The sequence below is a fragment of the Triticum aestivum genome, chromosome 2B, assembly GCF_018294505.1.
Source record: "Triticum aestivum cultivar Chinese Spring chromosome 2B, IWGSC CS RefSeq v2.1, whole genome shotgun sequence".
Classification (NCBI taxonomy): domain Eukaryota; kingdom Viridiplantae; phylum Streptophyta; class Magnoliopsida; order Poales; family Poaceae; genus Triticum; species Triticum aestivum.
Genome location: NC_057798.1, coordinates 679996429 through 680068517, shown reverse-complemented (window position 1 = coordinate 680068517; position 72089 = coordinate 679996429). Strand labels below are relative to the sequence as shown.

General features: G+C 44.8%; 2 protein-coding genes across 6 annotated transcripts; both read right to left on the bottom strand.

Moving 5' to 3' along the window:
* Positions 1-34334: 34334 nt before the first annotated feature.
* Positions 34335-35126, bottom strand: LOC123042048 (FCS-Like Zinc finger 1). Its single transcript, XM_044464576.1, has one exon. It carries the CDS (start codon positions 34961-34963, stop codon positions 34682-34684), a length of 282 nt encoding a protein of 93 aa, XP_044320511.1. The 5' UTR covers positions 34964-35126; the 3' UTR covers positions 34335-34681.
* Positions 35127-36917: 1791 nt separating this feature from the next.
* On the bottom strand, positions 36918-40530 carry LOC123046675 (uncharacterized). 5 transcript variants are annotated; one of them, XR_006422509.1, is made up of 4 exons: positions 39921-40498; positions 37982-38814; positions 37799-37879; positions 36918-37219 (listed from the first exon to the last, which is right to left on the bottom strand). XR_006422509.1 is itself a non-coding variant. In XM_044470081.1 (3 exons), exons 1-3 carry the CDS (start codon positions 40128-40130, stop codon positions 37169-37171), a joined length of 342 nt encoding a protein of 113 aa, XP_044326016.1. In that variant the 5' UTR covers positions 40131-40473; the 3' UTR covers positions 36918-37168. The 5 variants fall into 5 exon arrangements, 1 of the variants encoding a protein (XP_044326016.1); XR_006422507.1 differs by having other exon boundaries at positions 37799-38814; positions 39921-40497; XR_006422508.1 differs by having other exon boundaries at positions 36918-37879; positions 39921-40497.
* Positions 40531-72089: the final 31559 nt, after the last annotated feature.

Below are 72089 nucleotides of genomic sequence, written 5' to 3'. Positions count from 1 at the left end.
GAACGCATTCCCCGCCCTGTTTTCCTTCCTCTTTTTGCTCCGCCGCTCTGGTCCGCCATTGATTTAGGTTGGAGCCGTCGAATCTGGTAGATTGTTGTTCCTATTAGGTTAGATTAAGGCCGGCTTCTAATTTCTGAGTCGACGTTGAGCAGCGCATCCCCCATTCCCCCACCCATCCACCCGCCCCGCTCTGTATTTCCTGTTGCTCCGCCTCCATGCTTCGCCGTTGATTTTTGGTGCTCGGACTCTTTGATTCTGGCGGTTGTTGTTGCTATTAGGCTAGGTTATGTCGCCTTCTAAGTTCAGTTTGAATATGGTTCGGACATCTGGTTTAATTTTGTGGTAATCGTGGGTGTGGATAGGTCTTAGTGGTGGTAAGTGTGGTTGGTTCTAATAGGGATTTTGTTATGGTGTTACTGTTGTGGATGTGGTTGTTTAGGACATCCAATAATGTTTGGTGTTTATGGATTTCAAGTTGTGCATCAGTGGATGAGGATTTAAAAAGCAACCCTAAGTTTTTTCACATAATGTTGTTTTATGTTGGTTTTGTTAGATGCAGTTTGTCCATTGATTAGGCTTTTGTGCTGCTCCAATTAGCTTGTTTACAATGCTTGATTTGCTTGTTATGTCTTGTTCTGTTCAATTATCATGATGTCTATATTGAACTTACCAACTATATTGCACTCAAATTACCAGATGCTTTAAACTCTGTTATTTATCAGTGTTGTCTTGTTATGGTTGAATTATCATGGTGATGGTTTTACACTTACCTCTGTCATCTTACCGTAGTTACCATAAGTTTTTGCTAGACTAACTATATGCAGCACAACGCTTATTTCTCATTCATTTTGTTTTGGTTGGGTTATTAATGAGCATGTGTGAATGCTATTTCTTATCATTGGTAATTTGGTTGTAACTTACCAATTGCATTGTGCCTCAATTATCAGTCTCACATGCTTTTTATATACCTGTGCTATCTGTTTTACTTTTTTTAGCATGTGCGACCAATTTGCAGTTTGCTTGTTTCCTTTTATCAGCTGTATTATTGCTTTGTCAAACACCGGTTTTATAAACAATGTATTCCTTTTTTTCCTATGTGTCAGGGAGACAATGCCGAGGAAGCGTAAAGGAGATGGCGATGGAATCGATGAGGTTCCTTCGAAAAAGGCGAAACTCCCTCCTCCGCGGAACAGAGCCTCACCCAGTTCGCTTCTTCTAGCATGCAAGGACATGAATGATGACAGGAAGGGTGCCATTGATGATATGGATTTAACTAGCCTTCGAAATATCCAATGTGACCATCTATTCAACAATCTCAGTGTGTGGCTTGCTGATCTCTACGACCCCAATTCGCGTGAGGTGGTCGTACTAGGCCGAGGCAGGCTTCCGGTCAATGAAGAATACGTGCATCGTGTTATGGGTGTGCCGCGTGGAGGGAATGATGTCCCTTACAACCTCCCATCTGAAACTGATATTGAGTTAGGGCTTGAGTTGTTTGGCGAGCTCGGATATGCCCCTAAAATGACTGATCTTGTTGATCTCATAAAGGGTTCTGAAAATTCTGATGACACTTTCAAGCGTATGTGGCTTCTGCTTGCGGGGAATACAGTCATTGCCCCGACCACCTCCAACAAAGTTAGCCCCCGTTGGTATGCTGTGCTGGTAAGTTTTTTTGTGAATATGTCATTTTCTTTCTTGTGTGCCTGATAACTTTACTATATGTCAGTGTGATAACTTTCATATTTTTTGTGGTGCATTCGGTGAACTTCAGTGCTGTTTTTTATATTGCAGCGTGACATCAATGGTGTTAAAAATCTCAATTGGTCCAAATTTATTGCTGATGAACTGCACAAGGCGCTGTTGAAACGCAAGCCTACCAGGGGTTGCCTTCTTTTCTACAATGTAAGTGACGATGCTTTCCTCTTACCTTCTCTTTTGTCATTTGTCATTTTCTTTGTCATTTTGTGGCTGATTTTTGTAAGTGTTTACCATGGCGCTTGTGTTTTTCTTATCAGCTATTGTACATTCATGCGATTGATCTTTCTGGACTTGGCATCGAACTGCCTGACGGTCCTTTTCCCATCAATGTATGGACAAAGAAGCTGATAACTCTTGTCCTCAACAAGGATGTTCAGGCTGACAAAGTTTCTTTCGGGAAACTATCGGTAATATATATCTATGTTTTTCAGTTCACAGTCTGCTTTGCAACTGCACTTTATTTTCATTGTTTTTTTGTTGTTACTTATCTGTGATGGCTACATTTTTTTCCAGTTGAAGCCTGAGTTTGGCATGAATTTTTGTCTGTTTGGTGGTCTGGAAGGTCTTGACAAGTTTATGCGTGTTCATACTGCCCCAAGCTGCAGTGAAGAGGTGAGCATGTAACCTAGTTTCTTGATTTTTTTTGCTATTTTATGTTCTTTCATTGGCTGATAAATTATTTTTTGCACCCATCGTGGTTACCCTGATTTGTTGCCAACTTGTCACTCTTTACTAATCTGGATGATTTCCATTGTGGCATATCCTCTATATAAAATAATAATTATGATGCAACCATGTGATAATTATTAGTGCAATGCCTTGATAACTTTGCAGCATTTCTGTGATAACTTGATATCATGATAACTTTTGGTTGCATTTATTATGATGATTGTAGCATTCCTGTGATAACTTGATATTAATGATAACTTTTGTTACATTTTTTGTGATAACTTACTAGTTATATCCATTCTTTTTTCATTTTTTTATGTTGAACAGAAATTTGCCAAATCAACTCAGATAGTTGCTCGATTCACGTCCGCCATAGCTGGCATCCTAGGCAATCTTGTGGAATCATTCACCGCTTTAGATGATGAGGGCCATTCACATGCATCCTGTCAGCTAGACGCTGGATTGAACGTTATCTCCTCTGCCGCCCGTACGACGTCAAGGACTACGCGGTCATCGCAAGGCAGGCGGACAGAAAGTGCTGGAAAGAATGTGGCTGAAGATTCTGACAGCGATGACGATTATCACGGAGGCGATGATTCTGATTCTGACGCTGACTCCGATGATGATGATGATGACTATCGAGTTGTTCGTCGTCGCCCTAAAGATCCTTTTGTTGCTTCAGGCAGTGGTACCGTGGATGTAGACATGGGCAGCGGTCCAGCTGATGATGAGACCACACATCTTGATGGTGCAACTGTCAAAGCCCATGATGGCACAGGACCAAATGTTGAAGACACCCCTGTCCGCCCTGTCGGCGATAACCTCGTTGAGTCTTAGATCTTACTCACTGGAACATCTCATGCAGCATCCGTCGAATCAGGTGATCGAGGGCTTAGCCAGCAAGGTCTGACAGACACGCAAGCTGAGGCGGCCACTGACTCTTCTATCAAGCGGTGCGGTGCTGAGCTTTTGAAAAATTTGGCTTACCAGAGGCGCAAGAAGCTGAGGCTACCATCACCCCCCCCGTTCAGCTTCACCAACTGTGCCATCACCCCCCCCCCCGTCCAACTTCACCAGTTGTGCCTGCCAGCCCATCGCAAAGGCCGTCTTCACCAATTGCACTGTCAGCATCTGAGATTCATGAAGCTGTGAAGAAAGTTGTGGTCCAGGAGCTTGGTATACGTGTGGCTGAAAAGGGAACCGGTGCCTCCGTCCCTCTGTCCACCTTGCGGAAGGAGGCCCCATGCAGGTGAATTATTATTTTCCAATGTCCTTCTTATCAATTATGTGCCTGAAACAACATGGTAAATATAGTTGTTTGAGTAAGGTAGTTTGGGTAATTTCATGCCGGTGATCAACTTGCTTATTTTTCATCTGCAGGGCCCCTGGCAAACAATCTGTTGCTGCTAAGGATTCAGGGATTGCACCAGTGAAAAGGTATTCAAATTGTTACTTTCGTTTATGTTCAGCAGATATTTTGTTCTTGTTGTCTGATAACTCATGTTGATGAACATTGATAACTCAACTTTGCCCCCCTGGTAATTTAGAGTTTCCAATCTTGATAGTTGTATGTGCTTGTAACATTTGGTTATTTTTTTTCATTCAGTGCACCTATGAAACAAGTTGCTGCTGCTGAGGGTTCTCCAAGTGTACCAGGAAAAAGGTGTTCACATACCTATCTAGTTTGCAGTTATTCAAAAATAATTGTTGGTTTTTTTTGTTCATATGATTTGATAACTTTATATTTCTAGTCCTTGATAACTTTGTAATTTTTTCCCTGGATGCTACTTATACCTGAAGTATGTGACATCCTTTTTTGATTGAAGCATGTGGTAACTCAGGTTTAACAACATGTGTAATCTCACTACTACCCTTGTGTATCGATTTTTTCAGTCGTTCAAAAGATAAAAGTGCAGCGAAAAAGGTGAAATTCGCCAAGACCAGATCCTCTCCACGACTAAGGGCAACATTGTCACAGACAACGTCATCGGAGACAACAGAAGTTATCCATCTTGATGAATCTCCCACGGCGACATCTCCGTCTGAAAAAGCAGCAGCATCTAGTGAGGGTGCATCTGATGCTGTTGCGGCGACATTGGCTGGTGTTTCTGATGACGCTGTTTTTCAGCTAGCTGCAGCGGCAACTGTTACTGCTGCTGTTGAAGATATCGCCAGCGTGGTTGTAGCTATTGAATGCGAAAATGAAGTCGTCCCTAATATAGCGCATGATGGAAGTGAAGGTAGTTCTGTTCGCCATCACATTTGTTTTTTGTTTCTTGTATTTTTTTGATGTTTTTTGTTGACGATGTGTTTAATCTTTTTCCGCTGTAGCTGAGAAAGTTGTGGGAAGTACCAGAGACAATATGCCTACTGATACGGCTACAGCTGGAGGTGAAAAGAATGATGCCGATAATCCTGTTGTCACAGGTTGGTAACTTAATTTTCTTATGTTGATAACTTGTCTGTCTAATACATGATAACTCGAGATATTGTTTCTGGCACTAACAAATACAATGTCATCTACATGTTTTCCTGATGCCTTTTTTCCTTATTTGTGTGTTACTTGTGATGTTTTGAAGTAGTAGCTGACCCTGCATTGGAGTTGAGCACTCCTGGAGCTGGAAACTACGATGGTAATTTTACGCCACCCAGGTGCTCTCTTGGGCTGGATGCCATCTTTGGTGCGAGTTCTCAAGTGCCACCATCTACTGAAGCAACTGCAACGGCTCAAGCTGCACCAACGTTGGCTCAAGTACCACCTGCAGCACCAGAAGCACCTGCGGCGGTGCCATCTGCTCAAGTACCACCTGCAGCACCCGAAGCACCTGCGGCGGCGCCATCTGCTCATGTACCACCTGCAGCACCAGAAGCACCTATGGCGGCACCCTCTGCTCAAGTACCACCTGCAGAACCAGCTACTGGCCCTGACGCTGTTCTAGGGCTCACAGCTCCTATTGATGCTGACTCGAAGGGCAAGGCAATGACGAAAGTTACCAAGGCTCAACCGGTTGCTTGGGCTCCGCCACCCAACAACTCTAGTAAGTGAAGACCTTGTGTCTTTGCTTTTATGCTGCGAGAGTGATGGATTGAGATATGTCAGTGTTCATCGTATTGGTTTGTGCCTTGGTGTGCTCTTTTTATTTATGTGTTTGGAACTTTCTATCATTCCGTGTGTATGGATGAATGTAATACTACTTCTATGCTTTGTGTGATGTAAATGAACATATGTGCTTTCAGTACCCGTAATATATGTTTCTGTTGTGTCCGCTACAATATTTTGTACGATGCTAACATAGACGATAAGTCCATCCTCCTCCCCCCTCCCCCCTGGTAACTTTGTCAGTTTTGAAAGCCGATGTTATCTGTTACTGACTTTTAGTAAGCGCGTGATACGTACATCTCCTATCATTGCCTATTTATTTTCATTAATTCATTGTCATGCTTACAAAACAATACTGTACTCGTAGTTATTCATCTGAACTTTTTCATTACTCCTTCAATTTTTTCTAATCACTCTGATAACTCCATATGACATATCTTGGTAACTCAAATTTTCAAATCCTGTCAATTTATGATCCATTGACACCATAACTCCAGCCATATGCATTCTTTACCAATTCTGGGCTATACAATTCTTTTTGGTCTTGTTTTTAACATGTTATGATGATTAGTTTATATCACAGTTGTTCCTCGTTATGCACCAGTGTTATCTAATTTGTTCCTTAAAAGGCCCATACATGTGTGCTGGAAATCCACATTCACATTGCCTGGTATCTTCTATATTGTGTTCCTGATAACTTCTTGTATCTTGTCTCAATTTTTAATACCTGATTTTTTTGCAACAATTTATGTTGTTTATCACTACTGTTCATGTCCTCATCGCTCTTTTTTTTATTTAAGTAACACCGAAAGCTGGTCGTGTGCAAGTGTATGATGTTGAGATTGACGATGATGAGGTTCTCATGTGGTGGGAAGAATTTGAACATGGCAATCCAGCATTAAAGGGGAAATCTAATGTTCAAATAGGTGATTTTTTTCTGCTCCATGAACATTGCAACCCTTGCACAAACCACTTTCTTTGTTCTTTCAATTATGGACCACCACTTGATAATCAAAACATGTGGCAGTTGATATGTTTTGACCCATCACTTGATAATTCTTTCTCCCATCTGATGATAATTCATGGTTTTCCCTTTTTTCTGTTTCTACCAGACAACCCCCAAAGTCCAACATTTGTTACACCAGAGTTACCACCTCGCACAGAACATTTAGTATGCAGTTCAACACCTAAATCCTTCATTCGGAAAGTTAGGGTCACCCACCTGTCCAAATACCTGCTCCCGCCTTTTGCCACCCTCACACCGAGCAAGGAGGAAGAGTACGTTTACAATGAAGTTATCAAGCATACTACTGATTCTAACTCTAAGATTAAAGAGTATGTTTCCATCCTTTTTCTCATCTTTCTTAACACAAATCATTATTTTGTGCGCCTTTTTTTAAATGTATTTTTAAATCTTTTTTTGTTTTTTGTTTTTTGTAGTCTTAGGGTCATCAACATTGATGGTAGGTGGGTTACCCTTGGTGAGCTTGCCAATTGTGTGAAGGGAGTTGGGCAACTATCAACCAGCATTGCCGAGTTACATGTTCGCGTTCTCCAGTATAAGGAAATGCCAAACAGGCTCAACTTCCCTTGGGTGCTCTCTGTGTATCTGTTGTTAGGAGACTTCAAATCCAAGTGTTTACTGAAGCATTTTCGACGGGACAAGTTTTACATTCTTAGTCACCAGGATCAGGTATGTTATGTTTGATGGATCTGGTAACTGTACAGTTAGTGTCTTGGTAACTTCCTGATAATATCATGTAACTTCCTGTTATTTGCGGATATTGTTTGTTCTTCATGTCATGATAACCTGTTTCATGCACACTGGTAACTTTTGACCTTTCTGCCCTGATAACTTCTTTTTCTAGTTGCCTCCCATGTTAATTTCATGACCATTTGTTATCTTGGTAATTTTGATTCTTTTCCAACTACTTTTATGCTTACTGCCTTTTAAATTTTTTCAGCTGCTATTCCCTGCTTTGCAAAAGTTGGGCCGTGGTCCAGATGACGGACATTGGTATGTGTTGTCACTAAATCTTAGGGCGAAGCGGTTTGAAGTTCTAGATTCATTGTGTGACCAAGATAGTCCTTCTCTTCTCGAGCATGCGACAAGATACATGAACGCAATAAAGAAGGCATGGTTGAAAAATTACAAGGACTCGCATAAGCAGATCGAGGACTATGAACTTGTGTACATTGATGTGTTGAAACAGGAAAATGGGTTAGTTGTGGATTACTCACTCTCTTTTTAACATCCCAACTACATGTTTGTCATCCCTGTTTATTTTGACCCGGTCCGAAACTCCAATTAAACTGATTTTGTGTTGTTTTTTCATCACAAATGTTTCAACATTGATTGTGGATTTTTCGCCTGCACGTTCCTTGAGGTGTGGGATGGCAAAAATGTTCCAGCCTTAACTCATGAACAAATTCCAGCTCTCCGGAAAATTATGACATTGAGGTGGTTAGATCATTATCAAAACAAATGCAAACAGTGGCGCTATCATCTGTTCTGCAGCGGGTGATGAGGTGATATTTTTTTACTACATTGTGATAAGTTCTACCAAACTGTGATGATAACTTTTTTATTTGAATCTGTCATGACAATGCCATGGAGCAAAGTGTTGACATGCTATTTTACTATAGTATACACAGTCCAAAATCACTGACTATATGATATAATTCACTACTGTGATTATAATTTGTTCATAAGCAATTTTTAGAAGTGCAAGGAGGACTAATTTTTTGTCCATAAGTAATACAATGCAGTGCTGGTAGCCTTCAAAAAATGTAGATATAAAAACATTGGCTTTTACAAATCCATGTCAATTCCATCATACATTGCTGGTAACTGGCATAATAATGTACTGATATCTTGGTTAAGAAATAAAAATTTTGGATTTACAAAATCCATGTCAATCCCATCAAACATTTGCTGGTAACTGGCATAACAGGGTACTGATAGCTTGCTTAAATTATAGAGATACACTTGTTTTTGCATTACAAAGCCATGATAAAATCTATGATACAATGTTGATAACTGGAATGTTATGGGGCTCGTAACTTGCACATTATGGTCCATGAAAAAAAATGCAGCCACCATCTTCCATTTTAATAGCACCTTCTTCATTTATTTTGCTAGGGGAGATTTGCATGTGCATTTGTCATGTTCCAGACTCCCGCACACACCACATTTCCTTTTTGTCTTTGGTTTTGCAATCTCAAAACCTGATTGCTTTCTTTTTTACTTTGGCCGCCCTTTCATTACAGTCTTGGAGGGTCTAGTATCAACTTTGCGTTTGAGGATGGAGCTGCATCAGGATGTGGGGGCTGGATGACAAAAGCGTGATTGTTTTTGCTAGCATGTATCGTCACCCGCACACTTTCTTGCTGTGTGGCAGGGTTACCCTGTCGCTGCACATTAGTAGCACTTTCTTGTTGTGTGGCGGTGTTCTCCTGTTGATTCACATTAGTGGCACTTGTTTGCTGTGTGGCTGGGTTCTCCAGATGTCTTGCATCGGGGGCGTTTTGGTGATGTGTGACAGGGTTGTCTTCATTCATCCGCCCCACATGTATCGAGCAGGGATCCGGCTGTCCTTGAAACGATCCTTTTGCTTCTTCCTTTTCCTTTCTTGCTTTTTTAAGTTGATTCTTCTTCAGGATTTCAAGCTCCTCCTTGAAGTTATACAGGTGTTTTCTTGCCAATCTGGTCCCGTCATCTATTAGGCAAGCATCTTTGACCGATGCCTTAAATTCTTTAAGAATTGACGTGTATCGCATGACGCTTTTCCCCTCCTCTGGCATCGACTTCTTAACTGTCGGCTATTCGAAATCAGGTTGAATAAGATCCTCCTCTGGATCCCAGGTCCACCTCTTTAGGATGTACTTTTCAGGTATCTCGTATACCCCAATTTGGTCCATAACTCGTAGTACATGCGTGCACAGTAGCCCGTCACGATCAAACTTGCAGCAACTACACGAGTATGTCTCTTCAACCATGTTTGCTTGCACATGGTAGTCCCTGTCTCCATATTTCGGTATTATCCCGCGTACTGAGCTGGCCTTGAAAGTACCATCATCCAATGCGTCACATCTGTATGCTTATTTCACCTTCATCTCCACCTGGAACTTGGAAAACAAGTTATGTGTGTATAGCCCCCGCACCTGCATCTCCAGCGGGTTCATGGAGTACATTTCGGTTTCTTTGTACACTGTTTCCAACTGCTCTTTTGACACGCTAGCCATCACCTTATCCTGTATCGCAGTGTACTGTTGTGCGAATTCGACCAGTGAGTTGTTTGGGTTGACATACTTCTTGAGCACGGAGTTAAATCCCTCACTTCTTGCCGTGGTCTGCAAGAACGGGAAAAAGTCATGCATGTAGTATACCGGGACCCAACACTTCCTGTTCTCCCACAACCAATGGAAATGCTCGTTGTCAGTCTGGCCATACGCTTCCATCATCACCCACCACTTGTGCTCAAACTCCTCAACTGCATTCATAATATAAACATGGTAACATCAAGTATTGGAGGATGGTAACATATGTTCAAACAAAGCTGGTAACTAGGACCACCAATGCTGTTGATAATTATGTCACACACACATGGTTACTTTAGTTGAAGGATCATGATAAGTAATTTGCAGACAGTATAAGATTTTCTTTTCCAAAGCGAATACCACTCTGTGTGTGTAGTACAAGCAACATTTTTAACTAGCAACAAAAAAATACTCATATCAATCAGACTAGCTGGTGATTGAAATTTTTTGTTGTAACTAGTGGGGTGAACAACTGAAATGTGTACATCAAACATGGACATTATAGGGGTAGTACAGAAAGCAACTAATGTAGGTAATTTTGTTATAATCCTCTGGTAACTTGTCACTTTGTTAGATGGTAACTGTTGTTATCATGCATCTAAACCCATTTTCTATGTGCCCATTTTTCTGTGTTTTAAGATAGTGAGGGGTGGGAAGTAAAATACCAGTCAGGCTGTTGTCAACACAATCCTTGAATGCATTGTTTAGTGGGTCATTGTCAGCCATCAGCTTCCCAAGCTTCTCTTGTGCTTTTTTCATTCTATGCCAGCGGCTATTCCCGTGTACTATCCCGATGAACACCTCATCAATAGCACTCCTCATTGCAAAATCTTGATCTGTTATTATGTTCTTTGACGCAATTCCACCCATTGCATGCAAGAATGCATTAAACAACCACACAAAGTTACCAGATAGTTCGTTTCGAACAAACCCACAACCAAATTGGATCGACTGCCCATGGTTATTAATGCCAATGAAAGGTGCACATGGCATTTTGTACATGTTTTTCATGTATGTTGTGTCAAATGAGATGACATCATTGTATCTAGCATATGCCCCGCGCGACGCACCATCTATCCAGAATAAATTATCCACTCTATCCTCATCATCAAGCTTTATTCTCCAATAGAAATCTGGATCTTGTGCCTTCATATCTTGGAAGTACGAGATTGTGCTCCCCACATCAGCATGGCGGTACTCCATCTGGAATTTAGCTCGCTGGTTTGCGATGTCCTTTGTTGTGTATGGTACATCTTTAGGATTCCCGTAGAACCATTCCATTAGTTGCATCTGTCTGGCTGTCTCTATGTTGCATCCGTGCAATATCTTCAAGAAGTCCTGCTCATCTTTTGGAATGTTCCTATGTGATGATAGGAACTTTGTCAAGGACGGCTTTCTTATTAGAGGGTGGTTGTGGTCGTCGTTGAAGCGTTTGACTCTCCACCACGCATCCGTGTGGGTGATGTAAAGGTGGGCCGGACATCCCGACCTCACAACCTTCCCTCTTTTCCTCTTCTTCACGATGCCTTTTGGGTCCTGCACATCCTCTAACTCTTCCTTGTTTGTTTTTGGCTTGCCATATTTCCCACAAACCAGGAGGACTCTACTTACAGTATTGTCTTTGATTGTTTTTCTGTATTCCAGTCTCATTCCAAACCCATGTCTCTGTGCATATTGCCTGTAGTGTTCATAAGCTTCCTCAAAATTATCAAACTTCATCGTTTCATCAGGAGGTTTCGGTGTGGAGTATGCCTCGGTATTTTTGTCTCCATGTTCAGCATTCTCTCCCCCTGTTTCTGGACTCGCTGGCTCGCTGACTGAATGATCAAAGAAGCTTTCTCTCCCCCCTATGCTGCTAGTAGTCGGTTCTTTGCTTGTTTCTTGAACCATCGGGTTGCTTCTAGAAGTATCACCTGTAATGTTTTTGAAAGTTGTTATTTTGTGTTATATTTTTCTGCATGCCAAAACTAGTGGTAACTTGTACTCCAGTTGCTTGGTAAAGTTTGCATGCATTAAGATGTTTTTTTGTAGCTGTAAAGTGAAAGCATGTAATTCCAATTGCAATACATATTGCATGATAATTCGTATGCAGTAAGTGAGGTAACTATGCCTAAATTCATGGTAACCAGTGAAAGCATGTAATTCCAATTGCAATACAGATTGCATGATAATTTGTATGCCGTAAGTGTGGTAATTGTACCTAAATTAATGGTACCTGTGTGCATCAAGCTACGTCATTTGTCAACTGTTTCATGGTGAATGTGATAGTTGTAAATAACCTAAGGTGGTAGTTGCAATTCAAGTACGATGGTAACAAATTTGTGTACAAAATTGTGGTATCATGGTAAATGTTTTACCTTCATCTGTTTTGGCAGAACCAAAGCTTGCCGTGTGTGCATATTCACACTGTTGGTCTGTCCCCACACCACTCATCATGACATCCACATTACCCACGTTGTCATGCGCCATTTTCTTGTGTCGTAGCACCTGCTAGTACATATGATTGCACCAATTAATTTTCCACAATTACTAGCAATCTTGATTATTTTTTCACAACAACTACATTTTTTTCCTTTTAATGCAATGATAACTTCTGTTTTATAACAGGTATCGTTTTGGCAGTAACCAGCATATGGGAGTATGACAGCGACAGTTTCTATGAACCTCATTTCATGAACATCATTTTTTATCAAAAAAGAATGGTTGCAACAATGTAAATCAACACATGGTATTCTTGTAGTGTTTTTAGCACCTTTGGTTCTGAGTTTTTCCTGGTAATTTGTAATGAATTAGCATGATAACTTGTTCTTTCATGGGTGTGTTCAATATATAAAGGAAGAAAGGGATCTTTTTTTATGTTGAATAAGTCTTACAGGATGCTGATTACTCAATGCACACACTCTGGTAATCTATTTTCAATCGAGATGGTATGTCAGTTTTAATGAGAAAATTCATACATGTATTTTCTAACTTGACTGTAAAAGATGAAATTTAGTCAATCTTTTTGTTGGTAACCTGACTGAATTTGAGTGGTAACTCAATTTCAGCATAGGAATTACACACATGTAGTAAAAATACTACCTTTTTGCATGCTTTAGTTCTTGTTGTTTTTTCCCCATGTTTTTCCCACTTGATTTTATTGGTATGAAATGCAAATGCAGCATGGGTATAGAGGTTGAATCACTTACCTCCTTTCTTTTTTGACTGATTGTGACGAAATTTGGACGAATTGATGATAACCCCTGTGATGTTCTTGTGGTAAACCGGGGCCCTCCCTCAAATCCTTGTGTTTTGGTGGTGTTTTTTCATGGTTTCCCTTTTTTTGGTGGATCTGATCTGGCGTCGATGTTGCCGGCGATGGTGGCGCATCGGGGAGAGAGGAGAGAACTGATCGGGGCAGGTGGCTGTTTCTTGCGATGGAGGTAAGAAACTAGGTTTTGGGTGGTAAGTCACGTGCAGGAGGGGGGAGGTGGGCCAAATTGGGCCTCGATGCGTTGCGCGGGGAAGGACGCAGTAGGGGGAGGTGGGCCTAGCGAGAGAAGTCTGGGTCGTGGGTGGAGCTGCCGAATTGGATCACGCGCGGGGAGGGATGCAGGTTCCCGATCGTGCGGATCTGTCGCTAACCACCAGTCGGCTGGTGGTTAGTCGCGTCCTAAAGTTAATTCCATAATGCATCGAGCAACATTGATTTCATATTGTGAATCATTATATTTTTTTTCTATAAATTTAGTCAAAGTTGACAAAGTATGACTTCGATCAAATTGTATATGCAGACAAAAAAACGAAAGGAGAACTAGGCGGTGCTACCCACGGTTGGGCCCATAGTTGTCCAGAATGTGCGGCCCATACAAGGCCCATAAATTCTGCGGGCCCCAAATTTTTACATAGGCCTATGTATAGCTGCTCCTGGGCGTTGGGCCACGCATGGCGCTGGACTGCTATTGCGTCCACGTGAGTAGAGGCGTCGATCGTCCGCAGGCCGCTGCTCCACCGGAAACGAGATCGTCGGATCTATCGCAAAAGCCACTCACGTCGCTACAGATCCTGCCACTGGCGACGGGCGACACGGCGAGTCGGCAACAGTTCGTCTCCCCTCGGCAAAACAAAATCGATCTCATCCAGACTCCGTAGCGCCGCAGTTCCTCTTACTATGCAAATTCAGTTTATGTGGTACAGGAACTTGTTGATGACGTACGAGTAGCTCGGTGATTCAATATTGTTGATTGTTGTCCAAAATTCATTCCTCTTGCTATGCAAATTCAGGTTATGTGCTGTCCAAAATTCGGTGTTTTGTTGTCCAAAAATTCAGTGTATGTGCTGTCCAAATTTCAGTGTTTTGTTGTCCGAAAATTCAGTGTTGGTGTTATCCAAATTTCAGTGCACAGGCTATCTAAATTTTCGTTTATATGCTGTCCAAATTTTCAGTGTACTTCCCATTCTATTTTACTGCCAGTTATGAAATGGTTTGATGGCTTTCATCAAGTGATTCAGTGCACCAAGGTTGGCTTTAACCCTCTGTACTCTTCTGTTTTCCTAGGCACCATTGAGCTGGCCTTGTTGCAGGGATGAATATGTTGATCTCGTAATCAATGGAACAGAAGGTGCCGAGTATTTACTATTTATACTGAAATACTACTCCCTCCATTCCCTTATACAAGGCCACTATCAAAAATACATTTTGCATCAATATAAGGCCACCAACAGTAGTCGAGGCAAAATTTAATGATGTTTCCTCGTACTAGCAACTTTTTAATACTTACATGCATGTAGTCATAATGACACTCCACCACTTTCTTCCCATTCATTCGTTGCATGCTTGTGGTATATTAATGATTCCGGTTAATTAAAAGAAAAGTTGACTTGCAAAGGAGTCATTAAATTTTATCTTGGTACCTGTAATATGAGTTTGTGGCCTTGTATAAGGGAATGGAGGGAGTACTATTTTTTGTGGATTACTAAAATACTACTATATATGATTTCGGAAAAATAATCTGGTCTCTCATTTAGCCTAGCCACCTATTTTTTTTCTTTGTAGCTCCGCCTTCAGAAGATAGGCCCCATTTTAAAGTTTGGCACAGGGCCCAGATATTGCTGGCCCGGCCCTGGTGCTACCATATACAGAAATCTTAGGGAAGTGCAGTGCATGCGTGCCACGGCGACAGGCAGCATGTGTACAGTAGTCGTAGCTGAGACACTGGGAGCTTGGCACGCTTTATAGATCTTGTCCCACACCTTGCACCACAAGCAACCCGACGCGTGCAGCCACTCGCGGCTAAATTTCATGTTTTGACACATCTACTACCACTATAAAAACACGAAAGAGGCTCCCCTCACGCGAATGCCCCGCTCCTAGGATTCCCTCGCTGCCACCGGCGGCTCCCCCGCACGGGGCCGCCGCCGCGGCCGGAGCCCGTCGCCGCCGCTAGCCGGAGCCTGCTCCCCTACCTCTTCCTTCCCTTCCCCATACCCCCGCGTCGCCTCCCCGAGCGGGGCGACCGGGGGCCCCTTCGCCGCTCCTTTCTAGCGCCCCTCCCCTGCCCCTGCCTTCTCCCGCCGCCGCCAGCGAGCGCTGCCGGGCCTCGGTCGCGTGGTGCTGGCAGCGGCGGGCCTGCCCTTCCCCGCGCGCGGCTCCCTCCTGCTCGGACGATGGTGGCATGTGGCGGTGCTCCTCGGCCGGCATCGGTGCGACCTGCCGGTGGTGGTGCCGCGGGCCCGGTGGCTCTCGACGGCGATGTGGCCATTAGCCGTGGGGCGGCGCGGTGGCGCTGTGGCTGGCGCTGCCCGCCCAGCCCAAATCTGGGCCCTTTTGGGCCCATCTGGGTTGGGGCGGGCCGGTGGCTTGGTGCTCGGCGGCGACGTACCTTGGTGGTGCCGTGGTGGCGGCGGCCTCGAGCGGTGAGGACTTCGTTGGCCGGCGTGCTGCAGCATGGTGACAGGACTGTCCGGGTCCATGTGGGCCTGGCCGGGCCATCAAGGCCTGGCAAGTCCTCGTCGCCGCGTCCGGTAGGTTCCGCTGTGGCGGTGGAGGCTGTCCCCTCCTTCCGGTCGAGTATTGGTCGCTCCCGTGGCTGGTGTCTCCTCTTCCTCTCCAAGCCTCGTTTTGACAGCTCCAGTGAAGCAGGGAGGGTTGTCCGGTAATCGTGGTGGCACAAGCTGGTGGGTGGCGGAGGAGGTGGTGCATTTCGAAATGCCTGAGGTAGTGGTGGTGGTTGTGGATTGGGAGAAATCCCTGTCGGCCTAGCCGGCACCGATGTGATGACACCTGCGGGCGCCGTCGGACCTTCCTGAGGGGCATCGGGTATACCCCTTCCCCACTATCCCTCGCGTACCGGGGGAAACCCTAGAACTTGTTCGGGCAACAGCGGCGGCATCGTCACACTCCCTCTTGAGGGTGTTGCTTGGGGAGCGGCACTTCGGGATGCTGGAAGCGTGGTGGTACTTCTTCGGAGGGTGTAGCGGTTACCGGACTTCCCTTCTTTGTTGATCTGCCAGTGTCGGCATTTATTTCTCTTTCTTCTTGTTGTTTTTCTTTTAGGCTTATCTGTGCTACGGCCCCAGCGAGTTGGATGTATCGGATGTTTGCTTTATAATATAAAGCGGGGGGAAACCCTTTTTTCTTCGAAAAGCACGAAAGAGCGGAGAACCAATTCATCTCATCCATCAAATCATGTAATCTGATGGTCTACATCACTCCGACATACCAAACATGTTTTATGCTTTAATTACCCATCATGCCATTAGCCACTAACCTCTCGTACCTCCTCCAAGAAAAAAAGCATACCTCCGTAGCCCACGTCTTCATCAAACTGCACGTACTACGTTGAAAAGAAATCAAACTGCACGCTCGACACCCCTCAAAAAACCGCTTTTGGTCTCGACGCCCGCCATTCCTCCTCTACTGCCGACGCCACTGCAGGGGCTGCCGTCCTGCCCGATGTTCCTTCTCTGCTGCCCCACAGACGCTAGCGCGGGATCGCCATCGCTGCCCGCCGCTCCTCCTCTAATTATACACGGAAGTGAGCACGGATCGCCATTGCCATCGCATCCGGCCGATCCTCCTCTGCTGCCCCATGGGCTTGACGCCGGACGCAATCCTCTTGGTCGGCTGCTGCCCCGATGGATGCGAGCGACCGCCGCTCCTCCTCTTCTACCCCACGGGCTCGCCGCTGGCCGCAATCCTCTTGGTCAGCTGCTGCCCACACGGATGCAAGTGACCGCTGCTCCTCTTCTGCTCCACGGGCTCGCCGCTGGCCGTTCTCCTCTTCGTTCGCCGCTGCTCTGTATGCCCATAGCCGCCGTTGCGGAATACACCACCGATCCTCTACGCTGGGAGATCAGGGGAAGGCTCTCCTCTGCATCGGATCTGGCATCCAGAGCCTCCCAACGACCGGATCCGTTGAGATTTGCCATGTCCTGCTGCTTTCCTTGCGTGGCTCATCGACTTCAGCCATGTGGATGGCCACCACGACGACCTCTGCATCATTGTTGGCTTCCCCGAGCACCGACAGGGAAGCCCAGCAGTCAACACCAGTAACGCCAATCTGCGCTTGAGCTCCAACTCCATCAGCGACAGCTTCACCACTGGTACCATCTTTCTCTATCATGGTGTGTGTGCTTGTGCGTGCGTGTGTGTGGGGGGGGGGGTGATTTAGGCCCAGTTCTTTTGCCAGAATCTGGGGATTCTCCCAGAATCCGACCCCTACCCAGCTTCTCCCAGAATCTTTGAGCCTCATTTGTTTTACAATCCTATCTAATTAGACCCTAACTAGATAGGATTGTAAAACAAATGGGGCTCAAAGAATCTGGGAGAAGCTGGGTAGGGGTCGGATTCTGGGAGAATCCCCAGATTCTGACAAAAGAACTGTGCCTTAAGGAGGCTGTCTATTTTGTGTGTTGCACTATATGCAAAGAAATCGGTCATGGAGCAAGCTTCAGTGAAGAGTTATTCAGAACTGTTGTACATTTAAGAACATTGTGCAGTTTTTGCTGAATTTTGTACCTGGATGAATGGGTTCCTATCAACGGTAAATTCTTATTCCAAATTTCTTTTTTAAGTATTTAACAATTATCATTAGAATCCAGATGAAAGTTCCGTTCAACAAATGCAATTTTTAAGAGATGTTTAGATGTGAAACCACTATAGCTATACTAGACATTTAAAAAAAATCAGTTCAGTTGCCTTTGCGTTGGAGCTTTCAAATATGAATGGAAGTATGCAAGCATTTTAAATACAGAATCCGCAACAAGTTTGATGACATCCTGTATAGTATGAACTCTTTTAATTTGGTAGTAGTTTTTACTTTGGAACTTACAGGTATCTGTCCCACATCAAAACGGACCAAGGACAAAGCTTTGGAACAGGAAAAAATTCGTGTTGAGTGAAACAGAGGTTTGCTAAAGATACATATAATGTGGTTATGTGATTACATGGTAAAATGTGCTATTTTTCTTCTATCTAATAGAAAATGACATTAACCTACCAAATTGATAATATCTGATAATCAGTAGCAGATGCATGATGCTAGAAACTTAGTGTTTTTATAACAGAAAATGACATCAACCAACTAAATTGGTATTTGAGTTATAAAGATCTAACTAATAAACAAAGGTACTGGTATTTCTAAGAAACGAAGGTCCATGTAGGACATAAGATAAATTTCCTGCTATTGTTGATACCAATGAAGATGGGTCTCCTCCTAAGTACACAGAAAGTTGCCATAAAAATTGCTCTCCGGCCTCTACTCCTCCATCGAACTATTAGGATGCCCCATTTATTTATTTCCCCATAATATGTCTTATCTACTTGCAGCCATGGAATATTCACATATCTTCACTACAAAATGTGACGAAGATGGAAGAGGCCCTCCTACAAACTTTACATGTATCTATTCCTTTTGATTTGTTATGTTGCTTGTAAGACAACTGCACAGCTAGCATTTGTAATTTCTTCTGGATTTACATGGTGTGCGTGAAATTTCTCTTGCGTGCAAACTTTTATACTTGAAAATTAGGGTTCTATGCATTACTAACCAGAATCCGGGGATTTTGTTTTGTTCTGAACACAAATATCAAATCAGTTGTTTACCCTTGGTATTTACCTGGCACTATTTCTTTTGGCATTTAGGCATGAAATTTTCGGTACGGGACTATAAACCGTGATGAAAGAGGGGATACTTTGGAGAACAATTGTGCATGTTGCTTGTCAAGTTTACCCTGTAAATTTTGGTGTTGAGATATTTTTGTGAAGAATAAACTAAACATTAACATGTCCAGAGCATCTTAACGGCGGTGCGCATAAAGAGTGACAAGGCGGGTCAATGACTGGGAGATTTATGGTTTGAAGTTATCATGTGTCATATCTCATATTTGTGTACCAGAAATGATCCAATCTTCCACATAATGGAAATTCTTCCTATTCGTCGCCGTAGTCATAAAGCTTTTTTGTACGACACATCGACAACTACTTGAAATCTATTCAATCTATTTTAGAAGTATAGTAGTTTTGTTGATTTTTATTAACAATTGCCGCTTCATGAAGATGAACAAAGAAATATCTTTTTACGGTTGTATGTGCGTTGCACGTGCACGCTTACTAGTTTCTATAAATTGATCCAGATCTGACCCTAGTTTATACAAATTTCAGAATCTGACCCTTTTTCTACCGTCAGAGTCCTTGGTGGTAGGGTATAACAGCCTATCGCCAAGGACCCTGGCTGTAGGGTTCTTGCTCTACCATAAAATTTTCTGAAGTATCAGAGATAGTGCGTGTTTGCACCTATCATCGGGTACCTTGACGGTAGGGTTATATAGGCTACTGCCAGCGTGTTTGGCGGTAGGGCCGTGCTGCTGATGTGGATAAGTTTCCTAGCGCCAAAGACCTTGACGGTAGGCTGTTATACCCTCCCGCCAAGAATCCTGACGGTAGAAAAAGAGTCAAATCCTGAATTTTTTGCAAACAAGGGTCAGATCGACAACTATCGAAAATGTCCAAAACACAAAATTTTACCGCCACTCGCTGGAGATCCCGCATGCTGAAAACTTTGGGCAGAAGGGTGCGGCTCATTACTTCATGATGAGATGTGTGTTGTTTAACCGAGAGGCTGCCAGTTGGTCTCATCTTCGGTGTTGCCTCTGCACTGCACGTCTCAGACGAAGGGGGGTGCACCTTGCAGACTGCAATTTACGGTTGCACAAGCCTGAAGATTCGACAGGTATTTTTTTGGGTCACCTCCATACGTGTGTGGTTTGTGCGAATATACCACGGGCAAAACCACTTCACAGCCGATGCTTCCTGGACAAATGGCACCTTGCGGCAAAATTTCGTGTTTTGACCCTTTTTCCAAACAAATTTAGGATCTGACCCCCGTTTGAAATATTTTTGAGATTTGACCCTTTTTCCTACCGCCAGAGCTCCTGGCGGTAGGGTTACACAGCCTACCGCCAGGGACCCTGGCGGTAGGAAACTTATCCACGTCAGCGCGCGGAGACGACGCCGTCCCTCCTCTGTCGCACCCTACCGCCAGGGGCCCGGGCGGTAGACTATGTAACCCTACCGCCAGATCCCCTGGCGGTAGGGTCCGGGCAGTTATTTCGCCCGAGACCCCCGCGCCCCTTCCCTTCTCCCCACCCCTCCCCTCCCCCAAGTTGGCAGTTCATCCATTTTCTCCCCCAAGTCGCGCCCCTCTCTGCCTCTCTCATCTCCTCCACTCTCCCCCTTCGATCTTCACCGTTTCTTCACCATTTTGGCGGATCGAGATGGCCCCGAAGAGAGAAACGTAAGCTCCTCCGATCCCTCCAATTAGTTTTTGCAAACTTGCTTCCGATTCGACGCATTATTTGCTTGAAATCCCTCATGTTTTTTAACTTAGATTGGATTTTTTTCTCCTAAGATTGATTGTAATTGTAGTTCTTAGTTCTTTAGTAACTAGTGGTATTGGATATGAACTATAATCAATAGTTCATATATTAGTGTGAAGATGAACCCTAGTTCATAATTTATTTTGTTAAAAAAATTATGATGTAATGTTGATATGAGGATGAACCCTAGTTTGATGATGCATGTTGATATGATGATATGATCTAGTGTGAAGCTGAACCCTAGTTTGATGATTCATATTGATATGATGATATGAAGATGTTGTTTGGAAAAAAATATTTAAAAATATGATGATATGATGTGTGTTGGAGGTTTTTTTTTGATATGATGCATGCTGATATGATTTGATCCATCATGTGTAGTAGATGTTGTTGGAGAAATATGCTTAAAATTTTATTTTGATATGATGCATGTCGATATGATTTGAGTTCATCTTTTGCTTATGTATGTTTCATGCTTATGGTGCTTTTGTTTATGAAATTTTATTAAGGCGGCCACCTCTTGCGGACAACATCGGCCCACGGTATTGCATGCTGGACTGGGCATTCGATAAGGGTCATCGTGCCCGTTTCATAGAGAACGGAGAGGTAAGTTATATGAATGAAATTTTGATCCAAGTTTTCGGATTGACGAAAATAATTTCCTAACTTTTGGCGTTCAATTTTTGATAGATGCTCCAGCCACTGCGCATGAGGGGTCACGGGGTTCATGGGCATATGGACTACGACGAGCGCTACGCGCCGTTCTTCAAGAGAGCCCGGCTGTTGGGTTTCGTGTTGCAGTTCAAGCGTCAGCCGCCGACGCTTGTCCACGCAGCTCTGACAGCGTTGATTGACCGGTGGCGACCGGAGACCCATTCTTTTCATCTGCCATGCGGGGAGATGATGGTGACCCTCGAGGACTGGGAGATGATTACTGCCATGCCGATCGAGGGTCATGCACTCACCGGTCGAGTGGAGAGGACCAACTGGCAGGAGAGGGTCACCACCCTCATCGGCGACTGCCCCGGTGCTAAGAGTAACCGTACGTCTGGTGTGCCGTTGATCTGGCTCTCGGAGCACCGGAAGACATGCCCCGAAGGCGCAGACGAGGCGACTGTGGAGTGGTACGCGCAGGCCTACCTGTGGTATCTTCTCACGGAGGTCGTGTTTCCAGACAGCTCCGGAAACTCTGCCAACTGGTCGTATCTGTTCTTCCTAGCCGACTGGGATGCAGGGTACAGTTGGGGGACGGCATCTCTCGCCTACCTATACCGTTCGGTAAGAGAGTGTCTAATTGCGTACCTACCTACGAAAGTGTGTCCATGACATTTTCTTATATCTGATCCTCATTTGATGTTTTGTAGCTTGACGATGCAACGCAGAGGACGGGAGACAAGTCCAATATGGGTGGCTTTGTCTGGGCCTTCTCCATTTGGATGTGGGAGCGGCTGCCGGTGGGGCGTCCGGAGAAGTTGCGAAGACGCCCATGGGAAGACTATGGCGAAGAAGGCGACGAGACTCGAAACCCCACCGTAGCTTACGAGTGGGACGTTGTCAAACTCTACACGGGCCTAAAAAAGACTTCGTACAAGACCTACACCAACGAGTTCGGTGCTTTGACGCATACGCAGGTATATGAACTCGCCCAACACCTTTCTCTTTGATTCCACTATTGACCAAGAGTGCGAACTTACCAAGGTATATGTAATAGGTAATCTGGTGCCCGTATCAACAAGAACGATAGTGGGACTTTGATCTGAACGTGATGTGCGATGCGGACCGTGGTCTCTGGCGGTGCATCGTGCCCATGATCTGTGTGTACGCCGTCGAGTGGCATTTGCCACAACGCGTGGCCACGCAGTTTGGGATTGATCAGCAATACCCCACCGGGCCAGCCCACCGATGGACGGCGGAAGACATCGCGGAGCTGGAGTGGGCTGACCCCGATAAACAGGCATACCAGACCGGCATCAGAGACATGCACAGTGGATTTAGGGAGTTTGCACCCCTCATCAACAGAGTGGTAAGTTTGAACCGACGGTCGTATTTAAAATATTTTATTCGTCATCGTGACTGACTTATGCCGTTGCAGTCCGGTGAGCTGAACAAATGCATCTTTGAAGCCTCAAATGCACTAGGTGATCTTCCCGGGAGCGTACAATCGGAGACCAGAGTCAGGGGGACGATGAAGGTACAATTTCAGCCTCCTCGGAACAGATGCATCTTGTTCACTTCTAGTCAGTCGATTTGATACTTATTATGACCTTGCTTCATTGTGAGTGCAGAAGTTCGTGCAATGTTGTCGCAAGCTCGTAGGGCTGCTTGGGTGTGCTGGAGCTGGGTCAGTTGAAGCTTATCAACCTGTAGCCACACAGGATCTCATCGCCTCATCGAGCCATGCTCCCTCGTCGTCCAGGTTGGTTGGGGAGGAGGAGGAGGAAGAGGATGAGGATGAGGAGGCCACACATGAAGAAGAGGAGGAGGATGAGAGCAACGGGGAGGAGGAGTACGATGAAGATTATGGACCTCCACCAACTCAAACATCTCAGGTATCTCAGCTGCCGAAGAGGAATCCGAAGAAGAAGGATTTGCTGAGTCCGAACCCTTTCCAGAGACCGGTTCCTCGCCGGCCCAAGAAGAAGACCGAAGAGACTCGTTCAAAGAGTAACGAGGACCGTACCTACAAGAGGGGAAGGAGCAAGTGATTATGCTCTTCGATACTTGGCTCTTTTAGTTTGGTTGAACTTGTCTAGTGGTTGCGAAACTATATGGAACTATGTGTTTGCTATTTGTGGATCTATGTGTTTAAAATGTTCTATGCACTTTAAGTTATCTTAATATGGATCTACGTGATGCCCAAATTTAATTGTTTAAAATCTATGATATTGTTGTCATATTTGTGAAATTTACTGTGATATTGAATTTGAAAACAAGCGACCAAATGAACTTGGAAAAACAAAACAGAGGACCCTACCGCCAGGCAACCTGGCGGTAGGGTTACACAACCTACCGCCATGTGTCCTCAGAATGCCTGGTTGGCAATAACCCAGCCACACCTTACTGCCAGGGTCGCTGGCGGTAAGGTACTTATCCACGTCAGCGCGCGGTGACGGCCGCTGTCCCCCTCCGTCACATCCTACCGCCATATACTCTGGCGGTAGGCTATGTAACCCTACCGCCAGGAGCTCTGGCGGTAGCGAAAGGGTCAAATCCCGAAGATGGTCAAACCACGAAATTTAGCCGCACCTTGCATCGCTGATGAGGCGGGCAGGCTTCGTCCGAGGGGGCAGGTCTGTCGAGATCTGTGCCCAATTTGTTTAAGGCTGGCTTAACAGTGGAGCAGTTGCACGTAATCTTGGAGTCTGCAAGTAATCTTGCTCGGCAGACAGTGACCGGTGCAGAACACTCTGCTATACTAGTATAGTAGCTGACGTGCACGGTGGGAAATGCTTGCACGCTCGCCTCCACAAATTTTGTAAGAGCTCTTTTCTCTGTGATGACTTCATAATTTGATTCTTAATATTAGACGCAGAGCGAGGACTATAGCTAGTCTGCTAAAGCGGTTGGTTTTTATTTGACGCGGAGAGGGTCGACACAATGATAGGATGCGCTTCGTATGCAAGTGAGTCACAGCCTGCATGGTGCTGATCAGGCTGCGCACATCTTCAGTTGCACGTCCCACATCTTCAGCTTCCAGCCAGACAAATTGCCCGCTTACACAATTTCCAAGTGACTCGGCGATGACATGAGGACACGTGATACACCACCAACAAAGGAACAAAACAAAAGTACGAAATGTTAGAACAAACCGCACATTGGAGTGTCATCCATGCCACTTGGAAGTTCTGCATTTTTTAGCAGCCTTCACTAGTTTAATGGTTATAAAAAGGTTTTCCTTTTACCTCCAGGAAAGCTATAACCATTCATATGAATCTGTCTGATTTTTTTTTCTATATGAACAAAAGAATTCTCGTCACTTCATTAGTATTCCTTTCAGTATTTTGTAAGTATAAAGCTTCACTCCATCCGTTCTAAGACATAGTATGTTTGAGTTTTACAGTACACGATGGAAAGACAATTTGTCAGGACAAGGGAAAGGCAACTGGATATTTTTACACTACGACAATGTCTAAAAAGTCTTATATTAAGTTAGAGAAGGAGTATATATTAGCCTTCTTCTTCCTTTTTGGGGAAATTGATCAGATATATCCTATTATAAAAGTTTATCGAAAGTACAAATCATCTCAAACATAATAAAATTACATTAAGATTCAGAGACCACCAAACGACCAATATTGCGGCCAGAACGCCCCGCTATTGTCGCTCCCCTACCAGAGCCAACTTGACCATGTCGATGACAGTTGGAAAGCATTAATATACGTGCCCCTAAGGACCAATGTTGAAATCTTGCATAGATCTGAAGCACCTGCCATCAAATCTCGTAACATGACGAGAGACCCTAACCTCACCGTCCCAGGGAGACGGCAGAAATCCACGCGGGAGCTCCATTGACTGTGTCCAAATAGACCTGCGAGGACTAAACAACCGTAACCTAACCTGCTAACCGGAGCAGTGGCACCGAGATTCCCCTCCTCGCCACTGGCCAACGAAGCGGCAGACAGATGGAGGCGAAATCAAATTGTTTCTACGAACACCTCCTTTTTGTCAGGCAATTTGACAACATCCTACTAACAACACCGTACATTTTGGACTGGCTCACACTAGAAAATTTTGGGCTGGGTTTGTAAAGGGCTAGGCCCGAAGAAGCCCGGCCCATGGAACGTCTAGCTCTATACGCGAACACAGTGTGAGATCGCCCCTATGTCTCACTTATAGTGAGATTATGGGGAGCCTCGCGTCAAGGGGGCGGCCAAATGGGCCAGCCCAGGTGCGCGGGAGGCCACAATTTCGTTTATTTGTTTATTTTTCACATTTGCATGTTTTTTTTTACTTTTGTTTGGGCTTCCAAATATTCTAATTAAATATATTACCAAAAGAATTAACATTTCATATTTTAAAAAATGTTTACCAAGTGTTTGAAAAATGTTATATGTGTATAGCTAAAATGTTTCTCATGTATATGAAAAATGTATACAAAAAATATATAATGTGTGTCAAAATAGTTGATCATGTATTAAAAAATATATCAAACAAAGCATTTGTAAAAATGGTAAATAAGTATTTAAAATATGTTAGTCAAGCGTTTGAAAATGTTAAATGTATATCAAAAATGTTTACCACGTATAATGTTTATCATGTATTTTTGTAATTAAGCATTTACAAAATGTTAAATGTGTATTGAAAAACATTTATCCATGTATTCAAAAAATGTTAACCTTCTATTTGCAATACAATTAACAATCTTTTAAAAATATATATTAAATATGTACAGAAAAATTGTTGAGCATGCTTTAAAAAAATGGAAATCTTTTATTTGAAATATGTTAAACGACTATTAGAAAAATGTATTAGATATATACCAAAAGTATAATGTGTATCAAAAAAATATTAATCAATAAAAATGCTAAACATGTATAGAAAAATTAGTTATGATGTATATGAAAAATGAAGAATGTGTACTAAAAAAATTTAACTTGTATTTAGCAAAAAAAATCGATAAAATCGACAAAGATACCGAAGAAGGTAAAGAAACCCCACTAAAACAAAAAGGAAAAAAGAAAAGCAAGAAAATGAAAATCAAAGAAAATCAATGCAAGAACAAAGAAAGACGAGAAAAAACAAGAAAAGAAAGGAAAATCAAATAAAACCAATCCAAAAATAGGAACAAAGAAAGCCGATAAAAAACAAAGAAAATTGATGAAAACCAAGAGAGAGACAAATGAAACTAAGAAAGAAGAAAAAGAAAAACACAATGAAAACTGAGAAGGAAACAGATTAAGACAAACAATAACCGAAAAAACAGTGAGAACCAAGTAAGAAACAAAGAAAGAAGATGTGAAAAAAGAAACGGTGAAAACCAGAAAAGAAAAACAAGAAAGAAACGAATAAAGCCGCTGAAAAAACAACGAAAAGCAGAAAACCGGAAAAAAGCAATGAAGAAAAAATGGTAAGAAAAAACTTGCGAATATAACCCAGCTAACGAAACAAGCAAACTCAATCGAAACCAGCGAACAAGAAAAAGAAAATATTTCTAGATACATTTCTTTTTATCCATTTTGATGGCAAGTATTTTCGGACGGAGAGAGTACGTTAGTCTTGCTTTAAGCGAGAGTTAACGTCTGCACACACAACACGCAAAAACGTAATTTCAGTAATGCAGGTAGTTGAAATTCGTAACTCAAGGCCAAAACTAGATTGTAGGAGTTGTCTTGATTATGCTTTAGTTGACCGGGATTGTTTTAAATTTGGTCGACCGAGTTTAGCCATCAGATTAGTATGGGGATTCTGTTTTTGACACCCCAGGTCTAGAACAAAATTCAGTTTTTAATCCTGTGGTAGACATCCAACGGTTTAGCTTTGCTAAATCCCATCAGCACGCTGAATCATGAACAAAAACAAGATTGCACAAAGACATGTTATATGCCGATTCGCTTGATGGTTTACCCTGTGAAAGTGCTATTGCCTAAAGCAAACTTGCTATCATACAGAAGTGGCACTGACGCAGGAGAAAAGGAGAGCCGAGGGACTGGGAGGGGCACGCGGGAGAAAAGGAGAGCCGAACGGCTCAGCGCATGGGAGCAAACGGATATTTATCCGTTTTGTGTCCGTTTTCGACTCATCCGCGGCCCAAGTTTGCGTCGTTTTAGGGGCGAAACGGACAGCGCGCGGACGGGCGGGACGCGCGCGCTTGTCCGTCCCTGGCCCACATGTCTGTGAAACAAAGCAAACCCCCCCTCCCCCGGCCTCTTTGGCGCCATTCCCCCCAAACCTTCCCTCGTCCCGCACGTCCCACTCTCTCCCCCGTCCATGGCCGACGTCCAGCCGAACTCCGGCGGGCTGGCCGCCGACCCGCCCGGAATGGCCAAGAAGAAGAAGGGTAAGGCGCCAAGGAAGCCACGGTACGGCCATGAGACTTCGGCCTTGCAGATGTTTGCATGTTCACTTTGTTGTCAATCATATGGTGTAGGCATTTCAATTTTTGGAGGCATTCAAGGCCCGGCACAATGACAAGCCGTTCACTCTTACACATTGTTGGACTATGATCAACAATTGCCCTAAGTTTAAGGACCAATACCGTGAACTCCAAAGGAAGAGAGGCCTGAAGATGGCCAAGTTCGCCGGAGGTGGAGATGGCGAGGCGTTGAAGAGGCCGAGGGGCAAGACCAACTCCAAGGTTGATGACATTCGTGATGCCTCATTCATGGCATTGCATGACATTTTGCATGGCATGATGTCGTAAAAAGATGTGAGGGACAAGAAGAAGCAGCAAAGTAAGGACGAGCAAATGAAGCAATACCTAGAGCTTCAAACGAAGAAGCTTGAGATGGAGAAGGCGGCCAAGAGAAGGAAGATCGACATGGAGGAGGCGGCCCGGCAGAGGCAGCTCGACATCAAGGAGGCGCTCCGGCAAAGGCAGCTCGACATCGAGGCCAACAACGTCAAGGCCAGGCAAAGGCAGCTCGACATCGAGGCCACCAATGCCGCCACCAAAGCGAAAGAGGTGGCCCTGACGATCATGAGCGTGGACTCGTCAAAGATGAGCGAGAAGATGAGGGCCTGGTTCGAGGCCAGTCAGAAGGAGATGCTCGACGCTGACGGCCTGAACTAGGTCGTCCGATCGGCCGTGGCCGTTCTTTTTAGGAGGCTGGCATGGTTGCCACCCGCCCCGCTGGGCCGCTGGCCGTGTGCCGGCGAGAAAAACATTCATTTTGAAGTCCGACTGTGTTGCCGGCCGCTGGTTGACAACCATACATTTTGGAAGTTGGCTGTGTTGTCGACCGCTGGCTGATGCCGGCAATGGACGTGTAGGCCGCTGGCTTTATTGCCGGCGTGCGTGATGAACTGGGGCCGTAGGGCTTGGCATTTGAAATATTTCTTCTTCTTTTTTAAATAGACGCAGACGGGATGGGGTAAAGGATGCGGCCGCGCGCTGGGCGCACCCCTGAACAGGCCCGGACACGACCCATCCTCTGCCCAAACGGACAAAATCCGGACAAAAGGGATGTCCGTTTGGGGTCGCGCGGTGGAGTTGGCCTCATAACATGTGTGTTGTTTAGAGCATCTCCAACAGTGGCCAAAAACGACGCGCGCGCGCGGTAAATGCAGCATTTAGCGCGCGCGGGGCGGTTTGCCGTGCTCCAGCGGCCGAGGGAAACAAGCGCGCGCGGAAACCGTTTACGCGCGCGCGCGAAAAGGCGCCAGCTCGCGCGCAAGATTTGGCGCGCCGCTTCGCGCGCCTATAAAAGCTGCGCGCGCCACGCGCCTTCTCCACACACATCTCTTCCCCTCTCCCTCTCCCTCTCTGCCACGCGCCGCTCCAGCGCCCCGCCACCGCCGCGCCGCCATGCCGCCGCGCCGCCGAGGAGCGTCCGGCTACCGCGGCGTCCGCCTGCGGCCCAACGACAGCTACACCACGGAGATACGCTCCGGCGAACTCCGGCTCGCCCTCGGCACGTACGGGACGGCGCGACAGGCCGCCCGGGCGTACGACGCGGCGGCGTGGCGCCTAGGCCGGCCGCGCGGCCAGATGAACTTCCAAGATGTGTACACGCTCGAGCAAGCGCTCAACCTCGCCCCTCTGCCTCGTCTGAACACGGCGGAAGACCGTGCGGAGCACGCCGAGCGGCAACGCCGCCTCCTCATCGCCCAGGAGGACGAGAGGGTCATGGCGGACTGGCACCAGCGCCACCCGGAGGACGTCGCCTACGAGCAAGCCTACTGGGCAAGGCGCCGCAAGGAGGACACGCAAAGGCGCCGCGCGTCGCGGTTGGACAGGCGTCGACGGAAGGCGTTGGCGAATGCGCAGTCCGACCTCGTTGCAGCAGGTGGGCGGTCGTTCTTCACGCCGAACGATGAGCGGTGGCTGGACATCTGGCTATCTACCTCGGACGACACCGCTGAGGATGATAGTGGTGATGATGATAGCGACTTAGAGTAGTTTTTTTTTTTGTTAATGCAATCTATGTTTATCGTTTGTCATTTTTATTTTATGCAATTTATGTTTCGGATGTAAAATACCTTTGTATCGTTTAATCTATGCAATCTATCTAGTTTTTTTTTTAAATTTCAACTTTTAAAAATGCATACATTTCTAGTCGCGCGCGCTGCATTTTAGCGCGCTGCTGGAGCGGCGCGCGCTGCATTTCAGCGCGGCTGCTGGAGCCAGCGCAGGCGGGCGCGCAAAATCAGCCGCAGCGCGCGCGCTAACAGATTTTTTGCGCGCGGCGCTAAGGCTCCCAGTTGGTCTCATCATCGGGGTTGCCGAGCACGTTTCGAGCCAAGGGGGATGCACCTTGCAGACTGTAATTTACAGTTGCACGCGCCTGAAGATTCCACTGGTAGTTTTTGGGGCTGACGTCTGTACGTGTGGTTTTCCTGAATATGCTAGTACGGGCAAACGCATCTCGATCTCGCATTGCCGGCAGGCGGGGGAGACTTCGTCCTAGGGGGCAGCTCTGTTGAGATCTGCGCGGCCAATTTATTTAGTGCCTAGCTTAAGGCTGGTCATAGTGGGAGTAACATAGGTAGTAACATAGATGCCACATAAGCAAAAATGATGATGTGGCAAGTAGTTAATGAGGAGAGAGGCAAATAGAGTAACATAATATGTTACCATCACATAGCGGTTTCCAATGCATAATGAGTCTACAAAGTAATAAATGAAGGCAACTATGTTACCACACCTATAACACTACCCACTATGAAGGTAGTAACATAGACTAGTAATATATGTATGTTACTAGTCTAAGTTACTCCCCACTATGACCAGCCTAACAGTGGAGCAGCTGCACGTAATCTTTGGAGTCTGCAAGTAACCTTGCTCAGCAGACAGTGACCGGCGCACAAGACTCTGCTACACTAATACTAGTAGCTGATGTGCACGGTTGAAAATGGTTGCACGCTCGCCTCCAGAATTTTTTAAGAACTCTTTCCTTTGTGGTGACTTCAGAAATTTATTGTTGGTATTGGTTGGAGAGTGGGGACTAAAGGGTTTGGTTTTTGTTTGACGCGGAGAGTGTCGACACAACGCTACGTACGCAAGTGAGTCACCGCCTGCTTGGTGCTGACCGGGCTGAGCACATCTTCTGTTCGACGTCCACATCTTCCAATCTGGTGATTGCTCGCTCACACAGTTTCGGGTGACTCGGCGATGACTAGAGGACACGTGATACACCAAAAGAAAGAAAACACAGTACGAAATGTTCAAAGAAACCGCAAATTGGAGTGTCATCAGTTCCACTTGGAAGCTCTGCAGTTTTTTAAGCAGTCGTTGGCTACTGTACTGATTATAATTAGGTTCTGCGTTTACCAGCAGCAAAGCTGTAATTATTCATATGAATCAGTCCGATTTTTCTTTTTTTGCTACATGAACAGAGGAATTCTCCTCACTTCACTAGGTTTATTTTTTGGATTTACTAGCCGGTGCATCCGCCCCATTCCGCATCGCCCCTATACCCCAGGCGACTTGGGTGCCCCAAAACCCTAGCTGCCAGGCTTCTCCCTCCGTCTTCCTCTCCCCCCGTTGCTGTCAAAGGACGCCACTGGGCTAAGCCTGATGGCTGACGGCGGTGGCGGGGCATCCCCTCCCCGCCGTCGGACCGGTGTATGTCGCAGACCCGGCAAGAGGCTTGGTTGGCGCCTCCAGCTTTAGATATTGAGCTTTGGTGCGAGGTCTATTTGGTATTCGGTTCGGACTTTCGACACCCCTTCATAAAGTGGTTAGGAGTAACGACAGATATTGCCAAGATGGTGGCTTCAAACTTACTGATGTATTACTTTATAAGGTCATTGTTAATAATTAATAAAATGGTTGTATGCATCGCCCAGATGCAGAGGCCGGGGGTCATCCTTCTTTTTTTAAAAAAATAAAAATAAAGTTTCAGCCCAATCAGTCCTAAAACGTAAACTGTGTTTGAGTTTTACCGTACACAACGGAAAGACAAATCCCATATACGTAAATATTTATCCCCACTACCTGTACTATTTTAACATGCGCGCATGCCAGCACATCTAAGGCCATTACAATCATGCATGAGAAAAAGGTTTGTCATTATTAGTTGGTCCCATGCACACATCTCACTTCACCACTGTTAGAAATAGATTTACATGTTAGTTAATTAACATTGATTAATTGACGAACCGTCATTAGTTGTATGCATCGCCCAGATGCAGAGGCCGGGGGTCATCCTCCTTTTCTTAAAAAAAAATAAAGTTTCACCCCAATCAGTCCTAAAACGTAAAATGTGTTAGTTTTACTGTACACAACGGAAAGACAAATCTTATATACATAAATATTTATCCCCGCTGCTTATATTATTTTAACATGCACACATGCCAGCTCATCTAAGGCCATCACAATAATGCATGAGAAAAAGTTTTTCCACTATTACTTGATCCCATGCACACATCTCACTTCACCACAAAATGCAACCTCATCAAAGGTTCACTTGGCATGCAAGAAAAAGTTGTCTATTATATTATGCTACTTATATTCAAAATATTTTTCAAATATAATAATAAAATAAAATATTATTTTAGTTTTAGTTTATATATTATTAACTCAAATATGCTTTTTTTCATACAATCGAATCACTGAAATATATTGCAAACGATTCACACAACAAGGCGTGGGGTATTTTCTAGTAGTCAATATAAGGGAAAGGTATATGTGAGAACATGGCGGGATCCGTGGACCCCTAAAGGCCCATCATGCAGACTGATCACACATAAAGGTAATTGCAGGCTTAACCATATTTCTGATTTTTTTTATGAACATGGTGCGTGAATGATGGGTCGATGAGGTTGTCGAATTTGATATGGCAAGCAAAGGTTCCACAAAGAAGATGAAAATTCACGCATGGAAGGCCTGCTCGGGAGCATTGTTGACAACAAAAGGAAAATCAAATCATCATTTGCATCGTCGTGACCCATGTGTGGCGTGCATATTGAATCATCTTTTCATGCTCTAGTTACATGTGATCATGAATGCTAGCTATGGGATTGCATGCGCCTTGTCTGGCCACTTCCGGCCACGGAGTTGTTGCGGGATACTGGCCAGGACTGGCTTCTTTTATGTCCTCCATGGATGCCAGCAAAATGTACGCATCATAGTACTTCTTATTATTTTGGTGGATCGGGTAACTGAGGAATGATACATTGCATGGGAACCAAGTCCTTCTTGTTACTACTTGCATGTAATTCCTACGGAGCTATTGGCGGTCCCTTGATCATGCCTAGGTTTTCAATGGCGGAGATGATCGAAGAAAAAATGCCCCTGGTCGTAGAAGTTGAGATGGCGAGACCTGTGTCCACTGCTACTCCTCCTAAGGCTGTGTTCGGTTGGCATGGATTTGAGGAGGTTTGGCAGGGATTAAATCCCATACAAGTCAAATCCCCCCCAAACCCCCTCCAATCCCCTTGAGACAGGGTGTAACCGAACAAGGCCTAAATGGATTCCCCCGATGGTGGACAAGGTTTTGCTTTCGGTGCATGGTGCTTTTTCAAGTGTGGACGACACTGCAATATCATGCATGATAATTCGGAAACATGATGATACAACAATGGTCGCGGCCTACACGTATTTGTTCCACTACAATGAGGCATTAGAAGCGAAAATTCACGCTATGATGCAGGGCATGGTGTTAGCCCTGCAACACGCGGAACTTTCGGTCAATGTGCAGTCGGACTCGTCCACGGCCCTAACTATCTTCAGTGATGAGTCACTAGTCCGGTCATCATATGGACACCCGGCATTGGAGATTCTAGCCTTACACAAGGTTTGGGAGTTTATTCCTCAAAAGCTTCATCGTTCTCAAAATAGGGTGGCGGACTGTTTAGCGAGGTATAGTCATACTGAATGTGTCACCACTGTTTCGCTACACACGGGCCTCCATGTATCGAGGAATTCTCGCCTCTGCTTTGTAATTCTATAATTTTGGAATAAAACCCCTTTTCAGCCCGAAGAAAAAGGAAAGGCAACTTGACGCAGAACGATCAACAAAAGAAGTAAAACCGCATCCAAATATATTAGCCTTCCTCTCCCCTGATAAAATTAGATTGCTTTTACATACACCTCCTTTATTTTCCGAGGCAATTTTACAAATAACTACTGCCACCATTGTACATTTAGGACTGGCTCACACTAGACATTTTTGGGCTGGGTTTGTAAAAGGCTAGGTCCGAATAAGCCCGGCCCATGGGACATAAAGCTCTCTGCACGAGCACAGCGTGAGCCCCACCACACGCAATACGCAGAACAACGTAACTCCAGCATTGCAGGGAATTGAAATTCCAAACTCAAGGCCAAAAGTGGGACTGCAAGAGTTGCCTTGTTGATGCTTAGTAGATGGAGACATCAGATTAGTACGGGGATTCGGATTTTGACACCCCAGGTCTTAGAACAAAATTCAGTTTTGAATCGTGTGGTAAACATCCAACAGCTTAGCTTATTCAATCTCATTGGCACGCTAATGATGAACAGAAACAGGATTGCACATAGACATGTTATATGTCGAATCGCTTGGTAGTCTGCTAAGTGAAAGTGATATTGCAAATTCGCTCTCATACACAAGTGACATTTAACGCAGGGAAAAAAAGAGAGCCGAGGGGCACACATGGCCGCTTAATTGCTAGTGAATCTTGTCTGATTGTCTCCGTCAGATCAGGTCTAGCTCCTTTTCCGCTGCGTTTATGCCCAGATCACTTGACCGGCGGCACATGCAGCGCGGGGCCGCCGGCCTGCTGTGAGCAACTCCGACGACCCGCGTCTTGCTTCATCAACCAAGGAGGAGTCTCCTCGATCCCGCGCACGCAGATCTTGTTTGCTCAGGTGCACACCCAGCCTGCCGCTGTCGCCGGTTAGCTCGCGACGGACACTTCCCAGGACTCCCGGCGTGCACGCCCGGACCCCGTTCCCGGCGAAAACTGCTTCTGCCTCCGGGCGGCGGCCTGCCTGGCGCAGGCGACGTCGAGCCGCATCTGCTCGTGGCGGCACTCGTCGCTGCAGAAGGGCGTGTCCCCTCTGTACATGAAGATGTCGCTGTCCCGCGCGAGCGGCTTGGTGCAGAGCGCGCACGCGTCCAGGGCGTGCACGCCGGGCTCGCCGACCGGCTCGGTGTCGAAGAAGAAGGCGCAGGCCATCGTGTTTTCGTGTGGCCTTGTAGCTACGTTGTTGCTTTTGGTGCGCCGGGAGTGGGAGGCAAGTTGAGTGTTTCCTGTGCTGAACCAAGCCAGGGTCGCCTGGGTATATATGGTTGCCAGGAGAGAAGAGGTCTGGCGCGGGCGAGACGAGCCCACAGGTTCAGGCAAATACCATGCGCCGCCAGGACGAGGCTAACCATGGACCATGGAGCGGCTCGGCTTCTTTATTCCTGGGCTCCGACACGGACCTACGGCGCCATGCGGTGGGTGGCCCGCCGCCCCGCCGGATGGCAGACGTGGCTCCACGGCGGCGAAAACGACGGGAACCATGTTATGTCCGGGCGACGTGGACGGGTCCCGGCCACCGATAGCAACGTACAGAGGTCGCTCCAGAGACGTCGCCCTCCACGTACCCCCAAACCTGTGTGCTAGCGCCCGTAGTCTTGGAGTAGGACACCAATACCATCGACTGATTGGAATGGAAATACAAGTACTGAAGTACCCCTGGCCTGAACAAACACTCGCTCTACTTTTCTCTCGGCGTAAGATCTGAGTATATATTCTCTCCAATAACATAAGTGCGAAAGAATTATTTGTAGTCTGTCTAGTCGGAATCGTGGGCATCAAATCTACATCATTAGGTGTCTACTGGCATAAACTAATGTGGACCGTATTAGGGCCCATAATTAGCGCGCCAGCCTTTTCGCCAACATACGGGCCAGGTGGCCCACGTGGTTAGGCACGCTAATTATAGATCAACAGTGCCCACTTTGGTTCTAAAAAAAACAGTGCCCACTTTTGAGAAAAGAAAGTAAAAGAAATCAAGGTGCCGTTCTTTTCTCCATGGTGTGGTGCCGTGGTCCATGGGCGAGCTTTGGGGGTTGTGGTGCATGCCCGCCAGGCAGCAGCTGACGAACAGTGTAGAGGTTGGCGCACATGTGCAGATCTTGTCTACACCTCTACACCCAATCAAACGCACGAACCTGTCATACGCCGGCACCAGCCATGGGCAGTTTTGTACTCATACAAAATCTTCGTAGAGCAGGACGCAGCTCGTGAGATCTGTGTTGTTTAAGTTAAGCGAGAGGCTAACAGCGCGCCAGGCATAAAATCTTCACCCGTAATTTTCTTTTTATGCGGGGCATTGCCGGTCAGGCGGGGCAGGCTTCGTCCCGGGAGACAGCCTCATCGAGATCCGCGCCCGGTTTTGTTTATGGTGTGGCCTCACAGTGAAGCATTGTACGTAATCATTCATTGCTGCCTGGTACAGCAGTGCATTTTTTTCGTTTTCCCCGGGAGGAGGAGCGACGCACACTTGGTTGGAAGCGGGAGGCCGGCGGAACACTACAAACGACTGCTCCCTCCGTCCGAAAATACTTGTCCTCGAAATGGATCAAATGGATGTATCTATAATTAAAATAAGTCTCATACATCCATTTTTAGGACAAGTATTTCCGGACGGAGGGAGTACTTGTCATCAAAATGAATAAAAGGGGATGTATCTAGATGTATTTTAGTTTTAGATACATCTTTTTTGTCCATTTTGATGACAAGTATTTTCGGACGAAGGGAGTACTTGCACTTGTTGAGAAATAAATCATGTGATCAATTGTTTAGGGACTGTCTATTCTGCATCCGGATGAAATTCAATTAGCTTTCATCCAGATTTTTCAGCCAACCACAGGATGCCAACTGTCCCATGTCCCCATGTTTTCTTTTCTGCCCCGCTTTTAAACAAATTAACGGGTCCACACTCCAACTTTTCCAACCCGGACAGAACAACAGCCAGAAGAGGAATTGAAAGAACCACAACGATACACCCAAAGCTTTTCCATGATCACTAGGCTAACAAAGGGAGGAAAAACACCAAGATGATGTCACCTAAAAACACATTGACAAATACAGTGTAAAATTCACTAAAAAACACAGTAATTTCTATCATGCCCACTGAGAATTATAGTGAAAGATGCATTAAAGTGACACTGCAAAAACCCTCTTCTGAAATCCAATTAGTTTTCAGTCATATTTTTTTGGCAACACAGAGTTTAACAAGTGTCACGTGTCCTCCGTTTTGTTCCTGTCCCCTGAATGTGTCGATGTGCTTGTCCACCCCATCAAAGAAGAAATCACAGGGGGAATTCCTCCAATATCCAGAGGGCAAACCTTGAGAAAATCATGGATGCACATGTAAGAGACCCTCTCCTGTCAATCTTCTCTACCTCCCTGTGAACAGTTCCCTCTCCTAATTCCCAGAATCTGCACGAAACGTGGACATGAAAAACAGAGGAAAAACTAGCATTACATTGCAGGAAATTAAGAAAAACAGATTAGAAAAGGAGAATGAGGTCATGGGATCAACATTGGCATGAAAAGGCATGGTCAAATTCCCCATTTACACAGTACCGGAAACATAAAACAGGAACTCTACAAAAGATTAATCAAAGTACTGTGAGCAATGATCAATTTAGCAAATTACAGTGACTTCTACAGTACAACTGCAGTAGATTTAAAAATATAATTCACAGTAGAGTTACTGCAAATTTACAATGCTGATTTACGGTAGAATTACAATGAAAAACCATTGTTCCAGTGACAATTACAATGTAATTTACACAGTAAACTGCTACAATTTACAGTGACATTTTATAGTAGATTTACAGTGTAAAAAACAGTAATCGTCTTAAATCATGCCTGTAAAACTGCATCTCAACTTTTTACACTGTAAACAGCTTATAAAGTGCAGTGAAAATTGGAAAATGAGTAGAGTACACTTGCTAACAAACACTACTGAGTGCTTTCATTATCTTCAAAAATTTCAGCATCAAGAAGTCATACCAGCAAGATGAAGATGCACTCCTTCATGTAAGATGAAGCCAAGATGACCAACTTAATTCTCTTGCTATTAGACCCCAGTAACTGTCATGTGCACACACCACACAGTACAGAAATTTAAGTCTTGAGTAGAAAAAAATACCTAGATGTATGGTCCAAATTTCTTAAGCTACACACTGTACTTACACTAAAAAAATACAGAAATCAACATATCTTGAGAGATTACTGTGATATTTTGTCACATTACAACTTGGTTGTAAATTACTCTGACCTTCCTTGTAAATACACTGGAAAAAAAAACTGGAAATTACAGTACATAGGATATAGTAAGTTACAGGGTTAAAATTTACAGTTAACTTAAACTGTAATTACAAATATAAATCACTACAATTACAAATGTAATTCACTGAAATTACACAGGGAAATAGAGTATAAGTGCACTAAAATTACAGTGTAATTACATATAATACAAATGAATTTGCAGTGTAAATACTGAAAATAGATTGGAAATTACAGTACATAGAATAATAAGTTACAGGGTTAAAAATCTACATTAACTTAGACTGTAATTACAAATGTAAATCATTACAATTACAAATAAAATTACACAGGAAAATAGAGTGTAAGTGCACTAACATTACGGTGTAATTACATAGAATCCAAATGACTTTACAGTGTAAATACACTGAAAAATAGACTGAAAATGGGATAGTAAGTTACAGGGTTAATGTACATTAACTTAAGACGGTAAGTACACAGGTATTCAGATTAATATAGACTGTAATTTACAAAAGATGAAACAAAACACTACACATTATAGTGTAAATTCCAGTAAGGATTACACTGTAAAAAACCACTAAAATAAACTAAAAATCCAAAAATAAGAACTTATTGTCAATTACACTAAACCCACTGACAATATCAGTGCAACTTGATTTACACTGTAAATCCAATTGGAATTACAGCTAATAAGTGGAATTATAGTGGAAACCCACTGAGAATTAGTGTGAAGAAATCCCCTGCAATTTACAGTGGAAACCAACTGAGAATTACACTTCACTCACTAAGAAAAATACACTGGAATTCCAATTGAGATTACAGTGTAAATCTAAATATTATTAAAGTCTAAATCCACTAAGAAAATACACTGGAATTTCGATGAATATTACAGTGTAAGTCCAAATATAATTACAGTGCAAAACCACGAAGAAAATACACTAGAACTCCGATGAAGACTATAGTGCAAATCCAAATATAATTACAGTGTAAATCCACTAAGAATTACAGTGTAAATCCAAACATAATTACAGTGTAAAAACCACGAAGAAAATGCACTGGAATTCCGATGAACATTACAGTGCAAATCCAAATATAATTACAGTGTAAATCCACTAAGAATTACAGTGTAAATCCACTAGGGATTACACTAAGAAATGCAATTTACAATCCACTAAAATTACAATAACAAAAAAAAACTAAGTGGAGAAGTACAGCAATCTCACATATATATCCCTTACTATTCCTGAATAGTACATCTAACAGAGAAAAACCATATCAAGCCCCCCCTGAACATGAACTACTGCCCACTAGAAAACTACATGTACAATTACTACTCCCCCTGAAAAGATGAACAGACCAAAGCCCCCCTGAATCCAACCTAAGCTTGTTAGATTCAGCAGACCTGAGCCTTAGTACTTGCTAACTGCAGGATTAACACCTACTAGTATTAAGCTTGCTGCACAAAGGATTAACACTGATCCTACATTACAACCAACAAACTCTGAAGACAATCTACTCTAGCTTTGCTTTGCTGACCCAAAATACATCACAACAACAAAACAGTGACCATGAGATTTGAGGCTGCTACTTGCAGAGCGAGGACAACCAGCAACTGATAACCGCCTGCTGTAGAGGCCACTGAAATTGGCTTAGCGGCTTGAATGGCTGGAGCAGACCGATTCTGCTACTCCCTCTGTTCACTTTTATAAGACCTTGAAGACATTTCAGACAATGTACAAAACAGCCTATTTTGAGTTGTCTGAAATGACTTACAAAAGTGAACGGAGGGAGTACTAAATCAACTTACAATACACATGAGGATCCAGGCAAAAACGGACAAACGTACCGAATCACGAAGACCAACAAAGTCGCCGGGGTAGAAATAGAGGCCGTGGGTGGGTGCGGCGGTCGAGAGATGCTGCAAACCAACGGCGCGGACAACGGGGGAGCAGGAGGGGGTTGGCGGCCGGACGGGAGCGAAGCAGCCGGAGGGCGAACGCCGGACGCCTGACCACACCCTCGCGAATCCATGGATTTCGAGTCGCCATGAATCCATGGATTTCGAGTCGCTCCACTAGTCCCGACTAGTGGACGACTAGTCTATGAGTCGCAAAAATATGGTCGACTCAGCTTAGTGTCGACTCGCGAATCTGAGTCGCGACTAGTCACAACACAGGCTCGACTTCTTCCGAGTCGCTGCTCCAGAGCGACTCGCATGAGTCGCGACTCGAAAACCATGCATGAATCTCTCTCTGGACTCTGTTCTGATTGCGTGTTGGGAATGACAAGGGAACGAGAGGAAGGGGAAGGGAACCTGGCAGCTACGGGGGCGAAATGAAAAAATTCAAAAAAAAAAAGACACGGGTCGCGAGCGAGAATGGGTCTCCCCCGGAAATTGAGCGCGCCCGGTAAGCCAGCTGGGTGGTAGCGAGAGATCAAATGAATCTCAGGACACAGATCGGACGGCTCACAAATCGGATGAACGCCAATAATTTTCATCCGGATGAAAATTAGCAGTCCCGATTGTTTATAGGAGGGATGTCATCAGAAGGTGTGCGTTGGGGAAAAGATGTCTCCCTAACACACCCTTCATCATGTATATAAGTGGATCTCCCACGTTGCAATGAATCTAGAGATTCATTTGTGTTTTTTCTTTGTCTCTTTTACTTTGATACCACAACACATTATCAGCACGTAGTCTCTACCGAGGGAGCACCCGATCAAGACTCAAGAGAACAACGATCACAGGCAACCAGAGCAATTGGCGAAGAAGAAAAAACCGTTGAATGGCAGTCCTTTTGAACATCGGGCCAGTATGCGCGGAGGCGCTCGGCCGCGACGCCGCTCCTCCCAGGGTGGCAGCACGACGCCATTGCATGAAGGCATCGATTGTGGCACTACGAAGCGGCGGCGACAACACGGTTGACTGCGCAAGGACATGCAACAACAACACCATGGAACATGCATGCATTGAGAATTGGGCGTAGCTCAGTTGGCAAGGCGCGAGAGTTTGCAGCCAGTCCACCAGGGTTCAAGTCTCGGCTTGAGCATTTGATGCTCATGTAGTGTTATTTATAAAAAAATGCCAACATGCTTGTCTAGCCTGGGTTGGTCCTTTTTTTAACATGCATGCATCCGTACAGGAGATTAATCATGACAAATTTTAATTTTGTTTGTCTTCTTGTGACTAAGGGATACGATGAATCTGATCCATTGTGTTTTCCTGCAAGAATTACGTGGCTCTCCGCCCAGAGAAGAAAAGAGCATCCCAAAGACGGGGTTACCCACATACCCCGTTCTCAAGCAAGGACGAGTCGACGACGCGGACGTGAACTTTACCATTGTGATAGGGCAGGTTCGCCTCCCTGTCACATTCGGACATCGCGACAATTATCGCACCGAGCTCATCGACTTTGACATCGCCTACATCCATCTGCCGTACAACGCCATCCTCGGGTATCCAGCCCTGGCCAAGTTCATGACGGTGACCCACCACGGCTACAACATCCTCAAGATGCCAGGAAGCGACGGAATCATCACGGTCCCCTGCGAAGAGAGAGATGCGGTGTGCTCCCTTCAGCGTGCCTTCCAGGTCGCAGCAACCGAGGACCTGGACAGCAAGGGCGAGAACCCTCCTGAGGCCACCACCAAGAAGAAGAAGCAGCCGCTCCGCTCAGGGCCTCAGGAGGTTGGCGTCTCGGGAGGTGTTGCGTCAGGATCAGCGCCCATGCGTGGGGCGCCTCCTTCCATCGCATAGGAAGGTGCACCCGGCGCCCTCCTCGAGCAGGGCTCTGGGCTCTCTTCTGGAGGGCCTCAGACCTCGCCGACATCACGAGGGAGGTGCTCGGGCACCACTTGGAGGTGTGCTTCACGGCACGCTTCCCTCAGGAAGACACAGGGCATGGAAGGCCCAACGTTCAGGAGTTCATTGTCAGGACCACTCAGGAGCTTCAGGAAGCAAGGGCCGTATGAGGCGACCGACGCTCGCCTGGCGCGACACCCCATCCAGGCGAGGATGCTAGGCTGCGCGTCTGCATCGACGTCCCAGGGCTCAACCGAGCCGCATCTCAGGAGCGCTTCTGGCCTTCGCGTGTGGGATGTTGCGAGGGCCCACCGCACAGCTACGTTCGCATGCCTTTCGGCATGCCGAATGCGGCTTACACCCACCAGCGTCACCTGCGGAGCATCTTGGCGGCTCAGGAGGCCAGACACCACGTGGTCCTGGCGGAGATGGAGACTGTCCTCAATGAACCACCTGACCCCCAGAGCCTCCCGAGGCTCAAGGCCCCGATGGCTCGTGAGGGTCGGCCCCTTCGCCGTGCATCTTCAGCTTCCTCAACACCCCTTCTACAATGGAACCAGGTGACATCCCCCAAGTTCATTTCAGCTGGAAGCGCCCTCAGGGCTACATCATTTCCAGGCCGCGCGGGTCCGTCCCTGCGGTATGTATCTCTTTTTATGTCTTTGGTTTACTTTGCCGGGGGCGCCCCTCGGGCTGCATCATCCCCAAGCCGCTTGGATCTGACCTAGTGGCATGTATCCATCCCGCGTTTACCTAAGTTGATTTGCCTTTCATGCCTAACCTACCTATGATTATCACCTGCTCGATTTCCATCTACCACGGGAGCTGCTCGCGCTGGCACGACACTTGCGCACGGGTCCGTCCCTGCAACGCCGACAAATCTGAGAGGTCAAGCTCTGGCTCGTGGCACGCCCCATGCGCGCCACCTCACCAGGCCCTCAGTGCCCTCACCCTTCTCTCGGAGCAACCAGCGGCCGGCTAGCAATCATCATAGCAACTTGTGTCTTTCTCATGCTAATTTGCAGGAACCTCACGAGGCCTACAGCGGGCGGCACCACGAGCTCCCTCTCTTTCCCATACGATCCGCTTGCGCGTTAAAAGGGGGGCTCCTGAGCATCGTGACTCAGGAGCTCCTACTGGCTCTATAGCCCTCACCCCCTGGCCTTGACCACGGCATCGCAACTTGGCATACCAGCGGCGGCTGAGCTCGCTCGAGGGCTGGGACCTGAGGACGCAGAGCACGAAGGAGAATGCGGGGAACAAGGGGGACGCTCGCGCGGGCCTAACCTAGATGCGTCACGATTGCCGATGCTCGAGTCTGGCGCAATGAAACGATTCTAGATTATCGAGATAAGTCTCGCGCTTGGAACAACTAATCCTTATAACGCGAAATTCTCACTTGATGCGGCCCTCTCGCGGCAACGTTGCCTTCCTTTCTTACCTCTCGACGGCTGCTTGATTGCTAATGGGGACCTCCTGAGCATCGTGCCTCATGGGCTCTTACTGGACCTCGGGCCGCTCACCTCCTGGACTTGACCACGGCATCGCGACCTGTCATACCAGTGACGGCTGCAGCCTACCTGGGGACCGGGACCTGTCAGCGTAGAGGACCGAGTCGTCGTGAGGTTAGAAAGGGGGAACCAAGCCGGGACAGGACAAGCACTCACATGATTTCATATTAAGGATAACATCAACAAAAGACATCGCGGATCCTTATGCGCCCCCGCGGGGTGTTTCTCGATTCCTCGCAGGGAACAAAAGATGAAAGCCTTGTGGAGTCCTAACTACACGCGCCTTCGTGGCTGATGCCATCATCAACAGTGGGCCACGGGAGACCGGCGCCAACCTCATCCAGATCAGCGACGGCGACGTCCCGATGCCGCCGCCTTGCTCCGGGCACGACGAGAGCTCGGGGGTGCGTAGCTGTCGTCGCTCGTCTCCGGAGTCTCATAGAGCTCGGGAGAGTCGCTGGACTCCCAAGCATTGTTGCTGCTACCGGAGGAGCCGCTGGAGGAGCGGACGGCAGGTCCAGCCCCTGCCGCGTCGACGCCCTGACTGCCGTCTCCGAGGCAGCACTCCAGGCGGCGGCCTTCCGCATCGAAGACCTTGAAGAACAATGTGGAGGCGCCATCGTATTCGAAATGGATCGCGAGGGCGCCCCCCATTTGGTAGACCCGGGCGACCTCACCCCAGCCTCGGGTCATGAAGATCTTGCCTGAGGAAACGACTTCAACTTCCGCTCCGGTCGCCGGGGCGCCACAATTGGCATGCTACAGCCAATGCTCGAGAGCCCCCCTCGACGGCATCTCGGTGGAGAAGAACGAAGGGAAGCGGATCCAGGTGCTTGGAGGCATCGCCGCATGCAGCACAAGCTCGCGAGAGGAGTCCGCGGCGTGGACTCCAGGGGCGACGGCGCGCTTCACCACGTCGTGCCGAACGTGGCCGCGGCACAGGCGGCGCCGCTCGCTGCCCTTTTTTTCAGAGCCCTCGGCTTGGGCGCACTGGGGTAACGGGTACCCAGGAGGTGGCCACTCGCACCAAGGCCTTGTCATCTCTAGCCTCATGACCCAGCCATGGCGATGGACCGGCCTCTTCTTCAACGGGAGCGGACCGGGCCCGTCCCGGGGAGCCTTCTCTTTCTCTTCGGCCGAGAATCGGCGGATCAGCGCCATCTGTGTCAAGGCTGGAGGTGGAGCAGGGAAGAAGAAGCAGGTGGAGCAGGAAGAGATGGGCGACGAGGGCTATCGTCCCTCCTCATTTATAGCCCATGGGAGGCCAACCATCGACCTCCACGAATGCAGGTAATGATAACCCTTTTTGCATGCAGCAGGGACTCATAAAGTCGGGCAGTTGCCGAGGTAGCATGGGGAAGCGGAGACGCCCACGTCCAATCAGTCGCCACGCGTCGACCAAGGCCACAGGCTGTTGGGGCCCGTGGCGCTCCACACTTACCCTTTGGCTTCGCCGCTAAGCCAAGTCCGGGCGCACCTTGGGCCCGGGGGTTACTGTCGGTGTTCTAGGAACAGGGGTCCCCAGACTTGCCTGCGCGCGGCCCACGGCGTGGCTCCACCAGTGGCCCAGTGCGGCCCGTCTTCGTCAACCAACACTCGAGACCCTCGCGAGGGGCCAAGCCTCGCGGGGCAGGCGACACAAGGCTTCCTCAGGAGCAGCGTCGCCAGGCAGGCTCGCGAGGGAGGCGGAGATACTAAGGCAAGGGGTACCTCGCGAGGTTCCCGTGACGCAAGCCATGACGACCAAGGCCAGGTGGGCGCCAGCGCACACAGTGTCCTCGCTTCCCCTTTGGTGCTAAGGGGCAAGCGCAGGCGCGGAGTACCGAGGCATCAGGCAAAGGTTTACATATCGGTGCAACAAGACCAAGACCAGCAGGACGGCAGGATGGAGGTCACCGTGGAGCCCAAGACGGCGTCATCACCATAGCCTTTGGCAGGCGAAGACCACCTTTAGTCAGGATACTTGTACTGGTTGTCCCCTTTCGAATTGGCCGTTGTTGGATCCCTTTCAGCTCAATATTTGGGGAGAGGACCAGGGCCTCTATAAATAGGACTAGCCATCACCATAGAAGGGGATGAGAAATCTCCCCTTGAGTAGAACCACCCACCAAGCACAAGAACACCTCGCCTCAGGAGGCTGTTCTTCCCCTTGTACTGTTCGTCATCAGCCCAAGAGGCAATCCACCACACCACACACTGGAGTAGGGTATTACACCACAATGGTGGCTTGAACCAGTATAAACCTCGTGTCTCTTGTGTTGTGAATCCATCGTGCTAAGCTTAGAGATCGCAGCGAGGCTGAGAGTGAGATTCGGTAGGGGGAAATCTTCATGCGCACCCCAGTGTTCGAACCTCAAGGTTTTGCCGGAACCCATAATCCGACAGTTTCAGAAATGAGAGAGTTGATCTGAAAGTGGTGATAACTGAAGAGTCTGGTGTTCTGCGTATCACTCAAGCCGCCTAGATAGTGACTGATCATGCATCTCAACTGGCTCATGCTTAACACATGTGCTACCTCTTGAGCATGCATTGGTTTTTCCCTTGAAGAGGAAAGGGTGATGTAGCAAAGTAGCGTAAGTATTTCCCTCATTTTTTGAGAACCAAGGTACCAATCCAGTAGGAGGCTCCTCAAAAGTCCCTCGTACCTACACAAACAAACAAGAACCTCGCAACTAATGCGATAAAGGGGTTGTCAATCCCTTCACGGTAACTTGCAAAAGTGAAATCTGATAGAGATAATAAGATAAGATAAATACTTTTGGTATTTTTATGATATAGATTGGAAAGTAAAAGATGCAAATAAAAGTAGATTGAAAACTTATATAATAAAAGATAGACCCGGGGGCCATAGGTTTCACTAGTGGCTTCTCTCAAGATAGCATAAGTATTACGGTGGGTGAACAAATTACTGTCGAGCAATTGATAGAAAAGTGCATAGTTATTGAGATTATCTAGGCATGATCATGTATATAGGCATCACGTCCGCAACAAGTAGATCAAAACGATTTTGCATCTACTAATATTACTCCACACATTGACCGACTCCTGTCTGCATCTAGAGTATTAAGTTCATAAGAACAGAGTAACGCATTAAGCAAGATGACATGATGTAGAGGGATAAACTCATCCAATATGATGTAAACCCCATCTTTTTATCCTCGATGGCAACAATACAATACGTGCCTTGCTGCCCCTGCTGTCACTGGGAAAGGACACCGCAAGATTGAACCCAAAGCTAAGCACTTCTTCCATTGCAAGAAATATCAATCTAGTAGGCCAAACCAAACTGATAATTCGAAGAGACTTGCAAAGATAACCAATCATACATAAAAGAATTCAGAGAAGATTCAATTATTTCTCATAGATAAACTTGATCATAAACCCACAATTCATCGGATCTCGACAAACACACCGCAAAAAGAGTTACATCGAATAGATCTCCAAGAAGATCGAGGGGAACTTTGTATTGAGATTCAAAGAAAGAGAAGAAGCCATCTAGCTAATAACTATGGACCCGAAGGTGTGTGGTAAACTACTCACAACTCATTGCAGAGGCCTTGGAGATGATGTAGAGGCCCTCCCTGGTCGATTCTCCCTCGGCGGAGCGTCAACGAAGGCTCCAAGATGGGATCTCGCGGATACAGAAGGTTGTGGTGGTGGAAATAGTTTTTCGTGGTCTCTTGGATGTTTTCGGGGTACGTATATATATATATATATATATATATATATATATATATATGCAAAGGAAGTCGGTCAGGGGAACCACGAGGGGCCCATGAGGCAGGGGGCGCGCCCACCCCCTTAGGGCACGCCGGCCACCCTCGTGGCTTCCTTGCTACTTCTTGATGTCCACTCCAAGTCTCCTGGATTGCGTTTGTTCCAAAAAGATACCTCCCGAAGGTTTCATTCCGTTTGGACTCCGTTTGATATTCCTTTTCTTCGAAACACTGAAATAGGAAAAAACAACAATTCGGGCTGGGCCTCCGGTTAGTTGGTTAGTCCCAAAAATGATATAAAAGTGTGAATTAAATCCCATAAACATCCAAAACAGGTAATATAATTGCATGGAACAATAAAAAATTATAGATACGTTGGAGACGTATCAATCTGCACCGGCTACATTGAGCTTAACTGAAATTATTGACACTTCTGCACCTTAAGCTCTGGAATGCAGTCTTGCTGGGGATGGCAGCAACTCCAGCTTAGCTCTCTTAGTTTGTGGGTCTCTAACAAATGATTCTGGCGGTCTAAACACTGAGGAGAGCAATGTTCATACATTGGAGATCTCCCAGGGGGACATGGACATAGACATGCCAGCTGCTATAGCAACTCCAACCACAGCTACCTCCACTGCCCCTGTTTCTGCTAGTCAGCGTGGAAAGGCTCCAGCTCCTTACTCTTTTATTGCCCTGCACAGGAGCACACGCTCTAACAAGTATGACGGCTTCAAAGTCCCACCACTATCTGACACCAAGCTCAAAACCTCAAAGGTAAAACCTAGGGTGATTCCCTCTGCTGCTGCATCCATCACTATCTCTAAGCCGTGTGATGTTCCAGAAGTCCCTCCACCTACTGCAATCCCAATTATTCAGCATATTGGCACGGTGATGTGTGTTATTCCTACAGAAGAGCTCATGGAAGAGAAGCTTCATGAGACTTCTGATGATGGGCCATCTTCGGCCAATGCTTAAACCTCTTGCCTGGGGTTTCCTCGGCCGCTGCCTCTTTTTATTATACCTTCCTTATGGTCCTTTGTGGGAACATTCTATGCTAGAAAGTCTGTCGTTTGAATTCGGATGCAAAACAGTTAGCGCTTTCTAATGCAATCAACTTTTGTGGTTGTGCTGTAATATGTTTGCAGGAGACTAATAAACCTTATTTTGATCATAACTTTGTTAAAAGTTGTTGGCCTAAACATTTATCTGGAATAGTTCTATTTTCACGGCCACCACAATAGCCCAGGAAGATTTTGCCCTAGTGACACGTTTTCACTCAACACAATCGGCCCATATTGGACTTTGGTTAATGTTTACGGCCCATGCCAAGGGGAACAAAGAATTAACTTTGTTAATTGGTTAATGTCACTGAATATCCCCTCTAATGAAGATTGGATCTTGGTTGGAGATTTTAATTTCATTCGAAGCCCTAAAAACCTTAACAAGCCTGGTGGGAACTATGGTGATATGATTACCTTCAATGATTTTATTCGAACTCAAGCTTTAATTGAGCTCCCCATTGAAGGCTGTGAGTACACCTGGAGTAATATGTGTAACACCCACGATGCGGCTATATCTCCCACGTGTCGAAGCACGACTTAGAGGCATAACCGCATTGTGGTTTTGTCGCAAGAAGGGTCATCTTCACACAAACCCATGTAATGAACAAGAATGGGATAAAGAGTTGGCTTACAATCGCCACTTCACACAATGAACATAAAATAAATCATACATCATTCAGAGTACACACACATAGTCCGACTACGGACGAAGCAAAAAGAAAAGAAGATAACCCAACTGCTAGATCCCCGATCGTCCCAACTGGGCTCTACTACTGATCAACATGAAACGATACATAGCAACAACTAAGATCTTTGTTGAGCTCCCATCTGAGCTCGGTTGCATCACCTGCACTGGTATCATCGGCAACTGAAACTGTTGGTAGTATCTGGTGAGTCACGGGGACTCAGCAATCTCAAAACCCGCGAGATCAAGACTATTTAAGCTTATGGGTAGGAAGTGGTAATGAGGTGGAGTTGCAGCAAGCACTAAGCAAATATGGTGGCTAACATACGCAAATAAGAGCGAGAAGAGAAGCAACGGAACGGTCGTGAAGCTAGCAATGATCAAGAAGTGATCCTGAACTCCTACTTACGTCAAACAGAACCCAAAACCGTGTTCACTTCCCGGACTCCGCCGAAAAGAGACCATCACGGCTACACACGCGGTGATGCGTTTTAATTAAGTCAAGTGTCAAGTTATCTACAACCAGACATTAACAAATTCCCATCTGCCACATAACCACGGGCACGACTTTCAAAAGTTTATACCATGCAGGGGTGTCTCAACTTAGCCCATCATAAGCTCTCACGGTCAACGAAGGATATTCCTTCTCCCAGGAAGACCTGATCAGACTCGGAATCCCAGTTTACAAGACATTTCGACAATGGTAAAACAAGACCAGCAAGACCACCCGACTGTGCCGACAAATCCCGATAGGAGCTGCACATATCTCGTTCTCAGGGCACACCGGATAAGCGAAGCGTACATGTACCAACGTAATCCAAGTTGCCAAGGAATGGTCCCGCACGGTGCTCTAGTTTGGACCATCACTCGGAGGAGCACTGGCCCGGGGGGTAAAATAAAGATGACCCTTGAGTCTGCAGAACCCAAGGGAAAAAGGCTTAGGTGGCAAATGTTAAAACCAATGTTGGGCCTTGTTGGAGGAGTTTTATTCAAAGCAAACTGACAAGGGGGTCCCATAAATCACCCAACCGCGTAAGGAACGCAAAATCAAGGAACATAACACCGGTATGACGGAAACTAGGGCGGCAAGAGTGGAACAAAACACCAAGCATAAGGCCGAGTCTTCCACCCTTTACCAAGTATATAGATGCATTAATTAAATAAGAGATATTGTGATATCCCAACATAATCCTGTCCGTCATGAAGCAATCTTCAACTTCACCTGCAACTAACAACGCTATAAGAGGGGCTGAGCCAAAGCGGTAACATAGCCAAACAACGGTTTGCTAGGAAGGGTGAAAAGGTTAGAGGCTGACATGGCAATATGGGAGGCATGGTAAACAAGTGATAGGTAGCGCAGCATAGCGATAGAACGAAGCAACTAGCAAGCAAAGATAGAAGTGATATCGAGGGTAATGGTCATCTTGCCTGCAATCCCGCAAGGAAGAAGAACGAGTCCATGAAGAAGACAAACAGACGTAGTCGAACGAATCCTCACAACTCCGGAACGAAACTGAAGCTAACGAGAGAAGAAAACCGGAAAGAAGCAAACAATATGGTAAACACACAAGCATAAACATGTCATGATGCACAAACAAGTATGATGCATGTCCGGTTTAATGAGGCATGGCATGGCAAAGTGCAACAAACAATACTACAAGTTAAGTGGAGCTCAATATGCAACGAGTTGCATATTGACGAAACACCACATTCAAATATTTAGTTCTCTCTCGTTTAGGCTAACCAACAATATTAAATGTTGTCAAACATGGCGAGAGGTGAAACATAATTGAACTAACTATTTAGGCAAGTTTAAATGAGGTCGGAAACGACAAACAACAATTTCGGAAAATCCCCATATGTCATTAGCAATTTAATTCAAACACAATTTTAAACATTTTAAATGTTGTTATCATGATGCGGATGATATATGCAATTTTTACGAAAATGTTGACATGAGCATGTTATGAGGCATTTGACACCATGGCGGAAACGAAAAGGGTGCCACGGCAATGACAATGAAAAAGGTGCCACAACAACATTCCGATGATCTGACAACTCGTCGGGATGTCGGTGCAAAAGAAAGTGTGGATTTATGGGACATGCAAAAGATGGTGGGGTGATCCCGGATACCGGGTTCCCACGGGACGGTGGCATGGAAACAAGGAACTCGCAAGCGACAACTCGGACACGGTGCAAACACGAGCATCTCATACAACCAAGCATGCATTCGTTCACGGGCGGTCGTCATCTCGGGATTATACCTTTGAAGCGTGCATTTCGGAGCAGTTCGGGTTCGTCGAAGGAAGTAGTCATTCACGGGTTGTAGTGGAAGTAGTTGTACTCGTGTCGTAGTGGGAAGTAGTCGTTCACGGCGACGGTAGAGGTACTCGCGATCTTGGCAACGTTAGCCGTACATGTCTGGAGAGAAACTTGTCGTATCCATGTAGTCGAACTTGGCGTATCCGAATGGGTACTTGCCGGATCCACAACACTGTGACTGTTCGTGGCAGGGGAACTTGATGTTCACGGGTCTCCCAAAGATGTCGTGGTACTTGGCACTTGCGGTGTGTTGCTTGGGGAACCAGGGGTACTTGGCAGGTTCCACATGGAGATGCATCGATGGTGCTCGGAGGCAGCAACAGGTACAGGAGGCCGGGGCTGTGTCTTGGAGTCTTGGCGACGAGGTCCATGCAGAAGCCGAGGAGGAGCGACGGGGATGCGGGCTAGGCTGGAGGCGGCGAAGACATGGCCGTCGATGTGTGGCTGCTCGAAGGCGAGCAGCAGCTTGATGCAGGGGACTCGGCGACTCACGCGATGCAGGGGAACTAGGCGCGCAGCTTCGGTCGCTCGTGTCCCTTGCAGACGAGGACGTGGCAGGGGGGTCGGCTTGGCATCGGCGCCAGCAACAAGCAGGGGCTTGGCGCAGCGGACGTGGCTCCGGCGGAGCTGCTCGCTGGGGGTGGCCGGAAACAGAGGCGGGGCCTCGGAGCAGGCACGCGAGGACGGACGACGCGAGGCAGCAGCAGCCAGCGTGGAAGTGGAGAGGCGGGGCCGAGGCAGAGCAGAGGCATGTGGTCGCGATGGCGGAGGTGCTGGCGTGGGGAGCTCCTCTCCCTGGCGGCGCGAGCGGGAATGAGAGGAAGAGATGGGGATTGGGCGCTGGGTTCTGGCGGCGCGAGGGGAGAAGATCGGGAGAGATGGGGATCGGGCAGGGGAGAGGCTAGGGTTAGGAAGGGCACGGTTGGGCCAAGGCCATGGGCCTAGGGATTTGGTGGGCCGACTTGGCTGCTGGGCTGCAAGGCTGCTGGGCTTCTTCTCTCCCTCTCTACTCTTTTCATTAACAGAGAACTGGAAGAAAGGAAAAAGGAGAAGAGAAGGTTAGAGGAAAATTTTGGGCATGCGGTTAATTTTCCCGGACTCACAAAATGCGCTTGGTCCAAGAAAAATGGCATGGACATGATTGCAGGAAGTAAATTCAAACTCATTTGAAATTCAAATGGGTTTGAACTAGGACTAGGTTTTTGAAGTGTCCAAAAATGTTGAGATTTTTGCTGGAGCCTCGATAAATGGAGAAAGAATTATGGAGAAAGTTTGGAGAATGAACTTGAAGCAAAAGGCGTGAGAATTAAATTGCAAGTGGGTTGCGGTTAATTCCAAACTAATGGAATATTTATAATAGCTCCATAAATATTAGGAGGATATGTTATAAAGAGATATCACCATGTGAATTCCCTCGATTTAAATAGATCAAAGATCTATGCAATTTATTTAGTAGAGTTATAAAAAATTAATGATATGATGGCATGATGACATGATGCAATGCAAAAATAAATAGAGCAAACACAAATAAAAACACACGGAGGTCACAAAAATATGGAAGTCTTCTGGAGCGTCGGTCTTGGGGCGTTACAATATGAAAGATGACCCATTGTTGGAACAGATTGATTGGTTCTTCACAAGTAATAATTGGACGAGCTCTTACCCTCACACAATTGTCAAGCCTTTAGGACGGCCAGTTCCTGACCATATACCTTGTGTGGTCAACATTGAGACTTCCATCCCACGTTCCAAGATATTCATGTTTGAACCCTTTTGGATCCAACATCTTGGCTTCATGCAAATTGTTGAAAATGCCTGGTCAAAACCTGTACACTCAAAAAATATGGAGATAATTTTATGTAGAAAGTTCAAAACTCTCGACATGATCTCAAGCATTGGAGCAAAAATATCTCAAAATTGTCCACTACCAACAAACATGGCTTTGCTGGAGATTGATGATCTTGAAAATAAAAGGAGGCTAACTACAACTGAAAATAATTTTAGAAAAATACTAAAGGCTCATCTCATCAGACTACTCACTTATCAAAAATTATACTAGAAGAAAAGATGTACCATCCGTTGGGTCCAGTTACGAGACGAAAACTCCAAGTTTTTTCAAGCAATGGCTTCCGAGCGCTATAGAAGGAATAATATTGTGACATTGACTACTGAAGATGGTATTTGTGTAGACGACCATACTGGCAAAGAATCAGTTCTCTTCCACTCCTTTAAACAGAGACTAGGTACTTCATCCCATAACACTATGAATTTTTATCTCCAGAGAATAATTAAGAGGATTTATGAACTGGAAGACCTGACAGTTCCTTTCACCACCGATTAGATAGATCATGTTATCAAAACAATGCCAGCAGATCGAGCACCGGGACCAGATGGCTTAAATGGAACATTCCTTAAATCCTGCTGGTTAGTAATTAAAGAGGATTTTTACAAACTCTGCAATCAATTCTTTGATGGATACCTCAACCTTGAAAGCATTAATGACGGTTTTATCTCCCTGATCCCTAAGACCAATGCCCCCAGCACTGTCAATGACTTTCAACCAATCATCCTCCTAAACTGCTGTCTAAAAGTGATTACAAAAATCTTGGCCAATCGTTTGAAAAAGGTTATACTCAAAATCATTCACAGAAACCAGTACGGTTTTCTCAAAGGACGCACCATCCAAGATTGCCTCGCATGGGCTTTTGAGTACATATATCAATGCCAAAGCTCTAAGAAAGAAATTGTTCTCCTAAAACTTGACTTTGCTAAGGCCTTCGATACAATTGATCATGAGGCAATGCTAGTAATCATGAAGAATATGGGATTTAATGACAAATGGTTGGGATGGATCCAGTGCATTTTCTCTTCGGGAAAGTCTGCGGTCCTACTAAACGGCGTCCCTGGTAGACAATTCCACTGCAAATGTGGTGTACGACAAGGTAACCCTCTATCTCCTCTAATCTTTGTCTTGGCAGCTGACTTATTACAAGTTTAGATCAACGATGCCTTTTCTCGAGGAGAAATCAGTTTGCCTTTCCCTTGCAATAATCAGAAAGAGTATCCGGTCATCCAATACGTGGACGACACTATTCTTGCTATGTCGGCATGTCCAATCCAAGCTACAACCATCAAGAATATTCTCTCTGACTATGCTACTTTGGTGGGCTTGAAGATTAACTTCGACAAATCTACCCTCATTTCACTAAACTGCGATCAGGAGACTACGAATTCTTTGGCAACTATTTTCGGTTTTGTTGTGGGTAAACTACACTTCACCTACCTTGGCCTCACAATGGGCACAACTAAACCGACCATAATGGATGTCATGCCCCTTTTCTGCCGTGTGGAGAGAAGACTATCTGCCACTCTCAATATGATATCTTATGGAGGGAAGCTCACTCTACTGAATTCGGTCATAACATCCCTCATAATGTTCGCTCTCTGCACAATCAAACTACCGGCTGGTATCATTGAACTTCTTGACAAGATACGAAGAAAATGCCTTTGGAGAAAGAAGACTGATCAAGGTGACACGTGCAACTCACTGGCATCATGGGACATGATATGCAAACCAAAAGATTGTGGAGGACTAGGCGTTCTTAACTTGAAAGTGCAAAGTGATGCATTGCTTCTCAAATTTCTCCATAAATTCTATAACCATTGGGACCTACATTGGGTGGAGCTAATCTGGGATACGTACAACACCACAAAAATCCCACATGCAACCGACCCGTGTGGCTCATTCTGGTGGTGGGACGTTTCCAAACTCATGCCAATGTACCGCGAAATCACCAACGTGACTGTCCATAGTGGATCCACTGCTCTTTTTTGGAAAGATCTATGGATTGGAGATGTCCTGGCTGACACGCACCCTCGAGCCTTTTCGTTCGCACAATAGGAGGATATCTGTGTGAGGGATTTCTTGAGGAGCACGTCTCTAAGTGAAACGTTTCATCTGCCCCTCTCAACTCAAGCACATGACGAAACACGTGACTTACAGCATAAAACCATGCACGATCAGCTCCTGGATCCCTCGATCAATGATGATTGGAAGTGTGTATGGGGAACAACATATTACTCAGCCAACAGGTATTATACCTTTTATTTCAAGGACATTCAAGCGCACCAAGCATATACCTGACTCTGGAAGTTAAAAGCAACAATGAAAATTAGTGTTCGGATGGCTACTTCTCTCTGATAGACTCGACACTCAAAATATGTTGAAAATAAGACATTATAACATTGGCACTGACTTCGGATGCCTTCTTTGCACAACTTGCCAAGATGAGACGGTGGAGCACCTATTTCTGGAATGCTCCTTCAGCCTTGCCTGCCGGAATGAGCTTCATATCATGGGACATGCACCAAGCTCACGTCTAGATTGGATGGTGGCAGCTAAAACCTCTTGGAACAAACCACTATTCATGGAAATCTTTCTCCTAGTAGCTTGGAGCATCTGGAAGGAATGGAATAACAAACACTTTCAAGGAGTGCTCCCATCCATAGACTCCTGGCGTACAAGACTCAAAGAAGACCTATATCTCCTTGCTTATAGGGTGGGAGAGAAACACAAACCCTTCCTTTTTTTCCTTTATTAGCTCTTTGTAGATATCCCCAACCCCAACCCTCATTCCCAAAGGGAATGACTTGTAAATAACCTCATGTATCATACCATTATTTGTTAATTAAATTGCAGTAGGAGCCTCTCCTACTGTTTCAGGTGTCAAATTTTTTTACTGCCGAGCAATTTATAGAAGAGCGCATAATTATGACGATATCTAAGGCAATGATCATGAACATAGGCATCACGTCCGGGTCAAGTAGACCGAAACGATTCTGATCTACTACTATTACTCCACACATCGACCGACCCCTGCCTACATCTAGAGTATTAAGTTCATAAAAAACAGAGCAACACATTAAGTAAGATGACATGATGTAGAGAAATTAACTCAAGCAATATGATGAAAACCCCATCTTTTTATCCTCAATGGCAACAATACAATACGTGCCTTGCTGCCCCTGCTGTCACTGGGAAAGGACACCGCAAGATTGAACCCAAAGCTAAGCACTTCTCCATTGCAAGAAAAACCAATCTAGTAGGCCAAACTAAACCGATAATTCGAAGAGACATGCAAAGATATCACATCATGCATATAAGAATTCAGAGAATACTCAAATAATATTCATAGGTAATCTAATCATAAATCCACAATTCATCGGATCTCGGCAAACACACCGCAAAAGAGTATTACATCAAATAGATACCCAAGAACATTGAGGAGAACATGGTATTGAGAATCAAAGAGAGAGAAGAAGCCATCTACCTACTAGCTATGGACCCGTAGGTCTATGGTAAACTAGTCACGCTTCATCGAATGGGCAATGGTGTTGATGTAGAAGCCCTCCTTGATCGAATCCCCCTCCGGCAGGACGCCGGAAAAGGCCCCTAGATGGGATCTCACGGGTATAGAAGATTGCGGTAGTGGAAAAGTGTTTTCGTGGCTCCCCTAATGGTTTGGGGTATAAGAGTATATATAGGCGAAGGAATTAGGTCAAGAGACCTCCGAGGGGCCCACGATGCAGGGGGGCGCGCCCACCACCCTCGTAGACGCCTCGTTACTTCTCCGACTTCATCTCCAAGTCTCCTGGTTTGCTTATGGTCCAAGAAAGATCATCGCGAAAGTTTTATTCTGTTTGGACTCCGTTTGGTATTCCTTTTCTGTGAAACTCTAAAATAGGCACAAAAATAGAAACTTGCACTGGGCTCTAGGTTAATAGGTTAGTTCCAAAATAATATAAAATAGCATATAAATGCATATAAAACATCCAAAACAGATAATATAATAGCATGGAACAATAAAAAAATATAGATACGTTGTAGACGTACCAACTCTCCCCTTCTCGTTGCTATGCATCTCCTAGATAGATCTTGCGTGAGCATAGGAATTTTTTTCAAATTGCATGCTATGATACCCAATAGTGGCATCCGAGCCAGGTCTATGCGTAGATGATATGCATGAGTAGAACACAAAGAGTTGTGGGCGGTGATCGTCATACTGCTTACCACCAATGTCTTATTTTGATTCAGCGGTATTGTTGGATGAAGTGGCTCGGACCAACCTTACATGACCACGTTCATGAGACCGTTCCACCGACATACATGCAACTAGTTTTGCATAACGGTGGCTGGTAGGTGTTTGTTTCTCCTACTTTAGTTGAATCGAATTTGACCGTGGCTGGTCCTTGTTGAAGGTTAAAACATCAAACATGATAAATCACCGTTGTGGTTTTTGTGCCCTAGGTAAGAACGGTTCTTGCTAGAAGCCCGTAGCAGCCATGTAAAACTTGCAACAACAAAGTAGAGGACATCTACATGGCATGTTGTGATGTGATATGGTGAAGACATGATGTGATATACATTATTGTATGAGATGATCATGTTTTGTAGAAGTTATCTGCAACCAGCAGGAGCCTTATGGTCGTCTCTTTATTGTATGAAATGCAAACGCCATGTAATTGCTTTACTTTATCACTATGCGTTAGTGATAGTTGTAGAAGCAATAGTTGGCGAGACGACCACGACGCAACGATGGAGATCAAGGTGTCGAGCCGGTGTTGATGGAGATCATGACGATGCTTTGGAGATGGATAATCAAAAGCACAAGCTGATGATGGCCATATCATGTCACATGTTTTGATTGCATGTGATGTTTATCTTTTATGCATCTTATTTTGCTTAGTATGATGGAAGCACTATAAGATGATCCCTTAACTAAATTTCAAGGTATAAGTGTTCTCCCTGAGTATGCACCGTTGCGACAATTCTTCGTGCTGAGACACCATGTGATGATCGGGTGTGATAGGCTCGATGTTCACATACAACGGGTGCAAGACACTTTTGCACATGCAGAATACTCGGGTTAAAATTGATGAGCCTAGCATGTATAGACATGGCCTCAGAACACTGGAGACCGAAAGGTCGAACGTGAATCATATAGTAGATATGATTAACATAGAGATGTTCACCATTGATGACTACCCCATCTCATGTGATGATCGAACATGGGTTAGTTGATTTGGCTCACGTATCATTTAGATGAATTGAGGGATGTCTATCTAAGTGGGAGTTCTTAAGTAATTTGATTAATTGAACTTAATTTATCATGAACTTAGTCCTGATAGTATGTAGCGACCATGGTCCCAATGGACCGAAGCCTCTGTGCTTAAGTGTCATCCCTGGATCGGTAATGCTGACACACACAATACTCGAGGAATTATAATAGAGTTTCAATCACACACTTATTACATCGAGATCCTCATAAAGAGTATGATTACACAAACAATATGGCTGAAGGCCCTCTAAACTAAATATGTGCAGAAGCTTCAAAGGTAAATGAGGCCATCAACTCCAACGGCGTAGCTGAGTGCATGACAACGACCTATCGCACCTTATTCGTCGTCTGGGAAGTCTGCAACATGAGACGTTGCAGCCATGTAGGTCAGCACATTGCATATGCTGGTAGAATTACACTGTAAAGCTATGAATGCAAGAACTATATCTACATGCAATATTTGGCTGGTGGATGCTCTAAGTTTATGGTTTTGCATAAAGCTAGTTTTCCCTACAACAAAGGAATAAAATTATTTACTACTCCCAAGTTGTACCAATATTTGAGAAAGTTCCTCCAACTCAAATCCTAATTAAACAAGTATCATCATTAAACCCAATTCAATTAATTAAAGAGTGATGAGATCAAAAATAATATCCAATTACAGATACTCAGATGTCCATAACTGGGGACACGGCCAACCATGATTAGTTTATACACTCTGCAAAGGTTGCACACTTTTCCCCACAAGACTCGATCGCATCCATGATCGGAAGATCGAGACATAGTCTTTCGGAGGCATTAACTCTCTACTCCAGGCAGACCGGTACACCTACTTTCCCCTACATCTGCTAGTCCACCTCTTCAAGAGCTCACACAACTTACTCAACAATGCCAGAGCCCATAATGGCTTGTGGCTGCACACGGAAGTTTCTTTTTATGAAATATCATATGATCCCTTTGAGTCTGGGTGGTGAACCGAGGAAAATCACACAGGTACTCCAGGATTTTCCAAATGGACAAACACTAGATTCTCCAGGTGCCCCAACCAATCCACCCAGATGTGTATTAAAGTTGCCACCTTAATGTTATCCAAGATTAACAACTCTCACAACTCCCATGTGTATCACGATCCAAACCCCATCTACGAGCATGGCTAATAAATAATTGAGCATAACATATATTCCCGGGGTGATCAAAAGGTATTAGGTTCCTACCTCAAGTACTACAACCAAACCACATGTTCCTAATCCTACTCATGCAAATATTTTTGAGGGGCATAACTAATGCATAGTGAAAACAAGGTATAGAAGAGTATGGTCAAAGTGTAACTTGCCTTACTCGCGATCTGCAAACTCTAGAGATTCATAGTAACAAGCTTCGCACTCCGGATAATCTAGCATAGACAAACAGTAGCATACATAAGCAAACAATCAAATGAAACAAAGAGAAATCAAGGAAAGATCCAAATAAAACTCAAAACAAGCAAACGACTAAATTAAACAGAAAACCAAACCTAACAGCATTATTTTTATATGGATTAGATCTTAACAGTAGGTACATGTGATTAGCTACGATTTTCAAAAAGAATCAACTCAAACGGAGCTACAAACCCTCAAGATACAAATGAAACCAGATCAAATACTAATCTGAACTAAAATCAACTGTTAAATTGTCAAAATCATGTTCAAGTTGGTTTACTGGAAAGAGGGGATCATTACGAAGATTTAGGCATTGGTTTCATCTAATTTGTATAAACGAGCTAAAAGTTAGGCTAGTTTTAAGATCAGGGGCTAAATCACAAGAAAACTATTCGCAGATAGGTCCCTGACCGAAAATTACACTAAAAAGAAAAATCAATCGGATGAACGTCCGCTAACAGAACATAACGAACGAATTTGTTCGTTATAAGAAACTAACGGGTAAACTTATGTTAATTAAACTAGTGAATAAAAATGAACCGATCTAAACCTAATAAACCGAAACTAAAAAAAGGAAACTAAACCGAGAAAAGACCGGCGAACAAGATCGGTTTATACCGGTCAACCGGCGGTGGTGATGTCAACGGCGGCGGCGGCTTGCGGGCGAGTCGGCGGCGGCGGCGGCTCCTGGCGAGGCGGGGCTCCGGCGGCGCGGGGCGATGGCGGCAACAACAACAGCGGCCGGCAGCGGAGGCGCGAGGTGCGGGCGGCGGTGACGCTCGGGGCGACAGCGGCTTGGAGAAGGGGGGGGGTCGGGGTGGCTTATAAAAGGCTCGGGGGGATCCGACTTGGAAGAGGGGCAAGGCGGTGGCGGCGGTGGTGATGGAGTCCGGACCGGACTCCCGGTCGGCGGCGACGGCGCGGCTCAGAACTCTATCCCGGGCGCGCTCGGGAAGGCGGCGGTGCGCTGGGCCGTGGCCCAGCTCGTCCAGGATGGCCGAGGAAACTTTTTTTTTAAATCGGTGTCGTGAAGAAAAAAATTCTAGAAAAAATAAAATAAAAGTCCTAAAATTCCAGAAACAATTTTCACCATCCCTACCTAATATTTGGGACAAGATGAACATTTTTATGGACTAAATGCAATTTTTTTAAAAATACATATTTTTCTCTAATTCAAATAAAATTTGCAAATAAAATTCAAATAAAAAGTAATTTGACTTCAAAATTTCTTTCCAATATTTCTCCTCTGTTTTTCAAGAAGCCATTTTATCTTCCCTCATTTATTTTTTTATTGAATTGAAATAATTGGAAAGAAAATATTGAAAATCAAATTTATCCTCTTTTCAAATTTGAATAAATTCAAAAATGAAAATTTAAATGAAACCTCCAACTCTCTCCTTGGGTCCTTGAGTTGCTTAAGATTTCTTGGACCACAACCAAATGCAAATAATATATGAAATGCATATGAATGATCTATGTATAACACTCAAATTGAAAATTGGGATGTTACATAGTATTTGCAAATTATGATGTAGATCAATAGCTCGCGATGTAGCTCCCCGTTTATTTTTGATATGTTCCTAGAGAAAAATAAGTTGAAAGATGATAGTAGCAATGATGCGGACTGGGTTCGTGATCTGAGGTTTATCTTCATTGCTGCACAGAAGAATTATGTCCTTGATGCATCGCTAGGTGACAAACCTATTACAGGAGCAGATGCAAACGTTATGAATGTTTGGAAAGCTCGATATGATAACTACTTGGTAGTTTAGAGTATAATGCTTTAAGGCTTAGAACCGGGACTTCAAAAACATTTTGAACTCCACGGAGCATATGAGATGTTCCAAGAGCTGAAATTGGTATTTCAGACTCATGCCCATGTCGAGAAGTATGAGAACTCTGACAAGTACTTTGCCTACAATATGGAGGATAATAGCTCAGCTAGTGAGCATGTGCTCAGAATGTCTGGGCACTACAATTGCTTGAATCAAGTGGGAGTTAATCTTCTAGATAAGATAGTGATTGACAGAGTTCTCTAGTCACTATCACCAAGCTACTATAACTTCGTGGTGAACTATTCGTGATGCTGAAATCGGCGAAGATAGAAATCAGGAAATAGCATCAAGTGTTGATGGTTAAAAAGACCACAAGTTTTAAGAAAAAGGGCAAAGGAAAATAAAGGGAACTTCAAGAAGAATGACAAGCAAGTTGCCACTCCCGTGAATAAGCCCAAAGCTAGACTAAGCCTGAAACTAAGTGCTTCTACTGCAAAGAAAATGGTCACTGGAAGTGGAACTACCCCAAATACTTGGTGGATAAGAAGGATGGCAAAGTGAATAAAGGTATATTTGATATACATGTTATTGATGTGTATTTTACTAGTGTTCGTAGTAACCCCTAAGTATTTGATACCGGTTCAGTTGCTAGGCGAGGTGACGATGTGTAAGGTTGATATGATCACCATCACACACTCCCTCTACCTTCGGGATTAGTGTTGAACCTAGATAAATGGTATTTGGTGTTTGCATTGAGCATGAATATTATTAGATCATGTTTATTGCAAAATAGTTATTCATTTAAGTTAGAGAATAATTGTTATTCTGTTTACATGAATAAAACCTTCTATGGTCATACACCCAATGTATATGGTTTATTGAATCTCGATTGTAATGATATACATATTCATAATATTGATGCCAAAAGATGCAAAGTTGATAATGATAGTGCAACATATTTGTGGCACTGCCGTTTAGGTCATATTAGTGTAAGGCGCATGAAGAAACTCCATGCAGATGGTATTTTCGAATCACTTGATTATGAATCATTTGATACTTGCGAACCATGCCTCATGGGCAACATGACTAAAACTCCGTTCTCCGAAACAATGGAGGGAGCCAATGACATATTGGAAATAATACATACCGATGTATGCGGTCCGATGAGTGTTGAGGCATGCGGTGGGTATCGTTATTTTCTGACCTTCACAAATGATTTGAGAAGATATGGGTATATTTACTTAATGAAAACAAGTCTAAAACATTTGAAAAGTTCAAGGAATTTCAGAGTGGAGTGGAAAATCATCGTAACAAGAAAATAAAGTTTATATGATCTGATCGTGGAGGTGAATATTTGAGTTACAAGTTTCCCTTCATTTAAAAACAATGTGGAATAGTTTCACAACTAAATGCCACCTAGAACACCACAACGTAATGGCGTGTCTGAACGTCGTAATTGTACTTTATTAGATATGGTGCGATCTATGATGTCTCTTATCGATTTACCACTATCATTTTTAGGATATGCATTAGAGACAACTGCATTCATGTTAAACGGGGCACCGTCTAAATCCGTTGAGAGGACACCGTATGAACTGTGGTTTGGCAATAAACCTAAGTTGTCGTTTCTTAAAAATTGGGGATGCGATTCTTATGTCAAAAAGTTTCTGCCTTATAAGCTTGAACCCAAGTCGGAGAAGTGCATCTTCATAGGATACCCAAAAGAAACAATTGGGTATACCTTCTACCACAGATCAGAAGGCAAAATCTTTGCTGCTAAGAATGGGTCCTTTCTAGAGAAGGAGTTTCTCTTGAAAGAAGTGAGTGGGAGGAAAGTAGAACTTTATGAGGTAATTGTACCTTCTCTCAATTTGGAAAGTAGCTCATGAGAGAAATCCGTTCCTGGGATGCCTACACCAACTAGAGAGGAAGCTAATGATGATCATGAAACTTTGGATCAAGTTACTACTGATCTTTGTAGGTCAACCAGAGCATGATCCGCACCAGAGTGGTATGGAAACCCTGTCCTGGAAGTTATGTTATTAGACCATGACGAACCTACGAACTATGAAGAAGCTATGATGAGCCCAGATTCCGATAAATGGCTTGAGGCCATGAAATCTGAGCTAGGATCCATGTATGAGAACAAACTGTGGACTTTGGTGGACTTGCCCAGTGATCGGCAAGCCATAGAGAATAAATGGATCTTCAAGAAGAAGATTGACACTGATGGTAATGTTACTGTCTACAAAGCTCGACTTGTCACAAAAGGTTTTTGACAAGTTCAAGGGGTTGACTATGATGAGACTTTCTCAACCGTAGCGATGCTTAAGTCCGTCCAAATCATGTTAGCAATTGCCATATTTTATGAAATCTGGCAAATGGTTGTCAAAACTGCATTCCTTAAATGGATAGTTGTATATGATGCAACCAGAAGGTTTTGCCGATAATAAAGGTGCCAACAAGGTGTGCAGGCTCGAGTGATCCTTCTATGGACTGGTGCAAGCATCTCGGAGTTGGAATATCCGCTTTGATGAGGTGATCAAAGCATATGGTTTTATACAGACTTTTAGTGAAGCCTATATTTACAAGAAAGTGAGTGGGAGCTCTGTAGCATTTCTGATATTATATGTGGATGACATATTGTTGATTGGAAATGATATATAATTTTTGGATAGCATAAAAGGATATGTGAATAAGAATTTTTCAATGAAAGACCTCGATGAAGCTGCTTACATATTGGGCATCAAGATCTATAGCGATAGATAAAGACGCTTGATAAGACTTTCAATGAGTACATACCTTGACAAGATATTGAAGGAGTTCAAAAATGGATCAGTCAAAGAAGGAGTTCTTGCCTGTATTGTATGGTGTGAAGTTGAGTAAAGACTCAAAAGCCAACCACGGCAGACGATAAAGAGAGAGTTAAAGTCATTCCCTTTGCCTCAGCCATAGGTTCTATAAAGTATGCCATGCTGTGTACCAAACATGTTGTGTACCTTGCCATGAGTTTGGCAAGGGGGTACAATAGTGATCCAGGAATAGATCACTAGACAACGGTCAAAATTATCTTAGTTACCTTAAAGAGGACTAAGGAAATGTTTCTCGGTTATGGAGGTGATAAAGAGTTCATCGTAAAGAGTTACTCGATGCAAGCTTTGACACTGATCTAGATGACTCTAAGTCTCAATCTAGATACGAATTGAACGTGGGAGCAATTAGCTAGAGTAGCTCCATGTAGAGCACTGTAGACATAGAAATTTTCAAAATACATACGAATCTGAATGTCGCAGACCCGTTGACTAAACTTCTCTCACAAACAAAACATGATCACACCTTAGTACTCTTTGGGTGTTAATCACATAGCAATGTGAACTAGATTATTGACTCTAGTAAACCCTTTGGGTGTTGGTCACATGGCGATGTGAACTATGGGTGTTAATCACATAAAGATGTGAACTATTGGTGTTAAATCACATGGCGATGTGAACTAGATTATTGACTCTAGTGCAAGTGGGAGACTGAAGGAAATATGCCCTAGAGGAAATAATAAAGTTGTTATTTTATATTTCCTTATATCATGATAAATGTTTATTATTCATGCTAGAATTGTATTAACCGGAATCTTGATACATGTGTGGATACATAGAAAAAACACCGTGTCCCTAGTAAGCCTCTACTAGACTAGCTCGTTAATCAAAGATGGTTAAGTTTTCTAACCATAGAAATGTGTTGTCATTTGATGAACAGGATCACATCATTAGGAGAATGATGTGATGGACAAGACCCATCCGTTAGCTTAGCATAATGATTGTTCGGTTTTATTACTATTGCTTTCTTCATGTCAAATACATATTCCTTCGACTATGAGATATGAAACTCCCGGATACTGGAGGAGTGCCTTGTGTGCTATCAAACATCACAACGTAACTAGGTGATTATAAAGATGCTCTATAAGTATCTCCAAAGGTGTTTGTTCGGTTGGCATAAATTGAGATTAGGATTTGTCACTCCAAGTATCGGAGAGGTATTTCTGGGCCCTCTCGGTAATACACATCATAAGAAGCCTTGCAAGCAAAGTGACTAATGAGTTAGTTGCAGGATGATGTATTACGGAACGAGTAAAGAGACTTGCCGGTAACGAGATTGAACTAGGTATGAAGATACTGACGATCGAATCTCGGGCAAGTAACATACCGATGACAAAGGGAATAACGTATATTGTAATAACGGTACAACCGATAAAGATCTTCGTAGAATATGTGGGAGCCAATATGAGCAGCCAGGTTACGCTATTGGTTATTAACCGGAGAGGTGTCTCGGTCATGTCTACATAGTTCTCGAACCCGTAGGGTCTGCATGCTTAATGTTCGTTAACAAGATAGTATTATATGAGTTATGTGATTTGGTGACCGAATGTTGTTCGGAGTGCCGGATGAGATCACCGACATGACAAGGAGTCTCAAAATGGTCGAGAGGTAAAGAATGATATATAGGACGATGGTATTCGGACACCGGAAGTGTTTCGGGAAGCACCAGGTACTTATCGGGTCACCGGAAGGGGTATCGGGCACCCCCGGCAAAAGATACGGGCCTTATGGGCCAAGAGGGGAAACACACCAGCCACAAAGGGGCTGGTGCACCACCCCATATGGGCTGGCCAAATTGGAGATGGAAAGGGGAAGGAGGGAAGGAAAAAGGTAATAGGATTCCCCCTTCCCCTCTTCCATTCCTACTCTGAATAGGAATAGGAGAGGGGGGCTGGCCAAATTCGGAGAGGACCCCAAATATAATTCCTCCTACTTGGGGCGCCCTCTTGGCTGCCTCTCCTCCCCTCCAACCTATATATGTGTGGGGAGGGAGGTGCCTACAACACACAATAACATATGTTAGCCATGTGTGGCGCCCCCCTCCACCGTTTACACCCCTGGTCATATTGTCGTGGTGCTTAGATGAAGCCCTACATGGATTACCTCACCATCACCGTCACCATGTCGTCGCGCTGACGGAACTCATCTACTTCCTAGACACCTTGCTTGGTCAATAGGGTGAGGAATGTCATCGAGCTGAACGTGTGCAGAACTTGGAGGTACTGTAGGTTCGGTACTTGATCGGTCAGAGCTAGAAGAAGTTTCGACTACATCAACCGTGTTGTCTAACGCTTCCGCTTTCTGTCTATGAGGGTACGTGGACACACTCTCCCCCTCTCATTTCTATGCATGTCCTAGATAGATCTTGCGTGAGCATATGAATTTTTTTTAAATTCATGCTACGTTTGCCAACATGCATCAGGAAATTGATTAGGAAATGCAAATTTGTTGTCTTGTGATTAAGATTATCCATTTATTTTGCGTAGGAGAATACTGGCAGCCAACGGCTTCCCGCAACATGGCAATGTACTGCCCAAGGCATGACACTCCGAAAGACGGGATCGGTCTGCGGTGTCCAGCGGTGAGTGATCTGGCGGCCAGATCTCTCATCATCGCGACTGGCTACACGTGCACCTTAATGCGACACATTCATCTGTTCAGGAAATCAGTCAAGAAAATTGCTAAATTGGTTGCCTTCTTTTGGTTGAAATTAGTAATCTAATGATTGATTGTGTTTTCATATACACCCATGCATACAAGAATGGCGTGTGCATTACTCAAAAGAAAGAATCAGAAGAAATTCTTCAGAGGTGGTGCCCTCTGGTCCGGTGTGGCCTCGACCCCACGGCGACCATCTCACTGTGCGGTGAAGTGCTCTAGTGCGGCCGAACCATATCGGACGGCAGCGGCGGTTATTCCCCTTAGGGAATTTGGAACCTCAAAGTCTTTGGTGATTTTGTGAACGAGCCCATTGGTCTCTATTCAAATCACATAAGTCATGACACTTTCTTTTAGCCCTTAGGCTTATCCAAACTTGCTGCTAAGCCCTCAGGCTTACTGTAGTTTAGCCATCAGTATTGCTACTTTGAGCGTTTTAACCACATGGTTATTGTTATTTGCGTTTTATGCCACAGGCTTCAGAGAAAATATACATGGTCACTGAGTCTTGTTGAATTGCAGAATATTCATTATGCATCATTTTACATCATGTAAAATGATGATGTAAAATGACTGTTTGAGGCCCCAAGTCCTCATATATGTTGCACAAGTATGTTTATACTTCTGCATATTTGTATTACATGAGTAATACGATTGCATAGCAATATGTTGATTTCATTATTTGCATAGAATATGGAACTTGCTTGCAAATTTGGGAAACATAAGGTAGTGAAGTATATGACACTTCTTGACTATGTCAAATTTACATTTGTCGCAAGAATCGACAAATGGTATCTAGTGCTTAATTACAGATTATGTACTATTATTGTGAAGTCTATATTATGTCATCTGACATAATAACTACCTTTAGTTTTGCACACAACTTATGGAGAGCATTATGGAACGAATTAATTGCGTTCACAACTGCAAGGTCTACACCACCATGTGATGATTACCTTCAATGTGTTTTTAATTAACACAAGGTTGTGAGAAGCTAGGACTGGGTCACACTACTTAGTAGTGATTATCTTCATGTGTTCATTGTGAAAAATGCAGGCACAAAATTTTGACATAGTCATTATAAGGCCTACAGCATTGGTGCCTACCTTCGTGATGTTTCCCCAAATATTTGTCAATTTCATAGCATCTGTCATTAGCTGTGACTATAATGTCACATACTCCATCAGGAGTGAAATCCAAGACATTGGTGGCGAGTATATCGCACATTGTTCTATGAGGAGAATTATGCAAAGTAGTTGCATATTTTGGTGATTACCTTCCATGTATACACAACTTATGAGACACCATCATAGCTATGAATTAATTTTCATGCACAACAAAGAGGTTTACGCCCTTTTATGGTGTTTACCTTAATGTGTTATAAATAACATAAGGTTGTGGAGGCTATGATCAATGTGAACTTTCCATAAGAGTGAGGCACCACTAGGTGGTCGACTACCTCTATGTGTTTTAAGGAAATTAAAGGTTTATCCCTTTTGAGGTGACTACCTTTAATTTGAAGATCTACACCACATTGTGGTGTTATTCTGGAAGGCTTGCCCTATGGGTCACAAAGAATCATCATGACCATGATTATGTTTATCCATAACATTTTCTTCCTACTTAATTTACTAAAGATAAATTATTGCATGAGAATTTCATGCAACATATGGTTGACCTTTTTAAAATGTGATGAGATGACATTCGGTGGTAGTAACTTTTTAACATGGGTCATGGACATTAAAGATCTTGTTGACCTGGAGCCTTGTTGCCACAGAAACTCCACCTGCATAAAATGTCATGGCTATTTATAAATAGCTAAGAATATGCATATTTGCATTTATGTGTCATCACAATGGCTCCGTTCTCAAACTACGTATGTTATGGATGATGAATATCCATTTTCCTTTTGAGCCTTTATTGAGGCGAGATATATTGTTATAAGCATCACATGAATGATTATTGATTCATTGTGAGGACTTCGAGTCCGTTCAGGCTTATAATTCTGTTGTCTATAAATCAACACTAAGTTGAGATTATGTGATAAAGGCAGTCTTAGATCTTGATCTGATTGTATGTCCTTACTGCACTTTACATTCTCCTATGATGGTAAAAGAAATACCATTTTTATTTCAGGGTAAAAATATGATGAACTTCTTATGAAGAATCAAATGGTACACCCCAGCGGGTGCTATACCATTACCTGAAGTTTGTGCTAGTGCTTACAATACTAAGCAATTTTGTGGTTAGAGAACCACAAGGAGTTGGACGTAAAGTGAAGAAAAAAAGACAAGCAGAAATGGAGTGTATATCTCGCAAAATAATGAATCATTTAACTAAATGATCACAATGACATACTCTGAAGTTTGTCAAATTGGTGGTTGTACGAAATATCATACCAATGATTACCAATTGGTCAAGTATTGGGTTGAATCATACCACCGGCTCGCTGGAGGCAAGTGATTTTAAAGGGATAAGTTTGAAGTTCTACTTCAAAAGGAAACAACCAGAAAATGTTCTAGCATGGTAGAAGGAGAATGGACTCCTCTACATTGATGATATGCTTATGGAATGATATTCCCAAGATATTTTGGAGATCTCATGTCTCCTAGTTATCCCTAAATATCATTAGCCTGTAGTTGTACTACTACATGTAGTATAAATTGCAACCTCTTGTCCCTCGGACATGATAGTTGAGGAAATTGAGTGTATGAATTAGTTCATACTCAATCTTGTTGCATACATAATAATTTTTCCTCCTTTATCATCAAGGTATTGGACAATTAGAGAAATTATTGAAAATTCTGTTCGCCACAACTTGACAAGTTGCAATATTCCCAACGATCATCAGATTATTTTTTGCACTACATGTGACATTGGGGAATTAACTTTAAGGCGCTCTCACCTTAAAATTTGAAATGAGCCAGTCAATACTCTTGATTGCATTCAAGAATATGTTTGGATTATTCAACCATTATCTGGGTTATGTTGGTACTTCATGGTGTTCATAGACGCATCTAGAAGATGGTCTTAGATGTGTATTCCATGCAAAACCAGGTGTTTACTGAATTAATTGCTCAAATTGACGAATTTAAAGCAAATTACCCTAACGTGGGATATTTCCATTGGAATAGAAATGTCGTTAAAGTTGATTCACGAGCATTCAATGGTTATATTTAGTATATGTACATAACCAGAATGGTTTGGCTTGATCTCTTATCAAAGAGATTAAATATTGCTTGGCCAATGTGGCAGAATTGTGATTTACCAACATTTTATTGATGGTGACATGCGGCCTCACACTCCGCATATTTGGTCTAAATAAGATCAAATGATACACCCCCTTGCAGTTTGTACGTGGAAATAAGTGAAGTATTTCCCATATATGGTAAGTCGGTTGTATACCGATATTACCACCCCAACGTACATCACAGGCCTTCACATATGGTTGGGATCTATGTGAGGAATAACTGTGGTATGTTCGTTAATCTGCCGAATACCTTAACCCTAGAAAGGGAGTTATTTGCAGCCCATATGCTGATTGCTTTTGCAATAAGAACATTTTCTGGCATTAGGGGGAGATGAGTACCATAGAGAATGCCAGGAAATGGATAAGAAATGTCGTAGACATTTTGTCCACGTACTTAAGAATCTGAACTCCAAGTTCAGGTTATGTTGCAAATAATCTGCAAAGTATATTTACTGATGACAAAGGTGTCACTGTGGTCAAGTACCAGAATGAGTGGAGGAACCTAATAAACCACTCGTCTCCCCAGATGAGAGCAAGAGGGGGAGAATTTTGGTCGCATGAGATTAAATTCTCATATATTTCTGCCGAAACAGAGGAGATTGACCCCTCGATCAGTAAATATAATCAACCTCGGGTTGAATGACACCTGAGGGATGCACGGCATCCAAAGTCCAACACATATGTGCACACATTTTTAGGTGTTGGGAAATCGAAACACCTTGACTCCGTTGTTGTGGGAAATCACAAGGAGTTAAGAGGCGTAGTAAGAATTCCACAATGATATTGATTCATGAGAATTGTCAATGAGAAAGTCTACATATGTCGACATAATTAAAATTCTTCTCGAGAATTGCTAGAATCCATTTTTGCCCTGAATCAAAATCCATGGAAAGTGTTGTATGCACTTATATTGGTTAAAATGGAAGGGAGCAATTAAGTAAGAGTGGCACTCGCTCATCAAACACTAGTAGGGAAACCTTTATACACAGGTAGCGCTTGTTAGAAAAATGCGCTACTGCTAAGTTTGAACTGGGCGCACATGGCTAGCCCCACTTAGCAGCAGCGCGTATCCTTATCCAGCGGTACTGCTACTCTCCGTAGTAGTAGCGCTTTTCTTCAACCCGCGCTGCTACTAACCCTAACTTATAGTCCCATGCGGCCAACCCTCTCACTCTCCCCCGCACCAACGCCGTCGTCCGCCGCCGCCACTGTCACCTGACCACCATCGCCGTATGCTCCTGCTCCTCCGAAAGTGAGGTAGTCCCTCCCTCCTCCTCCCATCGCGCCCTCCTCCCTCCTCCTCCGGCCAAGCCCTCCGCCGGCAGCCCTCCTCCCACCGCCCCCTCCCCTCCTACTTTCTCCTCCCTCCTCCCACCCCTCCTCCTCCCTCCCTCGATCCCACCACCCTCCCCATCCTCCTCTCGCCTCCCTCCTCCCACCCCTCCTCTATCCATCTCTCCTAAACCGTAAACTCTTTTTTACTGTTCTTGTATAATGTAGTTTTTTTATTGTTTTTAGTAAGTGTTTAATAGAATTAGTAAGAAAATTAATAGAACTAGTTGAACTAGTTTATTTTTAGTAAGAACTAGTTTATTTTTAGTAAGAACTAGTCGATGATGCCTATCCCGCATCCTCGCCATCGACTCGACGGAGGAGGCTTGCTTGATCAGAGGGTCCATGTCCGGGACTGGGCTCCGCCGGGCTGGTACTAGGAGGTGCTACTGACGGTGTCCTGGACCAGGGGATACTCACCATGTTGTCTCCCGATCAGTTGGATTGGGCCGAATACCCCCACGACTGCATACTCATGGGCCAATTCGGACAGCTGC

Excerpts from the sequence above, each read along its gene's own strand:
- LOC123042048 (XM_044464576.1), bottom strand. The coding sequence starts at position 34,963 with ATGGCCTGCGCCTTCTTCTTCGACACCGAGCCGGTCGGCGAGCCCGGC.
- LOC123046675 (XM_044470081.1), bottom strand. The coding sequence starts at position 40,130 with ATGGATTCATGGCGACTCGAAATCCATGGATTCGCGAGGGTGTGGTCA. Across the intron at positions 37,880-39,920 it reads TTGTTGGTCTTCGTGATTCG|TTACTGGGGTCTAATAGCAA; the intron begins GTACGTTTGTCC and ends TGCACATGACAG. Across the intron at positions 37,220-37,798 it reads AGTGCATCTTCATCTTGCTG|ATTCTGGGAATTAGGAGAGG; the intron begins GTATGACTTCTT and ends CGTTTCGTGCAG.